Consider the following 72,089-nt stretch of genomic DNA (forward strand, 5'->3'; position numbering starts at 1 on the left):
AGAGCAAGAGAGAGAATGGCGAAACCCCGTCCCTTTTAAGGAGAATTATTCTCCGCCTAGGACGTATTACTCCCTGATTGGCTGCAGCCCATCGGCCGAGTTGTCATCACGGGGAAGGCAGAGCACATGGGGTGGAGAACTACCCTTGGCACATGCGCAGATTATTTGTTTACCACTTAGAACACAGGATGTCAGCGCCATCTTGTAACGGCGAATGTGAGGGCGGCTCCCCACAAGATTACTCACTCTAGGGGGGGCTAAAGTTCTTCATGGGAGGACGTTATCAAGTGCACTGAGAATATGAGAAGCAAAAACAACAGTCAGATATGTCCATTTGCATGGCCTGTGTTTATCTTTCAAGACTTCCTGAGTATTAATCAATCTATCATGTATGACATTATTCCTTGGAAGACATGAAAAACATCTTCTTATCACATCAATGAAATCAGTGAAATACAGAAAACAAAGAAGTCTAATGTGGTGAACTGATAAATTTTATTGAGGTTACTTACAGGAGTATGAGTGAAAGGTTGCTTATAGGAGGAAAAATTACTCAAGAACAACTCTGTCATCATAACCCACCCCAGCATGAATGAGAAATCCAACAGCTAGGAAACTAGAGTAACTGCCCAGACTGCAGGTAGCTCACCAGGTTGTAAGGTATTATCCCCTTGTGGCTCAATTGTTCTGAACCATTTCTAGGCACCTTGTTTTGTCTTTGCTTATGCTAAGCAGTTCAAATGGCCTGTGATTTTTTTCCAGCAGTTTGGTTCATGGGCTCACATCAGCCTCAGAACTCTCTAACTGCCTACTTTTTCCTAGTTGATGAGAAATGTCCCTGGCCACCAAGATAAGGGCTTTCATTTCCTCTAAACTTCTTAACACAAGCCTAGCCTCCCTCCACTTGAATTATCAGCATTAGGTCCTCTGCTTCTTCTCCACTGCTACCATATGCTTTCTTTTGTGATTGGGTTACCTCACTCGGGGTGATATTTTCTAGTTCTATCCATTTGCCTAAGAATTTCATGAATTCATCATTTTTAATAGCTGAGTAGTACTCAATTGTGTAAATGTACCACATTTTCTGTACCCATTCCTCTGTTAAGGGACATCTTGGTGCTTTACAGCTCCTGGCTATTATAAATAAGGTTGCTATGAACATAGTAGAGTATGTATCCTTATTACATGTTGGAGCATCTTCTGGATATATGCCCAGGAGTGATATATCTGGGTCCTCAGATATACTATGTCCAATTTGGGTACATTTAGATTTTATCTAAATAGTATTATACAAGTCTAATCCCTAACTATAATCCAAAAATTAGTCTAGTCCTTACCAGATGTCAAGGAAACTTCTCTTTGTAACAGATGGAGACTGACTAGAGAAAACCATAACCAATCAAAATTCAGAATTCTAGAGTCCTGTACAAATTGATAAATCTACAGAATATTTCAACACCTAAAGTTCAGCAGCATTGTGGAAGAGGAGGAGTCAAGTTTGTAAAATCCAGAGGAATTAAGAATTTGCTATGAGATTGTGTCTCCTTGTAATGTCAGAAGCTGTACCTATAAGGTTTCAACAAAATGATTGATCAAATGTGAGATGAAAAATTATGAACCATTGCAGAGCAGAGGGGTGTGGATGTAAAGAATATAAAAGCCAAGGGATCAGGGAGGAATGGGTGTACTTAAAAAAATAAAGGTTTTCAGTGTTTGGTATAGTAGTATGTATATTGGTACTATGGATGTGGAAACTCATGCCTTGGCTTTTTGAATTGGAATAGACTCTGTCATGAGATGTCAGGTATAGGAAATGATGTAGAAATACTATGTACAGAATCTCTTCTAATATCTGTTGCTGACAATCTACCCACCAGGACCACCACAATGCAGGCTCTGTGTTGAATGCCTTATGATATCTGCTTTAGTAGACATATTTACTGACTACATAGGGTTTATAAGAAAGTTGAGGATGACCTCTGTGGTGGATACCCAGTGAATCCTTGCCTTTAGGACTACTTCTAAAAATGGAAAGAACAGTGTTTAATGTGGTCAAAGATGTCCAATGGGCTACTTCAGGCCTAGCTTTACTGGCATATATGTTCATATAGTATTCTTTACTTATAAAGGTCTCAGCTTGAGTTTATATATCCTACCATTACTTTTGTAATATCCTAATGCACTTACACTTACCTTTGAACTTTTGTTGGGAAAAAATGTTCAGTGGTGCAGTGAACATGCACCATATCTTGGAACCTTGAGTCTTTTATGCTGAAAAAGGATTATCTGTTGCCCATCCGCCATCTTATAGTAACTCCATCCAAGCCTAACTTCCCTCCCTGCCTTATTCTCTTTGCAGTGGTCCAGTTAGTAGGAAGTCCAGGTACAATAGATGTTGGATGGATGTTACTTGTTGATGAAGAGGCCAGGGAAAGTCTGCATACCATCTTTGACTAATTTCCCATATTTTCACTTTGTACTGTATCCTGAACTGGCAATAAACTGTATTGCCACTGACAATGAAGTGCAGATTTCTAGGGTGGAAACTGTCACACTTATTAAAATGATAGCACACAAAATTCATCTTCCGAGTACCCCTCCTGCCACTATTGATGTAAATGTAATTCCCAACCTCTGATACCGTCAGAAATTCAAGAGAATAGGATCCTATGACATGGAATGGAAAGACATTAATGCACTGTAGGTATTGAATACTTAGATTCCAACAGACTCGGTCTAACTGGGGAAGTATTATACTCATCCTTATCAAAGTATACATCCTTACCTCCTACCACAATACCTACTATATTGACCTCTGCCCCTGACTGAGGGAATTAATTCTGTCTTATTCTCACCATAGGAAATTTGTCTTAATGAAGATGCCAGATAATACAATGCAGATGTATCTCAGAAACCCCTACCATATAGACCTACAACCAAACTCTAAGCAAGTTCCTAGGTATGAGATAAAAAGTGTGGTCTAACAGAAGGTACACTACAACACTAAGTATCTAGTTGTTTTGAAAAATAATTTCATTAAGTAGAAGTAGGGATTATGTTTGGGAATGGAACATTAAGGGTATGTCATAATAGTAGAAGGAACATAAGCAGGGACAACCCCGAGTTTATCTATGTGGACTACTACATAAATTCTACATGTAATATTTAAGCTTGCACCATTGAAAAAAAGTAGCAAGAGGTTTTTTGATTGTTTGGCTGAAGTTTTGTGACATGATTGCCTACTGAAAAAGTTTCAACAATGCCTGGTTATTCTAAGCATAGTGTTAATGAAGGGATTCGAAGGCTCAGACAAATTAAAGGGCTGGAGTGGACTCACTGTTTAAAACCTAATCTTTCTTAATTGAAGTGTCCAGAAAACATGCCCTTCCCTAATACTATAAGACACAAAATTATGGGAGCAGCACCAGAATATTTGAAGAGCTTTGTTTATGCCCTTTGCCTTCTACCAGACATTAATGTGGGAAACACAGCTGCACAATTTGAAGAATAAAATGTAATGTGCTTAATAGGTCCCAAAGTACCAAAGGCCAGTGGGAAGCATTGAATATACAAAGGCAAAGTGAGCACACTTATGGTAATACTCAGCAAAGGCTAAGCAATGTCTATAATACCATAATGCCTATGTGTTTGCAGGACTGGCTAATCAACCATGGTATGTCTGGAAACAAAATAGATAAGAAGAATGCTTGTATGTTTGTTTTTGATCTGTATTTGCTGAACAACATCACAACACACACATGAAAGACTTCATTGTAAGAGAGAGTCATAGCCATCAATCAATTTCCAGACATGAACAAATTTACAGTTTCATTACCCTTTAACTTAAAGGAAAGCTAGGTCCCCTTGAAGAAGAACCATATTAAAATATGAGAGAATTTTGCTGATAGCCTTTTCCCCATCCTTTTCCCCAAAAGACCTACCTGTATGTAGCCTTTAATTAAGATAATAGTCCTTTCAGAAAAAAGACACATTCAGATTTGGAATATTTTTTGGATACAGCTCTGAGGTGACACTGATTGTGGAAGATTCCCTAAAACATGGCCATTCAGGTTAACTAAGAGTTTGTAGAGTTCAATAATAGATGGAAAATTGACAAAATTTCAGAAAACAGTGTTATCATTTTTCTTCTCACTCCCATTATATATAATTGTGATGGATATTTATAGAGGTTGGCAGACCCCACTTGTGGTGGTTCAAATGAAAAATGCTCCTCATAGGCTCATATGGAATGGCACTATTAGAAGGTGTGGCCTTGTTGGAATCTGTATGGCTTGTTCGAGAAAGTGAATCATTGTGGACCGGCTTTGAGGTATCTCAAGATCAAGCTTGGTGTAATGACTCTCTCCTCTCTCTCTCTCTCTCTCTCTCTCTCTCTCTCTCTCTCTCTCTCTCCTGTGCCTGCTAGTCTGAGTGTAGAATTCTCAGCTATGTCTCCAGCACCATGTCTGTCTGTGTACCACAATGCTTTCTGCCATGACTAAATCTCTGAACTATAAGCCAGTCCCAAGTAATGCTTTTTTTTTTAAATAAGTGTTATCATGGTCATGGTGTGTCTCTTCACAGGAATAGAAACTACTAAGATACCCACATTGGTACCCAGACCTGTACAACAAATAGTACTACATGTGCGGAGGAATTAAATAATATATTTAGTAGATTAACCACATCTCTTGGCACATCATGGTATATAACTATTGTTCCTGAAAGTGCTAAATTTTAATGCCTATTTATTAGAACCACCAGAAGCAGTTCTATTTTAGCTGGGAAGGCCAGCTGCAGTACAGCTTTCTCTTCCATTTCTATTTTGGCCTCGGGTCTAATAATTCTCCAGAATTTTTCCATATTTTCTTTCAAAGGGATCTTCATTATGCTCCTTTTCCAGAAGCACCGCATCGTCTCACTCTATTGATTATATTAAGCTGCTGGCACAATGTGAGCAGATCATACAATCACTCTAGACTTGATAAAGCACAGGTTCATCAGAGGATTGGAAGTTCATGCAACCAAACTTCAATAGCTTTTTATTATAGTGGAATTTCAAAGAAGCAATGATGTCAGACATGAAGATATTCGTTTTAAGATAAATGGTAAACTATTACATTAGTTATTTTCCATCAACAGGAAACCAGAAAAGAGGCAAAATAAGTAGTAGGCCTACTTAGATTTAGGAACCCCCGCTCCCCCCCCACACACACACACACTTCTCACTTGGGTGTGTGTTACTCTGGACAGTGAATGGCAAAGCATCAGCTTTGACTGGAACCCAGAATGGGATGAGGCTCCTCAAAGGATCCAGGCTTCTTTCAACCTGGTCTACCACTTTGGTCATAGATTCAACCAAACTTGGAGTGTCAGTGACAGGTATGACTGTTCTTTGGACTATCTGCTAGGTCTTCGGCAGTGAATTACACTATTCTCCCTTTGTGGAACAGTGATTGGCCTGCTATTGAGCCTTAGAGGAAACTGAATATTTGAATCTGTGGCAATTGATTATTGTGTAATCTGATCTACTCCTTGGGAGGGATTATGTTAAACACAAAGACATAAAATTTCACAGCAGCAATCTATTGCCAAGTAGAAGTGTTATATACTTCATTGGGCCTAAGCAGTTTTGAGGGCGCTTAAGGATTACTACAGGATTGCTTTTGCCTACTTAAAATTTATTGCAATGTAGAAAATGCTTAAAATTCTAAAATTAAAAATTGGGTTCTTTGACCTTAGAGATAAGACAGGATTGTGGCTAATAAGATGGATTAATTCATGCACATATGTTCCCCCAGTTTATTACTGCCTAGAGATCAGAGCCTAGTTTGTGAGAAAATACCCATTATCTATCCCTCAATTAAATATTAATGCTCTAGTTTGCCAATAGGCTTTAAAGTGATCTTAAAATGTCCAGATATTATTTCTTATTTCATAGTCTTTTGCCCTGAGTATCTCATAAAACAAAATTCCAGAGATCTGTAGAATGTAGGTGAGAATATAGGCATTGTATCATGACAGCAGCAGTGTAAATTTCATGAGCTTTAAGAAATATTAGGAACATCGAGGACCATCAACATTCTTTTTTCTTTTTGAAGAAAATTTTATTGTTCTAATTAAAATTGCCTCCCATCCTGTTGCCATTAAAAAATATTAGTGCTAGATAATATTTCTGTATAATTTATCCTAGCATTTTTTAAATTTTAGGTTCAACTTTAATTTTCTTTATATATTTTCTTTATATACATTTCAAATTTCAAATGCTACCCCTAAATTTCGCTATACCCTCACCCTGCCCTGTTCCCCTACACACCCACTCCCACTTCTTGGCCCTGGAGTTCCCCTGTATTGAGGCATATAAAGTTTGCAATACTAAGGGGCCTCTCTTCCCAGTGATGGGCAACTAGGCCATCTTCTGCTACATATGCAGCTAGAGACATGAGCTCCGGGGTACTGGTTAGATTATATTGTTGTCCCACCTATAGGGTTGCAGACCCCTTCAGCTCCTTGGAAGGTTCCTCTAACTTCTCCATTGGGGGCCCTGTGCTCCATCCAATAGATGACTGTGAGCATCCACTTCTGTATTTTCCAGGCATTGGCATAGCCTCACAAGAGACAGCTATACCAGGGTTCCTTCATCAAAATCTTGCTGGCATATGCAATAGTGTCTGGGTTTGATGGTTAATTATGGGATAGGTCCCCGGGTGGGGTAGTCTCTGGATAGTCCCATCCTTTTGTCTTAGATCCAAACTTTGTCTCTGTAACTCCTTTCATGGGTATTTTGTTCCTTATGAAGTATCCACCTATTGGTTTTTCTTCTTGATTTTCTTGTGTTTTGCAAATTGTATCTTGGGTGTTATATGTTTCTGGGCTAATATCCACTTACCAGTGAGAGCATATCTAATGACTTCTTTTGTGATTGGCTTACCTCACTAAGGATGATATCCTACAGATACATCCATTTGTCCAAGAATTTCATAAATTCATTGTTTTTAACAGCTGAGTCATACTCAATTGTGTAAATGTACCACATTTTCTGATTCCATTTTTCTGTTGAGGGACATCTGGGTTCTTTCCAGCTTCTGGCTATTATAAATAAGGCTGCTATGAACATAGTGGAGCATGTGTTCTTATTACCAGTTGGAACTTCTTCTGGGTATATGCCCAGGAGAGGTATTGCTGGATCTTCCAGTAGTATTATGTCCAATTTTCTGAGGAACCTCCAGAGTGACTTCCAGAGTGGTTGTACAAGCTTGCAATCCCACCAGCAATAGAGGAGTGTTCCTCTTTCTCCACATCCTCACCAGCATCTGCTGTCACCTGAATTTTTGATCTTAGCCATTCTGACTGGTGTGAGGTGGAATCTCAAGGTTGTTTTGATTTGCATTTCCCTGATGATTAAGGATGTTGGACATTTTTTTCAGGTGCTTCTCAGGCGTTCAATATTCCTCAGTTGAGAATTCTTTGTTTAGCTCTGAGCCCCATTTTTTAATGGGGTTATTTGAAATTCTAGAGTCCAGCTCCTTGAGCTCTTTGTAAATATTGGATATTAGTCCCCAATCAGATTTAGGATTGGTAAAAATCCTTTCCCAATCTTTTTTTTCCCATTTTAATTAGGTATTTAGCTCATTTACATTTCCAATGCTATACCAAAAGTACCCCATACCCACCCACCCCCACTCCACTACCCACCCACTCCCCCTTTTAGGCCCTGGCGTTCCCCTGTACTGGGGCATATAAAGTTTACATGTCCGATGGGCCTCTCTTTCCAGTGATGGCTGACTAGGCCATCTTTTGATACATATGCAGCTAGAGTCAAGAGCTCCGGGGTACTGGTTAGTTCATAATGTTGTTCCACCTATAGGGTTGCAGATCCCTTTAGCTCCTTGGGTACTTTCTCTAGATCCTTCATTGGGAGCCCTGTGATCCATCCATTAGCTGACTGTGAGCATCCACTTCTGTGTTTGCTAGGCCCCGGCATAGTCTCACAAGAGACAGCTACATCTGGGTCCTTTCGATAAAATCTTGCTAGTGTATGCAATGGTGTCAGCGTTTGGATGCTGATTATGGGGTGGATCCCTGGATATGGCAGTCTCTACATGGTCCATCCTTTCATCTCAGCTCCAAACTTTGTCTCTGTAACTCCTTCCATGGGTGTTTTGTTCCCACTTCTAAGGAGGGGCATAGTGTCCACACTTCAGTCTTCATTTTTCTTGAGTTTCATGTGTTTAGGAAATTGTATCTTATATCTTGGGTATCCTAGGTTCTGGGATATCCACTTATCAGTGAGTACATATTGTGTGAGTTCCTTTATGAATGTGTTACCTCACTCAGGATGATGCCCTCCAGGTCCATCCATTTGGCTAGGAATTTCATAAATTCATTCTTTTGAAGAGCTGAGTAGTACTCCATTGTGTAGATGTACCACATTTTCTGTATCCATTCCTCTGTTGAGGAGCATCTGGGTTCTTTCCAGCTTCTGGCTATTATAATTAAGGCTGCTATGAACATAGTGGAGCATGTGTCCTTCTTACCAGTTGGGGCATCTTCTGGATATATGCCCAGGAGAGGTATTGCTGGATCCTCCGGTAGTACTATGTCCAATTTTCTGAGGAACCGCCAGACTGATTTCCAGAGTGGTTGTACAAGCCTGCAATCCCACCAACAATGGAGGAGTGTTCCTCTTTCTCCACATCCACGCCAGCATCTGCTGTCTCCTGCATTTTTTATCTTAGCCATTCTGACTGGTGTGAGGTCGAATCTCAGGGTTGTTTTGATTTGCATTTCCCTGATGATTAAGGATGCTGGACGTTTTTTTCAGGTGCTTCTCAGGCGTTCAATATTCCTCAGTTGAGAATTCTTTGTTTAGCTCTGAGCCCCATTTTTTAATGGGGTTATTTGAATTTCTAGAGTTCAGCTCCTTGAGCTCTTTGTAAATATTGGATATTAGTCCCCAATCAGATTTAGGATTGGTAAAAATCCTTTCCCAATCTTTTGGTGACCTTTTTGTCTTATTGACAGTGTCTTTTGCCTTACAGACACTTTGCAATTTTATGAGGTCCCATTTGTCAATTCTTGATCTTACAGCACAAGGCATTGCTGTTCTGTTTAGGAAATTTTCCCCTGTGCCCATATCTTTGAGGCTTTTCCCCAATTTCTCCTCTATTAATTTCAGTGTCTTTGGTTTTATGTGGAGGTTTTTGATCCACTTAGACTTGGTATTTGTACAAGGAGATAAGAAAGGATCAATTAACATTCTTCTACATGATAATCACCAGTTGTGTCAGCACCATTTGTTGAAAATGCTGTCTTTTTTCCACTGAATGGTTTTAGCTCCCTTGTCAAAGACCAAGTGACCATAGGTGAGTGGATTCATTTCTGGGTCTTCAATTCTACTCCATTGATCTACCTGTCTATCACTGTACCAGTATCATGCAGTTTTTAATCACAATTGCTCTGTAGTACAGCTTAATGTCAGGCATGGTGAGAAATATCAGGAACAGCAAGTATCATCAACATTCTTGATGGAACATTTATTTTTGTTACACAAGTTGCTAAGGCTTAGAGGCAAGGCCCCTGAACTTCTAGTACATATTGACATTCTGGAGGCCACAAGGCTTCTTTTATCTCTTTGGTCCTCCCAATCGTTTTGGAAGCTTACACTTCCTTGTACAAAATTCACTGCTGCTCTGAATACCTAAAATCCTTTCTCTGTCTCTGATAAACATTAACAGGGCAGCAAAGCATTGGATAATAAACAAAAGATACTGATTTGAGCCAAACTGTTCTTTTTCTTGAAACTTGCATATCATTGTAAATATATATTCTTCTTTTAATGATGTCGTTTGCCAGATATATTAAATCTTCTCGATTCAAGTATTTATCAGCTCAGCCCGTTTTTCTTCAGAACTGATGTCCTGAAAGTGGAGATAGAAAGGTTCAGACATGAATATGTGATTGTGGGGGAAAGGTGTGTCTTTCTTTTACAAAGATGGTATCCATTCATTTCTGTTTTTCCTGACATAGAATATAGAAGTTGGGTACAGCCTTTGGAGAAGTTTCTATAAATTCCATTTTCTTCAGTGAAAATTATGTATATTCTATAGGACAAAGGAGGGTAAGTGGCTTCCCTGAGCTTTCCATGTCAGTGTAACAGCTTTCAATTTCTCCATTGCTCATCAGTAAGGAGATGGCTGCAGGATTATGCCATTCTAAAAAGCCTTCTTGGCTCTTCAATTGACCAAGAAGGAACAATAGCATGGTCTTAAAAGTTATCTTTGTCATATATGTGAGCCATGAAGCTGACTCAATCCTCTATCCTTTGTGGCCGTATTCTGCCTTGGCTCTGTTTCACAGTGGCTCAGTACTGGCTACATCGTTAATGGAAGGAAAAAACAAAAGTTGGCTAGAATTTATATTAAGCAATCAGAAAATGCTTTAGACATACAGTTATTTTCCAAGTAGGATTTATCCTTTAGAACAAGACCTAATTATGTTCCCAATTCTTCACAGATTTTATAGAATTTTCAGTATTTTCTACTTGCATAATAGCTTTTGAAGGAGAAACCCTAGTATGGATACATAGTGACAGTAATATTAAATATCTTCATGGTACTCAATACCTACTCAATACAGTAATAGCTGTGATGATGTACAAAGGACTTCACCTCATTAGGCAATAAATGTAAGATATGTAGCTTGGTTTTTCCTCTGAATTTTCCTTCAGACAAAAAATGCAGAGAATTCAAGAGAACAGAGAGAAAGAGTAGCATGAAAATACTGAGCACCATTAAGTTTCATGATAGTTTTGTGTAGGATAGTGTTGGAAAGGCATTCTATTTTACTAACCAATTGATGTTTCTATAACATTTTGAATATGCTGTCTTATTTTCACCCATATAGTTGATTTTATTTTTGTTTTAGCAAGGTTAGTTAAACTTTCTATCATATATATTTATTTAATATTTATCAGGGCACTGTATATATAAATTTATAATTGATTTGGAAATTAAAAGCATTATAAGGTACATAGAAACACATTTAAGCTTATTGTTAAATGTATTTTAATTTTTAAACAATGATTTTGTGAGTTTCTATTCAGAGCAAGAGAGGGTGCTAAGAATTTGGGGAAGTGTTTTTCATACTTGTTAGATACATTATTTCAACTTGCTTTCAGTCCATAAGGTGGATCCATTCCAAATACTAATAATATCTCAGCAAGCTGCCTTATCTCTGGAATCAGTTCAGTTAGTGGGAGGAGACTGAGGAAGGCTGTCTGATTCACCTGCCTTCTAGCCTATTGCATCATCCTTGACAGAGAGATGTCTGTATAGCACAATCTTCTTTGGGGATCAGGTTCTCTCTTTGGAGTAAACCCAGCTTAAGAGCATTGGAAGTAGTGAATGCAGGCTGCCCTTACTCATTCAAGCCAAAACAGGGCAGAGCTATAGTTACTGATCTTTCATACTTCTTAGCAAAGACAACATCCTTTCTGCTCATGATTTTTCCAGTTATCTCCTTATAAAATTCAGCAAACACTGATCTTTTTAAAATGTACCATCACTTAACAGACTGGATATGAACTTATGCTAAAGTAAATCAGAAGGTCACTACCGGACAAGGAAAGGAAATGCTTTAAAATATATCAGAAGAAAGACTACTGTGAAGTGGAATAGTAAAGATGTATGTAGGTTCTATAGATGCTCAGCCCTGCTTTACTTCTAAATAACAGTGACTACTTAATCACTGGACATTACTTTGAATATCAGTATCTTTAAATGCAAAATAAAGAGGACAAAGTAGGTGTGGTTTTAGATGCTGCTCAATGATCAGGGTATGTGATCAAGTGGTCTCTATGAGGTTTGCAGAAAGTGGCTGATAAATTACCGAATAAAGTATCAGCTGAGATACCAATGGAACCTGAGAAAAAGAATGATTTACTTCCCAAAATATAAAGTGCAAAGCGGTTTCTGAGGGTAAAAAAAAATAGAATTGCTGTTATAGGAGAAAGCTTCATGTACTAAATGGAACACTTTATTCCACACATTGAATTAGAAAAATCATTGATTATGGTGATTAAAATGATCAATGTATGAATGTATGAATTAGCAAAAACTGTGCATTACTTTGTGCACAGGTGTATCCTGTGAACAATGCATCTTTGCATAGCCAAATCATAAAATGAAACAGAGGAGTATCTTGTTGAGAATTGATCGAGTCTTTACTAGAGCACCTAAAAAGACCATGTTTGCTCCAGAAGCATGATTTTTAAATGTTCTTTTATATATTTTTGGAATTAATGTAATACATTGTCTTCCCCAGTCCTTTCTTCCAGCCACCACTCCCTATGAATATATATGTATATATATATATATGAAAGTACATGTGTATATATTATTAATAATATATTTAGGAATATATTATATAATGAATATATTTAGAAATACATACAATAGATATGGGGAGAGTGGGCATTCTTGTTTTGCCCCTGATTTCAGTGGGATTGCTTCAAGTATTTCTCCATTAAATTTGATATGGGCTGTTGGTTTGCAGTAAATTGCTTTTATTATGTTTAGGTATGGGCCTTGAATTCTTGATCTCTCCAATACTTCTAACATGTAGGGGTGATGTATTTTGTCAAATGATTTTTCAGCACCTAAGGAGAAGATCCTGTGTTTTTTTTTCTTTTGAGTTTGTTTATACAGTGGATTTTGTTAATGGATTTTCATATATTGAATCAACCTTGCATCCCTGGGATGAAGCATACTTGATTGTGGTGTATGATGGTTTTGCTGTGTTCATGGATTAGGTTTGCAAGAAGTTTTGAGTATTTTTGCATCGATATTCATAAGTGAGATTGGTAATAAGTTCTCCTTTTTTGGTTGGGTCCTTATGTGGTTTAGGTGTCAGAGTAGTTGTGACTTCATAGAACAAGTTAGGTAGTGTTCCTTCTGTTTATATTTTACGAATAGTTTGAGGAATATTGGTATCAGGTCTTTGAAGGTTTGGTAGAATTCTGTACTAAATCCATCTGGTCCTAAGCTTTTTTTGGTTAGGTGGTTTTTAATGACTTCTATTTCCTCCTGTGATATGGGCCTGTTTAAATAGTTTACCTGCTCTTGATTTAACTTTGGTATGTGGCATCTGTCTAGAAAACCATCCATTTCATTTAGATTTTTCCAATTTTATTGAGTATAGGCTTTAATAGTAAGATATGATTAATTTTTTTTGAATTTCCTCTGTTTCTGTTGTTATGTCTTACTTTTCACTTCTGATTTTGTTAATTTGGATACTGCATCTAGGCCCTTTAGTTAGTTTGGGTAGAGGTTTATCTAGCTTATTGATTCTCTCAAAGAACCAGCTTTTGGTATTACTGATTCTTTGTATTCTCTTTGATTCTATTTGGTTGATTTTGGCCCAAAATTTGACTATTTCATGTCTTCTACTCCTCTTGGGTGAGTTTGCTTCTTTTTTTTCTTGATCTCTCAGGTGTGCTGTTAAGTTGCTAGTGTAAGATCTCTTCAGTTTCTTTACCAGGGCACTTAGTGCTATGAATTTTCCTTTTAGCACTGCTTTCACTGTATCCCATAAGTTTGGGTATGCTGTGTCAACATTTTCATTAAATTCCAGGAAGACTTTATTTTGTTCCTGACCATGATATCATTGAGTAAAGAGTTGTTCAGTTTCCACGTGTATATGGGCTTTCTGTTGTTTCTGCTGTTATTGAAGACCAGACTTAGGCCATGGTATGTCGACTCTCTGTCATCAGGTCCAGGCAAGAAGAGAGAACCTGGTCCAGCCGAGTGTCTCTGAAGCTGAGCGAATGGTGAGTGTCATGGCCCAAAACAAACACACCCAGGCCTGGAGTCTGTCAAAGCAGGAACTCCACTTTATGGCATCAGCTCCTCGTTTATGTAAGTTCAGAACACAGGGAGGGGAATTTTTGGTGCAGTAAGATGATTTAGGAGGCATGGGAGGGTGACAGATGGTATGGAGTGACTGACAGGGTCAATGGCAAAGCTCTAGATCAGCAGCAACATCAGAGGCAGGGTCAAACAGGTCTTGCTGAATCACCCAGATACGGACATGACTAAGACAAAACTGGAGCCAGGATCAGGTTTGTTCTCAAGGCCCAAACTAAGGCCAAAATAGGGCAAAATAATGGTGATCTGATAGGGTGCATGGTATTATTTCAATTTACTTGTATTACTTGAGGGTTGTTTTGTGACCAGTTATATGGTTGATTTTGGAGAAGGTACCATGAGGTGCTGAGGTGTATTATTTAGTTTTAGGGTAAAACGTTCTATAGATATCTGTTAAATCCATTTAGTTCATAACCTCTCTTAGTTTTGCTGTGTCTCTGTTTAGCTTCTGTTCCTATGACCATTCGATTGGTGAGAGTGGGGTGTTGAAATCTCCCACTATTACTCTGTGGGGTTCAATGTGTGTTTTGACCTTTAGTAAAATTTCTTTTATGAATATGGGTGCTCTTACCTTTCAGGCATAGATATTGAGAATTGTGACTTTCTCTTGATGGATTTTCCCCTTGATGTATATGAAGTATCCTTTCTCATCATGCTTGATCATTTTTAGTTGAAAATCTCCTTTATTGGGTATTAGAATGGCAACTCCAGCTTGTTTCCTTGGACCACTTGCTTGAAAGACATTTTTCTATCCTTTTATTCTGCATACTCTTGTATGGAGCAAAATGCTGGATCTTGTTTGCATATCCAGTCTTTTAGATTATTTTTATAGGTGAGTTGAGTCCATTAATATTGAGAGATACTAAAGATAGATAACTGTTTGTTCCTGATATGTTTTTATTTTTGTTTTTTTGGTTTTGTTTTATTTTGTTTTTTGTAGGTGGGTTTATATGGTCATGGTTCTCTCTTTTTGGCTTTGCTGTGAGATGATTAATATTTTGTTCTTTCTTTGATGCAGGTACCTTCCTTGTGTCTTCCATCTAGGATTTGCTGTAGGGAGTATTGGTAGATAGATACAGTTTGAATTTGGTTTTGTCCTGTAATATTTTGGTTTCTCCATCTATGTTGATTGAGAGTTTTGTTGGGTAGAAGACTGGTCTGGCATTTATGTAATCTTAGATTCTGCCAGGATTTTCTGGCTTTCAAAGTCTTTGTGGAGAAGTCTGATGTAATTCTGATAAGTTTACCTTTGTGTGTTTGTTGGCCCTTTTCTCTTGCAGTTTTTAAAATGCTTTCTTTGTTCTGTGCATTTATTGTTTTGATTATTATATGAAGAGAGGATTTTCTTTTCTGGTCTCATCTATTTGGTGTTCTATAGGCTTCTTGCACCTTTATGGCCATCTCTTTCTTTAGGTTGGGGATGTTTTCTTCTATGATTTTGTTAAAGACATTTCTGGTCCTTTGAGCTGGGAACTTTTGTTCTCTTCTATTCTGATTATTCTTAGATTTTGTCTTTTCATTGTGTCCTGAATTTCCTGGATGCTTTGTGTTAAGAGTTTTTTATGTCACGATTTTTCTTTGACAGTTGTGTCAATCTCTTCTATATTGTCTTCTACACCTGAGATTGTCTCTTCTATCTCGTATTCTGTTGGTGATACTTACATCTGTAATTCCTGACCTCTTTTCTAGGTTTTCCATTTCCAGGTTTGCCTCCATTTGTGTTTTCTTTATTGTTTCTACTTCCACTTCTAGATCCTAGTTCACTTTATTCAATTCCTTCACCTGTTTACCTGTAATTTCCTGTATTTTTTTAAAAAAATAGAGTCCTTAAAGGACTCTATTATCTTCATGAGATAGGATTTTAGGACAGATTCCTGATTTTCAGGTGTGTTGGTGTGTTACATTCACTCCAGTGGAGTTTGCGTAACAAGTCCAAAAGCTTGGCCACAGTCCTGAACCAAAAGTTTCATGGAAACTGGTCTCCTGGGGGTCCTTGGCATCCCATAACACGGATGTGGTCCAGATTTGTCCTTGTGATAGCTGGTGGAGGGTATTGCGTGCTTTCTTTCAGTATTGTTTTATTATAGGATCCCCCAAGGAATTATTTGACAGATAACCTAGTTAGATTGTACATTGTTTCCTAGCCTCCACTGGAGTCCCAACATCCTAGTCAATCTTTGAGCCAACCTTGGGCTTGGAATTTTGTAAGAATGTTGCTTATTCAGACAAAATGCCTCCAGTGTTGAAAGAGAAATAGTGGAAAAAAATCAGGCATTGCAGTTTACTGGATAAGTGTTAGAAATCTCAGGACAAGTTCAACAAAGTAAACTTAGAATTCTCATTACAGTCATGTATTGCAGAATACATTACATAATAGAAGAAAGTTGGCTGATTTTATCTCAGTTGTAACCACTGCCTGGTTTCTGTCAGTTTTTATGTATGCATTTCTCTGTTTTGTGTAAAGAGTCATTATGCATCAGATGACCTCAATGTATCTTGGCTGATGGATCACCTAACTTCCCTGTTTTCTTCTGTAATGACTATATGTCTGATGCTTGCTTTGAGAAATTGCACTCAGATTCAGCACTCTTTTGTTTGTGTTTGTCACTTTCTGACTCCTTGCCCACCTGAGTATCATAACCCTGATTCTCCCCAAGTTGAGGGACCCTGACTGGGTCTGCCCACAGCATTAGTGTATTCAGGGTTTACTATTGTGGAAGAACAGGGTTCTGATGATGCCAACATATATTGGCTTATGTCGCTTAAGGTCTTGTGCTTGCCTCTTGCCATCTAGATATTCCTGGTGGTTGTTGGTCTGGGTGACTCTGTCTTGAGTCTGCCTCTTTTGTCTCTGGGTTGCTTCAGATCTCCTGGTAGTCCTGAGGCTGCAGCTGTAGGGCTGAAGCAGACCACCTGTGGGACGTTCCAACTGGGGGCTTTTCTGAGTGGCAGAGAAGCTCCGGATCTGTTGCCATAGCTGCAGTAGATCTCCTGGGAGGCCTTCAGAATGTTGGGTCTTTTGATACATATGCAGTGGCCTAGTCAGCCATTACTGGAAAGAGAGGCCCATTGGACACACAAACTGTATATGCCCCAGTACAGGGGAATGCCAGGGCCAAAAAAAATGGGAATGAGTGGGTAGGAAAGTGAGGGGGAGGGTATGGGGGACTTTTGGGATAGCATTGGAAATGTAATTGAGGAAAATATGTAATAAAAATAAATAAATAAATAAATAAATAAATAAATAAATAAATAAATAGAATGTTGGGTCTTCAGAGGAGCAGTCAGGCTATTGTCCTGTGTGAAGATGTTTTTCAGGTGGGCTTACAGACTGTGGCTTCTGTTTCCCTGTGTGCAGCAGAACTCCAGGGAGGCTTTCAGTCTGTTGTGTCAGCTGCCCTGCATGCCTTTAATCTGTGGTGTCAATGAGTCTGGGGGTAGCAGATCCTCTAAGATGGCTCAGGATATGTTGTCTTCATGAGAGCAGACCAGCAAACAGTCAACTTCTCTGAGTGCAGAAGATCCTTAACTGCTCTGAGTCCAGTGAATCCTCTAGGATACATCAGGATATAGTATTTTCATGGGAATAGACCAGCTAGGAGTCTGCCCCAGCAAAAAGGACTGGGCAGAAGGGACCAAAGGGGAGTGGTAATCGAGAGGGGAGGGATTTTGGTGGGTGAGGGGTCCCAAGTCCATGGGGCTCCCAGCGGCAGCTCTGGGACTTAGGAGGGGGATCTTACCAACTGCTCTGAGTGTAGAGGTACTTCTAGGATGGATTAGGACATGGTGTCTTCTCGGGAGCAGACCAGCTAGGAGTCTGCCCCATGGCAGAAGGTGCTATAAAAACTATTGATTTGTGCAAGGTGATGGTTTTATATCTTACCAAATTGCTGAAATTGTTGATTAATTTAGTAAGTTTTCTGATAAATTTTCCAGTATCTCTTATGTATAATACTATATATTCTCCAAATACAAAAAGTTTCATTTCTTCTTTTTCTATTCGCATCTCTTAAATTTCCTTTTCTTAGTTCTACAAGTCTGATTTGAACACAATATTATACAAGAGAGTGGAGAGTGGACACTCCTGCCTTGTTCCTAATTTCAGTGGGATTGGTTTAAGTTTTTCTCAACTTAGGTTGATGTTTGCTGCAGGTTTCTCATTGGTATATTATTATGTTGAGGTATGTTGCATATACTACACACACACACACACACACACACACACACACACACACACACACATATATATATATTATGGAGCATTGCGTTTAAAAAAATTCCTGTACCTACTTACATGACTATGTGATATTTGTCTTTAAGTCCATTTATGTGGTTGTTTACATTTATTGACTTTATACTTTGAACCATCCTTGAATCACTAATACACAGTCAATGTGTTCATGATGGATAACATTTTCTAATAAACATCATTGTTCTGTTTGTAAGTATTTCATTGACCTATGTTGACTCTTTCTTCATTAGGGTTAATAGTCTGTAGGTTTTGTTTTAATTGGTTTGGATTTTTTGTTTTGTGAATGTGTGTGTGTGTGTGTGTGTGTGTGTGTGTGTGTGTGTGTGTGGTTTTGTCATTTGTGTATGAGTGACTACTAGTAGGGGTTTGCAAATGTTCCTTCTCTCTCTCTCTCTTTCTCTCTGTTTCTCCCTCCCTCTCTCTTTTCCTTCCTCCCTCTGTCCCTTTCTTTTTTTCTTTCTGTCCTTTTTCTCTTCTGTTGTTTTCTAAATAGTTTAAGGATTGGCTGTAGATCTTTGAAGTCTTGTAGGATTTTCACATCTGGGCCTGGATAATTGTGTGGGTTTCTAGTACTGTTTCAATTTCACAAATTATTCTTTGTCAGGGTTGTTGATTCTATTTTAGTTTAATTTTGTTGGTTTGGTTGAGTGTGGGATAGTTATTTCTTTTATGTTCTTCAATTTAGTGATGCGCAGATTTAAAATGTATGTATATATGTACACATAATATTCTGAATATTTGGTATCTGTTACGTTTCTCTGTTTATTTCTGTTTCTGTTTTACCCTGTCCTTCTTTCTTTTGATTAGTCAGAGTAAGGGTCTATTGATCTTATCTATATTCTAAAACAACCAGCTCTTATACTGATTGATTTTCCTCATTGTTTTATAGGCTTATGTTTCATAAATTCCTGCTGTAATGTTTATTATTTCTTGACATTTAGTGGTTTTGAGTTTGGTTTCGTCTTTTCATCTACATTTTTTGTTATATCATTAATAATTTATTTGTGTTTTTCATGGCTTTTTAATGCAGGAAATAAGAGCTATAAACTCCATTCGTAAGATTGCCTTTAATGTCTATTAGAGGTTTTGTTGTGTTTTCATTTTCATTTAATTCCAGGAATTTTAAAAATTTATATCTTAATTCTTCTTTGACCGATTTATCGTTCAGAAATGAGTGGTTTGTGTACTTGTTAAATTTTTTCTACTGTTAGTTTAAGTCTCATTGCAGCATGGCCAGATTAATTTGTTAAGATCTCTCTCTCTCTCTCTCTCTCTCTCTCTCTCTCCCATTCTGTTGAGAACTTATATTCAGATTTGAGAAAGAGAGAGAAAGACAGAGAGACAAACAGAGAGATACAGAGAGACAGAAAGAGTAAACAAGTCTTTCAATTACAATTTTTTTGTTTGTTTGTTTTTTAAATGTTTACTATCTTTGCTACTTTTCTATTGTTGAGGTAAAACACCATAATCTTTATTACAATTTTCTTGTATCTATTGAGACTTGTGCTACAATTGACTATAAGTTTAATTTTGGGGAAGGTTCCATGATGTCCTAAGAAGGTATATTATTTTGTGTTTGAGTGAAATGTTTTGTTAGATAATTGTTAAGTCCCTTAGATTCATAACTTCTGTTAGTTTCATTATTTCTCTGTTTAGCTTCTGTCTCAATGGTCTATCCATGGTGAGAGTGGGGTGTTGAAGTCTTCCATTATTAGTGTCTGTGGCTCAATATCCAATTTAAGCTTTAGTAATGTTTCTTTTATTAATGAGGATGTCCTTGCATTTGGGGTATAGATAGTCAGAACTGAGAAATTTATCTTGATTCTTTTCTTTAATGAGTATGAACTTATCCCATCTCTTTAAAAAATTATTAATTTATATATTCCCACTACATTCCAATATCAGCCTCCCTCTCCTTCCAGTACCCTGTTACAGAGATCTTCATCCCATTCCCTCTCTCCTTCTCCTTTGAGAAGGGGGTAGGGATGCTTATACTCATCTCTGGTTCATCAGGTCACTGTAGCACTAGGCACATTATTTTCTACTGAGGCCAGCCAAGGTGTCTTTGTTTGGAAAACTGAATCCACAGGTAGGCAACAAATTTAGGAACATCCCCTGTTCCAGTTGTTTAGGGACCCACATAAAGACCAAGTTACACTTCTGTTATATATATATTTCTGAGGGTAAGACTATGTCCAGCCCATACTTACTCTTTCTCTTTGCTTGATGGTTCAGTCTCTGCTCCCCATCTCTTTTGATTAAGTTTGGCAGAATATCTATTTTATTAGATATTAAAATGACTATCCCTGGCTTGCTTCTTGGATCTGTTTGCTTAGAGAATCTTCTTCCAGCCCTTTACTCTGACATAATGCCTATATTTGATACTGAGTTTAGTTTCTTGCATACAAAAAAAATGATGGATCCTGTTTCCCCATCAATTTTGTTAGTAGTCTTTTTACTCAGGAATAGAGCCCATTGGTGTTGAGACAGAAAATAATGACAAATGATCATTAATTCCTATTATTTTAATGTTGGTGGTGGTAGTGAGATTGTATATGGGGCATGAGGAGTATTTCTTCTCTTTTGATCCTGCTGGTAAGTTGCTACTCATTTCCTATGTTTTCTTGCATGAATTTCGCCTCCTTGGGTTAGAGTTTTCCTTATAGTTTCTGGCAGATCTGCCTTTCTATATAATACTTGGACTTTTCCCCTTGCAGCTTTTACTATTCTTTCTTCTGTATATTTTATGTCTTAATTATTATGTGGCTGGGGTATTTTCTTTCCTGGTCCAATCAATTTGGTGTTTTGCAAGCTTCCTTTATGTTTATAGACATTATTATATACATTATTTATTCTTTATATACATTATTTATATACATTATTTATTCTTCCTTTATGTTTATAGACATTATTTATATACATTAACTAAAGGAGATATGGAGGATGAATGAAAATCCCAAATAACAATGCAAACACAACAAAACATGGATAAGAAAATGTACTGCAAATGAACTTAATTAGCACAGGAAAGGCAATATAGAAGAGGGTTGTTGGAGAAAAAGTGTGAGAAGTAAGCACTTACCTTAGAAATCATATTTTTATCTTGGAAGTTTGGTCCAAAAACGTGATATTTTATTTTGCAATTATTGTTGTGTAGTATATTCATCCAAAAACTATTTAACATTCAGTCTTTTAAAACTATTATTTATAGCCCCTTACTCCTTTTTCACTATTGAAATATGTTTCAGTCTTCTTACAGCTGAAAGTTATAATCGATGTTGAGAGGGTGGAGAGTGGTGGATAGCACAGCTCTGAGAGGAAAGAGAAAGAAATAAGTGAGACCAGTGAATCTGTGAAAACCAAAATGTCTGAACTTCACCTCTACTGTGACTTCCTAATTTAGCAGGTTCATACAATCCAGGAATTTGTTCACCATGATAAGAATCATTCATCTCCCAGTGTAGCGAACATGAATGAAGCCTCTTCCTTGCTTAGTGCCACCTGTAATAAATACATTCATCACAAACCTCAAGGAATGTGTGAAGATAGTGAATGTCAAGTTTAAACCTGAAATGCTTCAACTGCCTCATCTGCATCCCCTAGTCTCTCCTGTGTCTCCTTCTCCTGTTCAGATGATGAGACGTTCATTCAGCCACCCTGGTCTCTGCAGTTCCAAGAGGACCAGATGCTCTATCAAAGAACCAGCGTCTGTCCTTCACCGACTTCCTAAGCGATGCCGCAGAACTTCCTCCTACACAGTCTCTTGTAATGATGTTCCCCCTGAGGACCCAGAGAGACTCCTTCACTGTTCAGGAAACACACTTAATGGAGATTTTGCATCAGCAGCCATTCCGGAAGAAAGCAGACTTATGGCCAAGACAAAATCTGAATCTGAAAAACCTCTTCCACCCTTCTCCCGAGGAAACAGACATGTCCAGCTTCCTCCTGAGGAAACAGACATGTCCAGCTTCCTCTTGAGGAAACAGACATGTCCAGCTTTCTCCTGAGGAAACAGACATGTCCAGCTTCCTCTGAGTGTCGCTATGCAAAAGCTGTGGTAATTAAACTCGTTCTGGGTTAGCTTTCCCAACTCCTTAGGATTTCTCTGCACTTAATTGAATATTGTAAACAAACAACTACCATAATTTTGAAGTATAATTTATTTTTCTAGCGTATACTTGCAAGAGTATTTTCCTAATAAATTCACAGTATGAATGTGCATCTTTTAAAAAACAAAACAGAACGAAACAAATGATGGTGTAACATTTTGACATACATAAGGACAAATGTAGATATTTTTCTAAAAAACTGTCAGGGACTGACAGCTTGATCATTGTGTATTGCAGTATATAAACATGAAATCTCGCCAGATTTATTTGACAGAATGTGAAGAGATGTAACTTGTGCCATGGACCAAAAGGTCACTTCACCCCAGCTTAAAATTAATTACCATAGCAACTTGATGGTGATTTTAACATATTCCTTTAAGCAAAAAGCAAACACTTAATATTCTAAAGGTCTTTAACCCAAATACCATGACATATTGAACTTTAAAAAAAAAAAATCAGACTCCACTGTCCTTTACATGTGAAGTTGACACCTACTGATTTGTCAATACCAAACATCAAATTACAGTATTTAACTTTTATTTATTTATTTATTTTCTTATTGCATCAAAAGATGGTTAATGTCCTAACTTTTATGGCCTCCCCAATTTAAGATGTATATGCATAGTTGTTATTTACGTTGTTCTAAAACACATGAAGCAAGTGTCCCAGTGATCTTGTTCACTTACACCAGAGAAATAAACAGCTTTCAATGGAAGAGGATTTCAGTACTTTTCAAAAAAATAGGCAGTAAGCTGCTGTTGTAAGGTATGATTTGCAGCTCTTTGGCATATCTAGAGACATTTTTAATTTATGAATATTTATACAAAAAAGCAATTCTGTCAAGATGACTGTTCTATATAGTAACATATAGAACTTAGAATATAGTTCTATATATGTTCTATATAGTAACATATTGAACTTAGAATATAGCCACGAGAGTGGCATTATTTAATTAAAGAACAATTTGCAGTTTTTGGTAGTGCCCGTTGTATCTATTGCTGGGTTATACCTCTACACTGTATTTCTTTTAAGTCACTTACGATGTTGATTTCATCCTGGAGTTAGAATAATCAGTACTTTAACAAAAATTGGCTTTGTGTTTTTAATTTAGTCATATTTTACTAATACATGTTTTTACATTCAAATTCATCATATAATACATTCTAACTTTTACATTCATTGATTGTCTAGTCTATTAAATGCCTTTTGTTTTCTTAAAAAAAATAAAAAAGAAAGAAGAGCAATGTTTAAGATAGTTTTGAAGGGCCCAGAGAAGAGGAAGAGGATCTCAGCTGGATGCTGGCAGTAAAGACAACTAAGAGGAGACATTTGTATGTGAACATTTAAATATAGGTTTATCAAGATCCTAAAAAGCACTAGCAGGTCAAAGGTTATGCAAATATAATTCCATGAAAACCCAGGTTCTAGAAAATAGCAGGTAGCAATATTGCACACTTGGGCATAAAACACGGAGGCAAAGATACTGAGACAATGACAGGGAGACATAATATTTAATTTTTTATTAGATATTTTCTTCATTTACATTTTAAATGCTATCCTGAAAGTCCCCTATACTCTCCCCACCCGCTTAATTTTTTAAAGTTTGAGTATGAAGTATTTGTAATTGTGTGGTTATAGTTATTAAGAAGTTAGTAGGAGTTTCTTCATCCTATTTTAAAACCACATAAAAATTTGTATAGTATTCTTCTTTCCATCAACAGTCCTTAACCTTGCCACTAACTATTGTACAAAGAAATTGGAATATTATCAGTCATCTCTCCCTAAATTCCTGCAGAAGATTGATTTTCTTTATTACAAATCTTCACTTTTTTGCAATACTGTGATATAACTTTATGCAACTCAATATAACTGTGACATAGAACAGATTTCCAGCAATGAGTTCATAATAATCTAATATATTCAAAATTAACTTGCTGAATTGTCAAGGGAGGCATTTCCCATTGTTTTAAGCTCACATGAAACCAATTCTTGGATATATATTCATGGCAAGTAACAATTTTTGTACACATATGCTCATTCTTCCACATCTCCCATAAGTAGATGCATGAACATATATTCAAGTTTACAGTATGATTGTGCATTATATACAGATATGTGTTGTTACTATTCTTTCAAACTATGTGTAGCAACTATGTGTACATATGCTGTCGTATATGGCAAAATGTCAGGTTCCATCTTCCATCCTTATTCTCAGAACCACTGAAGGACTGACTCCGAGGATAAGACCACTTGAAAATATGTCAACAATTTTTATAAAAAGTACTTTCCTAGTACAAATCACTTCACAATAAGAAAGCTAAAATTAGACAATAAACTTGCTAAATTAGCAGCAAACATATGCAACACTCCTGGATTTTAGCTTTTTTTTTTTTTTTTTTTTTTTTTTTTTTGTACATACCTATACTGTCATTGTTTTCTACAACCAAAGGACCAATCAATTTAAATATCCTATAAACGCAGAAAAGTAAACGTAGAAAGTCTCCAGAAATCTGTTTTTAGTAACTGTGATGATTCATTTTACTGCCAACTTAAAATGACTGACTTAGGATGACCTGAGTTGGGAGCCTCAGTTGAGGAATCATCTTCACTGAATGTGGAAAACTTACCCCCAAATTATCAGTATCTCTTGTCGTTTTCAAAAAGGACAAAGATGGACAAAGATTATTCCCTTAGGCTCACTTGGATTTACCTGTTGGCGCTCAGTTAGTTTACTATGCTGCGGTCTTTTGTTGATATTAAACCCAGCTTTTCTGGACTTCCAACATGAGTGGAAAAACAAGTTATTCTATACAATTTCCAGGTGTTTGTTGCAAGATTGGGACTGCTGAAGCATCAAAGCTCTTGAACTAAGCAACAAGCAGGTCCTTGATGTCTCTAGTGTGAGACAGTCATTATTGAACTACTCTAAATACTGTACCATCCAGCCTCAAGAACTGAACAACTCTTGGTTTACAGGCATTTCAATTATGAGAGAACTCATTATTTTAGTGTTTGGAAATATCTTTACAGACTGATATTTACATTTATGTTTATATGTATGGAGAATACTGAAAATTCAGGGAGTAAACTACTTACAAAACTATACAAAATAAATGCATTTGTTACTCGTTATTCAACTTTTGTGAGACATATGGAATTTAGTGACTATATAAAACTTTTAAAGATAATGTAGAAAAAGTAGGAAAATAAGCATTCTGGCTGGTTTCTTTTTGTATAACTAGATAAAAGGACAAGGAGGGGTGATGAGATCAGTAAAAATTGTATAGATCCAGATGCATATACGTAGTATAAAGTTCTTGGTGGGCTTGAGAGGAGAACCTTTATCTCCAGCAAATTTATAATCTAAGTTCCAAAACTTTAAACTCATGTCTTCAATGTATAATTGGCTGAATTACAGTTCAAAACTAATTTTCATTCTTGAGGTGTGTGAGCCTTTAACACCAGGGCATTGATTGGAGAAGAATTGGATATTACAACATGGTATGGATATATGAAGACCCTAAGGAGGTTGAGGGAACTGGCAATTCAGATTATGGTGAATCTATTCTCCCTACCCTTAACAGATGATGCATCTCCATCCCACCATCTACCCCTGCATTATTGTCCTCTCTATCCTTACCTCAGGGAATTAATCTTGCCTTGTCAGTAGAGGAGGGAATGTCTCAGGCTAAAGGATATGTCCTACATATAATCATCATATAATTATGATGTTCCTAAGGAACAAAGTCTCTTTACTTTTAGACCTATAAATAGACTCAAGGTTAAAGGAGGCTACTAGAAATGAGGTAGAAAATATTGTCTGTCAATGAGAAGACCACATCACTTAATGACAACAAACTTTTCAAAGCAAAAGTCTGAGAATATTAATGAAAATGAATTTTTAAGTATATATGACAATGGCTTCAGAGACATTGAAACTGGATTAACAGGATTTGTACACACATGTCTACTGAGCAGAATGTCTTAGTTTTATGTTAAACCTTGTATAGTTTGCAAAGTTATCAAGAGTTTATTTGATTGGTTGGTTGAATTATTTATGAAAAAACGACTTGCTGAGGAAGATACAGACTTGCATCATACTTCTTGATTTAATGCTGATGAAAGGATTTTAAGGATCAGGAAAATTACAAGGCTAGAGTGATTCACCTCTTAAAACCTAATTTTCCATAATGGAAGGACCAAGAAGACATGTCTTCCACTAACACTATTTAAAGAGAGAGAGAGAGAGAGAGAGAGAGAGAGAGAGAGAGAGAGAGAGAGAGAGAGAGAAGCAAAAAATTTGAAGAATTTTGCCAGTGCTCTTCTCCAAGTGCTAGACCTTAGTGTTGGAGATTCAGCTGCTCAATTACATAACTTCAATTTAATGTGATTAATTGTACTACTTGGAAGCACTGAATCACCAAAGCCAAGGTGAGTATAGTTACCATAATGATTCAGGAAACAACACTATTAATTAGCTAGTATACAGTGTCAATAGGGTGTCAGGCAATTATTGACAATTTTTCCTGTGCTGTGTTGCCTATTATGTATAATAAGTTCCAAGAGATGTGGTAATCTACTGGAGTAAGGAACACACAACTGGGTCATAAGTTACAACTGTAGTCACTACTAGATTAATTCTTGTTCTCCATAATCCATTTGGGTTCTATTCTTCTCCAGTTGGACATATTGTCTTTCACTATGGAAATTATACATTGGAAAAATGAAATAATTACACTTCTTTTTGGCCAGATGGATAATGCTTATGTTCTGATATTAATTTTCAGAGACACAAAAGAATTGTAGCCTTTAAAGAAAAGTAGAGTTGTTTGTGGAATATGGATAATCAATAAAATTCTACCTAAAATCTGACTCCCCTTTGGTCTAATGTGTTGCTGAATTCATTGTGTGGTTATTTTCCCAGTACCAGCGTCTATATTTGGAATATATATTTTGGCAGGTTCTTACACTGTCTTGCCAAGAAGTTGTCTGTCCACACTACCATGGAGGGAGGGTATCAAATCCTCATTGTGGATTATAGAAGTTAGTACTACAATCAAGAATTTAAAAGGTTCAGGGATAGTGGTTCCTACCACATTTTCCATTTATTCTTACTATTTGGTTAATGCAGAAGCCAAATGGATTATGGAGAACAAGGATTAATCTAGTAGTGACTACAGTTGTAACTTATGACCCAGTTGTGTGTTCCTTACTCCAGTAGATTACCACATCTCTTGGAACTTATTATACAGCTATTGACCAGGAAAATGCTATTTTTAAAGCACCTGTTTATAAGGACTTGCTTATAAGTAAGCAGTACCATTTTAGCTGGTAAGTCCAGTAATACAGCTTTACAGTTCTATCTTAGGGGTCTTTTAGTTCTTCAGCATTGCGCCATATTTCTATTTCATAAGAGTCTTGATTCCCTCCCTTTCCCACAGATATCAAACTATCTCACTATATTGATGATATTAAACTAATTGGACAAAGAGTAGGAAGTGGCATTCATTATGAACTTGTTGATACAGAACATTAGGGGATAAAATGTTAATCCAAACAAAATTCAGTAGCCTTCTATAGCAGTAAAATTTAAAATATCTGCACAGTTCTGTGGGACATGTGCAGATATTCATTTTAAGGTGAATGATGAGCTATTGCATCAGGTCCTTTCAAACACTAGAAAAGCAACAAAATGTTTAATGGACCTCTTTGGGTTTTGGCAGAAGCATATTCTTCACCTGGATTTGTTACTCTGGCCCACATATCCAGTGATTTACAAAGCTGAATAGTTTTTGTAACAAACCTATAACAGGATTCAGTTATTCAACGTGTTCTTTCTGCTTTGAAGTCTGCTCTGCCAGTAGAGCTAGTGTGTCAAATGAATTTGAGATACTGTGGCAGATTTGAATGCTGTGTAGAGTCTCTGGCAGATTTCATATGTGAATCACTATGGAAGCCCTTGGGATGTGAGAGAAAGGCCTTGCAGTTATCTGCAGAATTCTTCCTTCGAGAGACAGCTCTTAGCCTGCAATTTGGCCTTAGGAGAAATTAAACAATTCTTTTAGTTGACTTTGTGTCAACCAATTACCATGTGATCTGATTTTGGGATTATGTGACACATCAAACCAGAAATTTTGATATGCATAGTGGTAATTTGTCACCAAATAGAAATATAATGTATATATGTGTGTGTATAATATTATAAATATATCACATACTATTTACCACATGTAGTATCAATATGTGCTAATATATCAGCATATCTATATATCTATTTATATTATCTATATCATATATATCAATATAATCTATATAGATGTATATCTATCAAATCTATCTCTACATACATATCTACACACATATACATACATATATATGTATATATATATTGCAGGGTAGTTCTCTAGAACATCCTCTTTCTTTTATTGCAGGATTCATGGATTCAGGAAAATAAAGCTAGAAATGGCAATTTTTGCTTTTGCTGTTTCCATAATGACTAAGAAAACTTTCGTTTCCTTCTCCTTGTGTTCTTTTAGGCTAGGTATTTTGGTTTCAGGGAGGAATGTTTCTGCCACCACACAAAAATATTGCGTTAATAAAAGTATTAACATAACAGTTTGTATGTTAATACTAACTTGGACCCCATTGAGCTACTAATATACTATAGTAGCAACAAAGTGCAAAAGGAGTAACAGTGTTAGAAGTTGTGGTTTATTTAGCCTTCCAAGTGGAAATTGGACTGCCTTTACACAAGGGTCTAAAGAAAGATTATGTCAGGCATATACACAATCCTTTATGTATCTCTCTGTGTTACCAGAGTTTGTGATAATGATCTATGGGAAACTATAGTGAACCCTGGGAAAATGATAAATGATACATACCCTTAAGTAATAAACATACTAACAGGTACCAAGACACACGTATGCACTTGCTCAGGATGGCGGAAATACCTAATGAGTAGTAGAGGAAATTAGTTATAAATACCTGTTAAGGCCACATGGCCAGTTATAAGAGTGGGGATTATAGTTTACATGAAGGTTTCTGTGATTTGGTAAGAAAATGCTTATACACACATGAAGGGCTATCCTCATAGAGAAAACTGACTTTCTTTCTCTCAGCAGCTATCAATTGCCAAAAGCTCCTTGGCTAGTGGTAAGACTTCGTGTTCAACTCCCCTCTCCATGCTGGGATTTGGCCTGGCTTGGGATTGTACAGGTCTTTGTGCATGCTGTCATAACAGCTGTGAGTTCATATGTCAGTTTTATTTAAGAGTGTTGCTTCTGGTAAATTGACTATGTTCAATTGGAAGGATACACATCTGAGAATACTTGAGTTACACAAATTGATCTGGATGGGTTTAAAGCTTTGGAAATTTTAAGAATTTGGAGACCTTCTAAAGTTGGACTTTTTTTTTAAATAAGTACAAGACTTTGGAGAGTGGGTGGAAGGTAAAAATTTTGAAGTGTCCTGTTTGTATGAAAAGTTGACATAGTATAGCTCATTATAATTTGTTTTAAATTTCAACTTGCTGTGAGTAAAATAACTGGGTCAAGTGCCTCAGTTGAGAAATAAAATCAGTTGCTTTAATAGGTGGGAAGACCCATCCCAAATGTGGGCAGCACTTTCTTGTAGCAGACTAAATATTAAATGACTGGAAAGAATGAATATTGAGTTATTTTCACTTGGCTTTAGTTAAATTAACTACCCTATTGCTCTTGGTTCCTGTGCTGATATTAGAACCATGATTCTCCCAGAAACCTCCATGCTGGTACTGGTGAGGTGCTCAGCCATATGTATTGAACAACTGATAGATTTTTCCAACCTCTGCTATTAGATAGCTGTTATCAATCTATTCAAAGCATTCTATTACGTTAGAGAAGACTATTTGATGAAATTTTATAGAATATTTATATACTGTATATGTTCGTATTGCATATATACATATACCTACACATGCATATGCTCATTCTTTCACTTCTGTTCCACAAGAGAACACTGATTCAGTTGATCAAATAGATTGAAAAGACAGCATAATTTTCAACACAATGTATGCACGTGGATATCTCAATATCATCATAATAGTTTATGCTCCCTGAAGCTCAAATTGTTACACCTCAAACTGAGCATGCTCTCACAAGTTCAGCCTTTAAATTATTCATCAGGCATGACAACATTACTAATGTGTTCTAAGTCTTTTGTGCTATGCCATTTTACTTACTACTTTCTCACATAGCTCTAACCTTTCAATATTTTTCTGTAACTAAACTGAAGGTAGGGAGCATTGGTTGTTTTCCTAAGCATACATAGTAAGATAAATGAGCATACTTGGTTATAACCATTAATACATAAATTTATCAAATAATAAAATTACTTGAGAAAAGTTTCCATTTATCTGATTTTTGAAGTTAAAAATCAGTGACCTACAGTGTGCTAACTCTAAATTATCAACTTCCCTTTCATAAAATTAAAAGTAGGAACAATATAAGCAATATATGAACAAGAAATGTCTCATTCAGTGAAATTGATATTTTTGTCTTGATGTCCATGCTAGGCAATGAATTGTCACAATCAACTTAGTGACCATTACACATCTATAAATGTTAAATTCCCTGAGATATCCATTTCTTGTTCTTACATTAGGGATGCTAACTCCCTGCTCCTTAATATTTCTGAATATCAAATAAGATCACATATATTAAATGCTACTAAAATTCTAGATTCCTTTGCTCATATTAAAAGAAAGGTTATTCTCTTGAGGAAGGGATAATGATATATTTATCAAAAAAACAAGAGAAGAGAAACCAGGATATGTTTGACTCTAGAGAAAACATAACAGTATAGAACAACAATATTAATGATGGTGTTAGCTTAACTATAAACATGTCTGTAATAAAAGGAAGTTTTGAAGCTGTTCCTTGTGGAAGTAAGTTGAAGTCCTTATTTTTCATGATAAAAAATTGAAAGCAAATGTCTTTAATGGTAAAAAAAAGCAAAAATAATGATGGGGGATTAAGACATGGAAATAAATTTCAGAAACAAATACTGAAGATATTTGCATTTAGAAGACAAGGATTAGAAAATCAGGCATTGTAGCACCTGCTTGTAATCACAGAACTGTAGTGATGGAGGCAGGAATTCAAAGTCAACAGCTGCTCATAGAGTTTTAGACAAACCTGATTACATAAAATTCTCTGTTAAAAAGTCCCAAGTTAAGAAGGAGATTGATATACTTGAATAAACTGCAGCTAGAAAGTAGCTAGTAGTATTAATTATGTAAATTATGTGCACATGCAAATTTATGAAAAATAAAAATTTTACATGTGGCAAATGATCTAGGGAATCACTGAAATGCACTGAACCTCAGTGAATTGGTATGTAATTTGAACAAAACATGTGTATCTGAAATCTGTTTATATTAAACAAAAGCTTTGCTATGGACTTAAGGCAAGTAAGAAATGACATGCTTATACAGAAGAATCTCTACAGTGACAGCTTTTCTGTCATGTGTGCTAATGTATGGCAAATTTTCTGTCTCTTATTTTTTAATATTAGTTTTTATACTTGGAGTCCCCAAGGAGCCATTTTGTAAGTGGCCAATCAATTAAAATAGGTCAGGGAATTGGTGGGTAAAAGTCTATTTGTTTTTAACCATGGAAATACTATATGGTCCTATGCCTTGCAAACAGAATAAATAGAGTCCCTATATTATTTGGATATAATTATCTATAGAACCTGTCACCTTTTACAGATTGTGAATATTACATCTTAATTTTTCTGTCTTATTGTGTATTTGGTTTATAAAGTCAATATTCTTGATGAGAGAGTAGGATCACTCACTTTAATGTATTTGGTTTTAAATATTAAAACTGATTGCATTAAAGGTTAAATAAATTACTCACATCACAGATGAAAATTAGTCACTTTCTTCTGCCGTTTTTTTTTTGTTTGTTTGTTTGTTTGTTTTATTTTTTACAGTGAGCTAGGTCAAGGGGGGAGTCAAACATAAATAGCTAAGGAGATCTTTGTGTGATGAACTGCCCTTGAAATAACACACTAGAAAGACATATATAAAGGCAAGATATGAAAACATGGTACACATAAAATATACATACAGCTAAATACTGCATAAGTGTGAATTTTAAAAACTTTGTTTTGATTCTTTGTGAATTTCACATCATGTATCCCAATCACACTCATCTTCCCCTCAAATAGTGCCCACCTTCCATCCTTGCAACCTCCCAACCACAAACAGAGAAAAAAAAATCTTTTTGAAGCTGTAGTATGTCACAGTGTATCTCACAGGATCCAATTCCTTTTTCTTCACATTTCTATGATGACAAATATGCATCATAATGACTGATTAGTCTGGTACAGTCCGCTGGCTTCTACTACTCTATCAATACTGACACCTGATTGGGACTCCTGGTAGGTCTCCTGCTGTTGCACTGAATCATGGAGATTCTGTGGACTACTAGCCCCTTCAGGCATTGGAGCAGTTCATCGATGGGGTAGATGTTGGTGTGGGCCAACTCAAAGCCCTGGATCTGGGCCTGGGGTGTATCAAGATATGGTCAGCCGATAGCTTTTATATCTCAGGTTCTTGGAGATGGCTCTCCTGCAACCTCTACCACCAAGATTAGTTCCACTGCGCTGCCCAGGCAAAGTACAGGGCTTGCTCTCTGGGGTGCAGCAGCTGATAAAGCGAAGGAAGGAAGGACTTGCTCTCCTGCTCCCCGGGCCAGGACTTCTGTCTGCTGCAGGTCGTGAGGAAGGAGGAAGGAGGAAGGAGGTATATCTCCCCTATTCAAGCCAGCTCTCTCAAGTTCTTTTCCCAGGCTGGGGCTCCCTGCAGTTTCCATAAAGTGCAGGCCTGTTCTCCTGAATACTGCAGCTGGCTATTGGCAGGGTCTGCTCTCCTGATCTCTTGACTGTAGGGTCAGCTTTCAGGTGAGGTAGGGGTGGGGAGGGAGGGTAGTTATGCACAGCCCTCAGACATCAACTTGGCCCCAGGTGGCAGCTCAGACTAGTGATGTCCGCCTGTTATTTTTTACGATAACGCTCCCGCAATTGCAGAGCCATGGACCTAGACATGACTTCCAGTGGCAGCCTAGGCCAGGACCTCACCAGAGTCCCAGGTGGCTTCACCAGCTACTCACATAAGGCTGTTACTCACTGTCCGTAAGTCTCAAGTTCTGTCTCTTTTCGTTGTGCCCACACCAGTCTATTTCTCTTTCTCTTCCATTACTCCATCACTTACTTGGTCCTCTGAGTGGTGCCTAGGATCTTGGAGAGTCTGGTGTTGTCTCAGAAGTGGTCTCCAGAGTGCTATGCCCTGCTCGTGCACTCTGATACTCAGCAGGGGTCATCTGTAGCATGGTCTACACGCCTTTCCCCCAAGGCCTGCACAGTGATAGACTGGTGTTCATCTCAGCCTAATTTTCTGTCAGGGCCCTATGGCACCAGTCTGGTTGTTCTTTCAGGCTCGCTCCTCATCCAGCCTGCCTGACTGCCTGTCTTGGGCTCACTCGTGCGTCTTGTTTGCTTTCCATTCATTTTGACTTGCCTAGCATATGACTGGTGCCCATCTCAGGCTAGCTCCCTGTTCCAGTGCCCTTTTTTTTTTTTCTGGGAATATTAGGCTTTTAATCATTCAGATGTTTATAGGTCAAAAAAAAAAAATATTAGTGTAAACATAGCCTTTCTCTGTTCTGCCACCTACTGTTGCATATGTGACACAGCAGCACTTCTGCAGTGCATCCAGGGGCAGGAATATGAGTTTTTGGAACTAAACCACCAATTAAAGAAAACACATGGTGGGACAAGTGGCTCTAGCTGTATACGTAGATGAGGATGGCCTAGTTGGCCATCAATGGGAGGAGAAGCCCTAGAGCCTGTGAAGGTTCTATGCCCCAGTATAGGGGAATGCCAGGACTGGGAATGGGAGTGTGTGGTTTTGGAGCAGGGGGAGGGGGACGGGGATAGGGGATTTTCAGAGAGGAAACTAGGAAAGGGGATAACATTTGAAATGTAAATAAAGAAAATGTCTAATAAAAAATAAATACTGGTAAAATTTTAAGTATAAAAAGAGTTTTTGATTTTGAAGGAAAAATTAATAAATAACTGCCTTTTGGAGTTCTGTCTTTAATTCTGTAAAAGAAAAATTAATGTTTAACAAGTCAATGGACAGAAAAAATGATATATCACTTAGTATTTATTTTTTCAGTGCATATTCCTTGGGACTGGATAACCAATTAGAGGCCAAATCCTTGGAGGATACCAATTCTTCCTCTCTCAGAAGTTATTAATTGCCTGTGTGTATTCATCAAGGAATGGAGCCCTATGAGATTCACCCTCCATATTGGCTTATCAACTGATGTTGTGGTTTAGACTTTGTCAAGCAGCTATTCTGTTCAGATTTCATAGGTGTTGTTCTCTCATATCTAGAAGATATGCTCTCAAGAAGAAATTCAGGTCTTCTGTCTTCTATAAGATTTATGTTCCTTATTCTGTGATATTTCCTGAAGCCTAAATGTAAGCATTTTGTTATATATGTATCAACAGAGGTTGGACCCCACATGGTCTGTTGTTTTCTTTTTGTTTGTTTGTTTGTTTTTTGGTTCTTTTTTTGTATTTTTTGTTTTTTGTTTTTGGTTTTTCGAGGCAGAGTTTCTCTGTATATCCCAGGGTGTCCTGGGACTCACTTTGTAGACCAGGCTGGCCTCGAACTCAGAAATCCACCTGCCTCTGCCTCCTTAGTGCTGGGATTAAAGGTGTGCTCCACCACGCCCGGCTGCTCTGTTGTTTTCTATGTATTTACTGGTTGTGGCTTTCTGTAATGGTGTCTATCTATGGCATAAAGAAGCTTCTTTGAGGAGAGGTGAGAGATAAACTTATCTGTGAACATACAAATAAGTATTTGAAATGCACTTCCTAATTATATATGTTCATGAAAGTGGGAGTAGGTTCTCCTCTAAAATCCACCACAGGTTTAAATCAGACATAATTTATTTCCTGTTAAGCAGGCTTTAAGTCTAATAGAGAGAAATGTTGGCAAGTGCAATTACTTCAACTAGTATCTCTTACCATGCTAGTAATTGCTTTGGGTCATAGGCATCACAGTTGTTATGAATATTAATTGTTTTTCTCCCTTGGACATTTCCATGAGGCCTTCTGGTATTATTAAAGACAATCCTCGGGGAGGCTTCTCAGGTCACATTAAGCTATAGTCCTTCAAGTCCTGTGTCTGATGAGCATGATGTCTTGAGACAGAAGAACTTACTTTCAACTTCTTGGAAGCAACCAAGATTAGGGAAGCAAAAATCTATCATCTTTAAGAAGTCTCTTGAATTCCCCTGAACAACTTGAAAGAAGATTTTTCATGTCTGGTACTGGAAGCTTTGTTAGATATTCTCTTGAACAAATCATCATGATAAGTGGCTAGTTTTATATGTACAACTGTGAGATATATATATATATATATATATCATATTAATGTTAGATCAATATGAAATGATGTAATTCCCTTTCAAATAACTTTACTATTATTTACCCTTCTTCTGTTTTTCTCCTTTAATTGTCTTCCTTCCTCCCACTAGAGTTAAAGACACGTTCACCACCATTTCCCATTTCCCCTTGATATCCTCTGTATCTTGCTGTTTTCCACTTTAGAACTCTTCTTTATCCATGGCCCCATTTAACATTCCTGATTTTTGAGATTATTTCAGACAATATATTCATATCTGAGTATTTGGAGCTAGAAACATGAAATAGGGGAAACATATAGCTTATGTCTTTGTGTGTGGATTATCTTACTCAATGTAATATTTCCATGAGCTTATCTGCAAATTTCAGGATTTTGCTTTAAATCACTCTAGCTGAATATTAAAAACTGTATATACACTACATTTTCCTTGCCTCTTTATTGGTTGAAGAAAGTTTAGGTCATTACTATCACTCCTCGCAGCAGAGAGCATGCTGAACAAATACCTGTAGAGTAGCATGGTGAATCCTTTGGGCCATGGAATGTTCCAAAGATGGGTCATATGGTAGATATTTTTTAACTTGTTGAAAATTCTCTGCACTGATTTCCATCCTGGCTGTGCTAGGTCACAATAACATCAAGAGTGAGTGTGAGTTCTCCTTTCTCTACTTCTCAAAATTTAGGGTTTTGTTTGTTTGTTTGTTTATCTTGGTCAATCTGACTGGGGAAAGATGAAATCTCAAAGTTTCTTAATTTTTATTTACCTTTTTAATAGATATCTTGAACATTTTTTGTGATATGTCATAGATATTTTTTTCTTCTTCTAGGAACTCTGTATTCAGATCCACAGTTGGTTTTATAATTTGGATAGTTGTTTTCTTGATTGATTGTTCTTTTCTTTTATTTGTTTTATATTATAGATATTTATCCTCTACCATATCATAAATTCTCTTCACTCTTTAGGTTTCCTCTTAATTTAAATATTTCCCTAATTTTACAGAATTTGTCTTAGTTTCTGTTTTTCTGTGGTCTGCCTTATCAGTTGACAGCCTTTTAATGGAATCCTATTCAGAAAGACCTTTCCTATACCTGTATCATGTATAGTACATGTTCTATTCTAACAGTTTCAGCATTTATTGTTTCATGCTGAAGTTTGTGATCCATTCAGACTTAAATTTTATACAGGAGCACATCAATGACTAATTTAATTCTTATGCACATATAATTTCATGTTCTACATGTGACATGGGCATACAGATTTTTTCTGAACCATATGTTTCAGATGGTGCCTTTTCTTCAATATGTATTTTTGTCATCTTTGTTTCTATTAAATGCATATAATTACATGAGATCATGTCTGGGTTTTCTATTTTGTTCCATTAGTTTAAATATCTCTTTTCTGTGAATACCATGATTTGGTTGTTGTTATCATAGCTTTGTAATATATATTGCAGTCTGGAACAGTAGTCCCAGAATTTTCCCTTCTGCTTTTGTTGTTGGTGGTCGTGTTTCTTTTTACCTATTCATTTGAATGTGTGTATGCCTGCAAGTGTGTGTGTGCGTTTGTATGATTTCATATGTACTCCAGAACTTTATTTTTGTAAAGGATATTGGGAAGATTCTGATTGGGATTCACTTAAATGTGCAAATTGGGTTTTTTTTGTAGAATCTTCATTTCATAATATTAATTCTAACAATTTAAGAGCACTGAACATATTTTCATTATCTATTCCTTTCCATTGGGGTACAAAGTTTTCTTTATAGAAGTCTTCCATCTCCTTGGTTAGGATCATTTCCTAGATATTTTTTGAGGGTATTGTGAATGGGAGTGTGTTCATGATCCCTTCCTTTTTCTTTTCTTTTCTTTTCTTTTCTTTTCTTTTCTTTTCTTTTCTTTTCTTTTCTTTTCTTTCCTTTCCTTTCCTTTCCTTTCCTTTCCTTTCCTTTCCTTTCCTTTCCTTTCCTTTCCTTTCCCTTCCCTTCCCTTCCCTTCCCTTCCCTTCCCTTCCCTTCCCTTCCCTTCCCTTCCCTTCCCTTCCCTTCCTTTCCTTTCCTTTCCTTTCCTTTCCTTTTCTTTTTTACACTTTTTAAAAATAAGGAATTTTCTTCATTTACATTTCAAATGCTATCCCAAAAGTCCCCCAGACCCTCCTCTCCACTCCCCTACCCACCCACTCCCACTTCTTGGCCCTGGCGTTCCCCCATATTGAGGCATATAAAGTTTGCAAGACCAAGGGGCCTCTCTTCCGAATGATGGCCGACTAGGCCATCTTCTGATACATACGCAGCTAGAGACATGAGCTCCAGGGGTACTGGTTAGTTCATATTGTTGTTCCACCTATAGGGTTGCAGACCACTTTAGCTCCTTGGGTACTTTCTCTAGCTCCTCCATTGGGGGCCCTGTGTTCCATCCAATAGCTGACTGTGAGCATCCACTTCTGTGTTTGACAGGCCCCGGCATAGCCTCACAAGAGACAGCTATATCAGGTCCTTTGAGCAAAATCTTGCTGGTGTATGCAATAGTGTCAGCATTTAGAGGTGGATTATGGGATGGATCCCCTGGTATGGCAGTCTCTAGATGGTCCATCCTTTTGTCTCAGCTCCACACTTTGTCTTTGTAACTCCTTTGATGGGTGTTTTGTTCCCAATTCTAAGAAGGGGCAAAGTGTCCACACTTTGGTCATCGTTCTTCTTGAGTGTCATATGTTTTGAAAATTGTATCTTGTATTTTGGATATTCTAAGTTTCTGGGCTAATGTGCACTTATCAGTGAGTACATATCATGTGAGTTCTTTTGTGGTTGGGTTACCTCACTCAGGATGATGCCCTCCAGGTCCATCCATTTGGCTAGGAATTTCATAAATTCATTTCTTTTAATAGCTGAGTATTCCTGACCTTTGCAAGACTTTTATCATGAATGGGTGTTGGATTTTGTCAAATGCTTTCTCTGCATCTAAGGAGATGATCATGTGGTTTTTGTCTTTCAGTTTTTTATATAGTGGATTACGTTGATGGATTTCCGTATATTAAACCATCCCTGCACCCCTTGAATGAAACCTACTTGGTCAGGTTGGATGATTGTTTTGATGTGTTCTTGGATTCGGTTAGCGAGAACTTTATTGAGTATTTTTACATCGATATTCATAAGGGAAATTGGTCTGAAGTTCTCTATCATTGATGGATCTTTCTGTGGTTTAGGTATCATAGTAATTGTGGCTTCATAGAATGAATTGGGTAGAGTACCTTCTCTTCTATTTTGTGGAATAGTTTGTGAAGAACTGGAATTAGATCTTCTTTGAAGTTCTGATAGAACTCTGCACTAAACCCATCTGGTCCTAGGCATGTTTTGGTTGGGAGACTATTAATGACTGCTTCTATTTCTTTAGGGGATATAGAACTGTTTATATCATTTATCTGACCCTGATTTAACTTTGGTACCTGGTATCTGTCTAGAAATTTGTCCATTTCATCCAGGTTTCCAGTTTTGTTGAGTATAGCCTTTTGTAGAAGGATCTGATGGTATTTTGGATTTCTTCAGGATCTGTTGTTATGTCTCCCTTTTCATTTCTGATTTTGTTAATAAGGATGCTATCCCTGTGTCCTCTAGTGAGTGTGGCTCAGGGTTTATCTATCTTGCTGATTTTCTCAAAGAACCAGCTCCTCATTTGGTTGACTCTTTGAATACTTCTTCTTGTTTCCACTTGGTTGATTTCTCCGATGAGATTGATTATTTCCTGCAGTCTACTCCTCTTTGGTGAATTTGTTGTTCTAGAGTTTTTAGGTGTGTTATCAAGCAGCTAGTATGTGCTCCCTCTAGCTCCTTTTTGGAGGCACTCATAGTTCACTATGAGTTTTCTTCTTAGAAATGCTTTCATTGTGTCCCATAAGTTTGGATATGTTGTGACTTCATTTTCATTAAATTCTAAAAAGTCTTTAATTTCTTTCTTTATTCCTTCCTTGACCAAGGTATCATTGATTAGAGTGTTGTTCAGTTTCCATGTGAATGTTTTCTTTCTATTATTTATGTTGTTATTGAAGATCAGCCTTAGTCCATGGTGATCTGATACAATGCGTAGGATAATTTCAATATTTTTGTATCTGTTGAGGCCTGTTTTGTGACCAATCATATGGTCAATTTTAGAGAAGGTACCATGAAGTGCTGAGATGAAGGTATATCCTTTCATTTTAGGATAAAATGTTCTGTAAATATCTGTTAAATCCATTTGTTTCATAACTTCTGTTAGTTTCACTGTGTCCCTGTTTAGTTTCTGTTTCCATGATCTGTCCACTGATGAAAGTGGTGTGTTGAAGTCTCCCATTATTATTGTGTGAGGTGCAATGTGTGCTTTGAGCTTTACTAAAGTTTCTTTAATGAATGTGGCTACCCTTGCATATGGAGCATAGATATTCAGAATTGAATTCCTCTTGGAAGATTTTACCTTTGATGAATGTTGGATTTTGGTGGGACCTACTAAGTTGATTTTTTATATTGTAATTTTACATTAAGATCTGGGCAAATGAACTTCTTTCACTAGATTGCTTGATATAGACAGAGCAGGTTAAGGTAGTACTCAGGGTGTGCCACCTGACCCAAAGTAGTTTGGAAAGGTGCAGGTGGGTTCACTAGTCTGTTTAAGGAACTTGGTTGTGGAACACAGTGTATGTCTAGGTATTAGGGAGCATGCTGGTTTAGTAGGTTGAACAGGCAAACCTAGCAGTCTGTGTCAGAACAGAGGATATGCAGATTGGGGTATGCTTGAAAGTTGGATATAGATTGATCATGATAAAGTCAGGAATACATAGAGCATTGGACTGGTGTAGAAGATTTATATATTGGACTGAAGACATAACATTGGTATTGGTGCCAGCTCAGAAAAGGTTCCCAGATGTGAGAACCAGGTAAGGTCTCAGGATTGAGCATGGTACAGGCATGGTGAAGTCAAGTGGAAGGACTCAACAGGCTGTGCCATAGCACAGAATGTGTTGGATGGGGTAGGACTGGATGCTGGTTATCATATGATGGAATAAGAACAGGTAGACATGGCCTAGAGGTGGAGAACATGGGAAGCTGGCTGCTACTTTTTGCTGTATCTAGTACTCCTACATTTAAAACAAATCAAAGCATTGAATTTCAGCCAGGATTTGAAATATATTCCACATTATCAACATCCCCGTTCCTTGTCCCATTGCTTTTTTCTTCTCTTTCCTCTCCTTTTCTTTATCCTTCTTCTTGTCTTTTTCCTTTTGGTTTTCAAGTCCCTTCTTTATTTAAATGTGATTGAAAAGATAAAGCTACCTCGTTTTGTACTCAATAATATATATATATACATATATATATATATATATGCATGTATTATATGCATGTATTATATATACATATATATGTAGATATGTGACATATGATATGTAGTACATAATAATATATGATACATGATGTATGATAGAAGGAAACTGACATCTCAAATGTTTTCATCTATCACAGAACTAAAGAAATGCCTCCTGTAATCATAAAATTTGCATGAAAAAACATTTTCCTTATCTGGAAGTAACTTTAATAGCTAGAGTAAGTATTTAGCAGGTTAGTAAATTGTAAGTTTAAAGAATTATGTTCTATTGCAGTAGACAAATTTGGGAAAAATAATTTGAATGTGTATTATCAAATTAAAATATATTTGCTTTAAGCCTTGTGTCTACATAACACCTCAGATATGAGGTTTCATGGATAGTAATGAATAAAGCAACTGACAAGCAATGCCATGGTTGCTTAAGTGATATCTCTTTTAGACCTTTCCTGTACCTGGAGCTAGCTCAATATGAAGCTGGCCCTCCTGGAATCTTCCTTCTGAGCTTGAACACTGAGGTTTAACAGAGACTGCTTTACTATAATTCCAGTTTTCTCTGTTTCCAGCCTGCTTGAAATCAGGGCTCTTCAAGAGAATTATTCACTTGCTAGCTATGCCTTTTGGAATAGAGTCCTGATTTAGAATTTAAATAGATAAATACAGATACACACACACACACACACACACACACACACATACATACATACATACATACATACATACATACATACATAGGCATATGCAAAGAGATGTTATTAACTGATGATGTGAAAAGTCCTTCAAGTGGATACTGTAGACAAATTAGAAGGACAGGTCAAGAGAGTGTCTTACAGTCATCCCAGGTAATTCACTCTCCTTTCTGTGTTAACCTTTGAGTGTGTGCCCTGCTGACAGTGGCTGTGTTTAGTGATAGATAGGACAAGGACAGTATGTTTGAAACACCTCTGTAGATAGTGGGGATACTGGGTGTCCTTATAAGCTGCTTGAATGAGAGACTGAAATGGGAAAAACCTCTCAGTAAGCAGCTTCTCACCTAGTTTTGAAAACTTTTGAAACTTTTTCCTGACAATAGTGTTTCTGTCATGAGTGAAGTTATTGTTTCACATGCCTCATAGTAGGCTTAGTTTTAGTGAAGAATTAGCATTATGTGGGATATGGATTTGGGGGATCTAACAGAGAAATAGTTAAAATTCACTCATTTAGATGTTTGGCAGTTAGTTATTTACCACCAAGAAAAACAAAATATATCATTTAATTATGCATTTGAAAGAATGAAGATAAGAATTTTCCCCAACAACTTGTGAAAAATCATGGCTTACATCAAGAGAGGACTGAATAGAAATTCTAGACCATGTACTTATACATGGTCTGCCTATCTCAGCCACAAAAGGTCTCAAAGGACAACTACATACCTGGGTGACAATGGAATAATATGGCTGTATCTAATTTGTATTTAGTATCTCCTCAAGGGCAAACCACAAATAAAGACAAATAACATTGGTCTCATAGTTGTCTCGGGTCAAGTCTTAGAGGTAGAACTCTCCTTATATTTATTTTTTTGTACATATAAAAAGCATTATTTCTCCAAACTCAAGTTGACATTGATACCTTGAATGAATTTATTTCCCCAGGGTGCAACGTTTATTCTTAGAAGATAGTGCTCTTCAGCTATGCCACTATATCTATTAGCTAGCTAACTGTTTTACAGGATATATCTGTTTTACCCGGTAGCTTTTCTTCAGTTGGGAATCAGTGAACTAGATAATATATTTAAGTGAACAGCCAGCAGATGGTCAGGCTGAGATGAGACCATATGGCTGAATATATCATTTGGTTCAATCTTCCATTGGCACGGAAGGCATATTCATCTTAATATTCCCCTTTAGCACCTGGTTTAAGAGGGTAAAAGATTTCTATCAATCCTAAGGAAGAACTAAGTCCATTATTAAAACAATTTCATGCTCACATTTAAATAAACTTTGAGTTTATTTTTTTAAAAAAAGGCAGACCACAAAGAAAATCTATCACAGAAACTTTTCTTCCATTTGTTTTCCAAAATGCAAACAACTGGGAGATCTTTAGCCAGAATAAATTCATTAAGGTTAGGTATTTTCATTTCTGTTATTTCTTTTTCTCACATTAGAATTTCACCTTTACAGAGTGGTATTTAGGAATATATATATATATATATATATATATATATATATATATATATATATATATATCCTCATCTGGCAGGGGAAAATAAATGTGAATGATTATATATAAAACAAATAGAGAACACTAGATTTTTCTGGTAGTGCAGGCATTGTTAAAGAGGAAAAAGAGCTCTAGATGCTTATATTTTAAGGGAGCAATTATATATATATATATATATATATATATATATATATATATATATATACATATATATATATATATATATATATAGTTAGATAGATAGATAGATAGATAGATAGATAGATAGAGATAGATAGATAGATATAGATAGATATATTTAACGAAGTAGGTAAAAAGTCAATCAAATCTGAATAAGTGATGACAGTTGTAGTGTATAGAGGATGCAATCTGGGTATCTACATTATTAGAGCTTACCCTCAGCACTGAGGATCTAAGGGGGTGCTGTATGGATCAGTTATGTGAAACTGCTTTTGCAGTCACATAGACTTAAAACAAACAAACAAACAAAACAAACAAACAAACCAAACCAAACCAAACCAAACCAAACCAAACCAAACCAAACCAAACCAAAACAAAACAAAACAAAACAAAAAACACACACAAATTCCTGCGCTAGGTTCTTGCTGTCTGAGTAGTAAAGAAATATTTTTAATTATCAGCTAAGAAACTTATTCCACATGTTCTACAAACCTTAATGATGGAAAACAAAGAAAGTGTCTTTAGTGTGGAGGATCATACACTTCTCTAAAAACAAACACAAGAGGCTTCACTAGAACTTCAAGTCTCTGATGTCTCCCTTTTGCATTTCAAAACTCAACTTGGATGAAAGACTTTCTTCACTGTAGCAGCTTCATTGCAGGAAATTTTAATAAAAGTAGCAGAGTGCATTCTATCAGGAAAGTCAAAATGTGAGAAAGTTGTTTTACTGCCAAGGTAAATTTTCTTGCCCTCCTCAGGCATCAACTTACACTTGAATAACAGACCTTTCTGTTACTACATTTTGTGATTTCTAAAACTTTACATATATGGAATTTTATTAGATTTCCTCTTTTTTTCAAAGAAAATCAATATCTCTTTATTGCACTAAGCTCACAAATAAAAACATCACAGTGTTAAATTAAAGTAGCCACTCAAATATTTTTGCCTGGTCTGAAACTTTGCTTAGGGCTTTCCACTTCCACTGCCAATTATACCTTTTATATATTTATATACCATAAATAGAAAACAAACTATGATAAAGTTTTGCCTAGAAAAATAATTTTATATTTTTCTTATAACCTATGAGTCCTTTTGCTGTTGTTCCCAATGTCCTTCCTCACTACCTAATATTGTCCTTTCTTGATCACTTTATATTTGGAAATAAATTATTTTCTAGTGTATCTTGCAGTCAGTCTATTCTTAAAGGATATCGCAGCAGGAATTTGTTAATTTTTTAAAAAAGGTTTGCTTTTAATTTTAATCATGTGACTGTGAGTATAAGGGTCATTGCAGACCACAAGTGTGGATCATAGGTTTTATTGTCATAAAGAGTGCCCACATGAACAAACGTGTATATGCATTTGTGATTATATGATGGTTTTTTGCAGTTATTTTAAATAAATAACTATGAATGAGTACACATGCAAGATTACATCAAATGACTTATTTTCTTATTGGTTTTGAATTTCCTTTTAAGTGACCCAAAACTTATAAAACACTAACTTATTCAGTTAACTTATAGCATTTAACACATTAATAACAGATGCAGTCACAATCTACTTCTAGTTCTCAAATATCTGCCTTACCTGAAGAAGAAATTCTACATGATCGTTAGTAACTTCTAGACCTGCTCACATCTTCTAGATACACCTAGCCTACATTATCTCTTACCTTGCTTGGCTTGTTCATACTAACAGAATCACTATTCATATTCTGCCTGGCTTCTTTCTCTTAGCAAAATGTTTTTGAAGTCCATGTGTACCACGGATGCTATCACCATCACAAGCTGCATCTATATAGATAAGCACACATTCCAATATTTGTTGGCCTCTAGGAATCACTGAACAAGCCACCCAGACATTTATTTCAGTTAAATTGAGATGCTTTCTTGACTGCCACACTCCAAGACATGTCATCACATGTCAGACCAGGAAGCTGACTGTGACGGAGAGTAAAGCTCCTATAGTGCTTTTTATGCCTGGGATCTACAATCATCCGTGCCAACTTGCGCCAACTTATTCACCTAATCAGGATTTAGGGATTGGAGACTTCCTTAGGAACATATCTTTGTTATACACTTATCCTGCTCTGATTGGTTGGGGTTTCAACTGTGGCAGGGGACTTAGCTTGTATAATATTCATGTCTTAACTTGTTAGCCAAGATGTGGCTTGTCTAATATTCATGTCTTAACTTGCCAACTTGGATGTCATTGATGCATGTACAAGATTTTTCTGCTAAGTAGGATGTCAGTTCCCAGGGAGGTCTTGAGAACTTAAACTTTTCACAACCCCTACTCAAAAGGGAACTCTTATATCAAATACCTTCTTATACTGGTGCAGGTGTCTCTCTTATGTTGGCATCTGTCCCGGGGGCATCTTATAAAAGCAAATACCATAAAAGCTTATACACATATACAGGAAGTTGTGCTGGTTGGTTGTTTAGGGTCCAAATTATTGGGGGTAACTATAGAAAGCAGTTCTATTTACCTCTTTTATGATTGGTGTCCAAGGACACAGAACATAACAGAATCTGAAAGTTGGGCATAAAAAAGTTTCCTAGTAACAGCAGAAACAACATATGAAAAAGTTTCCTTATGTCATTAGTATCAGCACAAAATGGCAGGCTAGCCAGGTAATAGTTACCTAGGCCTTAACATTCCATTTAGGTTTAATATTTTTCTTAGGCCGTAACAGTATATCTTATAATTATTATAGCATACAATTTTCACTACCATATAAGAAATGAAAATAAAAGTTTCTGGCTTTTATGTTTACTTCTTTCATTTCTTTTCCTGGAGATTTTACTTCATATATCTTGAAGTTACTATGCAGTTTCCTTCCATTCCAATCTAAAGAATCCCTTTATTTGTAAAGAAAATCCAGTAATAATCAACTTAGTTATCTCCGTACTTTCAACAACAAATATTTGTGTTTTAAACCACAAAGTTCTACAACTGTTTGTAAATGGTCTTATTACAGCAACAATTTACATAAAAATACTGATCACAAGAGTAAGAAGCAGCTACATAAACACCCCATTCATGATATTGGTTTGGGATGAGATAGTGGGTAGTGAAGAAAGGAGTAGGTTGTCAAAGGTAAAATGTTACTGTTACTTGAAAGTGAAAATAAATAAACAAACAAACAAAACAAAATAAAAACTTGTGCCCTTGGTTCATTAGGTACAGAAACTTTTCAGAAAACGATTGATAGAATTAGATGGTTTACCACTAGTTTAGTTTGATGGTTTAAGGCAGTAGCTTACAAAAAAGTAGTTGGAATAAAACACGAAAACAGATGCCCAGAAATTTTAGGATTTTAAAAGACAAAATAAAAAAATTTTGTGTCTACGTTTATAAGATAAACTTAAGAACTATTTAGATTAATGTGGAAGGATAGTAGAACACAGGTGATATGAAAGGGAAAGGGTAATAATGGGTGGGGTGAAGTTTAAATAAGGAGGTGAATAGGAGGTCCAGAAGACGGGTCTGGGAAAGTTTAACTAATAATAAAGATGCTTGAAATGGCCATATGGAAACTTACTATTTTATAAATGTCATAATAACACTCACCACCCACACATACACACAATTGAAATAGACTTAATCTACATGGGGAACAATGCTTTTCACAGAGCCAAAAGTTGCTAAATAAAAAGCTCTATCCCAGGTTTAGGATACTTCACCTCAAATAACTGCTTATGGGAGGTCCTATGGATCCTCAAAATTATATAGGCTATTCCCAATGCTCCTGGCTGACCACCAAAACTTGATGGGAAGACACTATTTTTGAAGAAAGCAAACAATTTTTTCACTGAACCAAATAAACAGGAACAGAAAAAATCAAACAAGTACTAAGCTTCTAGCTTCTTCCCCCTGGCAAGATTTTATTAGACCAAAAAGTGCCATGCAGAACACTGGGGGGTGTGGTGGGGGAGGCATTACCAATTTTTCCTAGCTGTGAACACTATAAGGTACAAAAAACCTAGCAAGATATTCTCATCGGCACAATACTGCTATGAAGTTATATTAGTCAGGATACATACAAAGTGTATTACAGTGACCTACGAGATGTAGTCCACCAGTGGCAGTATCCCAATCAAAAGGCTAAAGTCTATTAGTTGTTTACTCTAAGACTGTCCCAGAAGTCCCACTCTGAAGTCTTGGAGAATTCCTACCTAGATGCTGGTCTCAGTTTACCCTATAATTCTGAAGAGTAGCTTCTAGTTCTAGCATAAGTATGCCTAAATAACCAGGATAGATGAACTTGCCAGTGAAAGTGAGAACAAGAAGGCAAAAAGGGAAAGCTACCTTCTTCCACATCTTTTTATGTAGGTTGCCACTACAGGGTGTGACTCAGAATTAGGGTTGGCCTTCCTATCTAAAATAATCCATTAAGAAAATTCCTCACAGGTGTGCTAAGTTGATTCCCAGATGACAGGAACCCCTTTCACATGTCCCAGCGAGTGGTGATGATGGTGGTGGTGGTGCTGGCTTTTATCTAACCCTAAAAATCTGTAGTTCAGCTTCGGTTCATTTGCAGATATAAGGACTGTATGGATTTATGAATGTCCACACAAAAAATTTGTCTTTTGAGTATCAAAGTTCATTTCACCTGAGGACTTTAACAGAGGACTCCTCCCCACTCCCACTGTTGCAGGGCTGCCCTCTCTTTTCGTTTGCCTGAGGGAATTAACCCCTCATTGTCCGCTGAGTAGGCCATAACTTCCCCTGAAGGAGATGCCAAACAAAGCAATACTGACATCACTCAGTACTAAGTACTTGCCTTTAGGCTTATAACCAGACTTAAGGCTAAGCAGATTCCTAGAAGTGTGCCCTAGGAAAAGTGTTACCATAAGGATATATGCTATACCACCAAAGAACTAAATGAGTTTACTAATTCATTTATATTAACATCTGTGGAATATAGGTGGGACTGGATTTTAAGGGTAATAGTGGTAGTGGCCTTCAACTACACCAGGCTGAATTTATTTACATGTGTTCACTGACTTGAAATTCTAGGTTTAATATGGAAGACTAAACTACTTTCCTCCCATCCTCTCATTTTTGTCCTATATACCCTTGGTTCTGTCCAGTCTGCTTCTTTTTCTTTGTGCTCTAGACTTCTCTAGATGCCTATGAATATATATTTTAAAATTTTTATTCACAATAAAAACCTTCTTGTAGAGGAAAATGTTCAGTGATTTTTTTTTTGTTATTGCACTCCATCAAATACAAGTGTAATTGTTGAGTGCCTTACAGTCCATAGTCAAAAATTTGTGAGTACTTATCTGTACGTGCAGTTTTTTGAAAGACGCAACTACTGTAAGAAGGTCTCAATGTTTTTGTTTGCTTTTGGATTTTCAGTTACTTATTCTGCTCTTTAAAAATGGTTCTCTTAATATTATTCATATTTTCTCAGGCCGGAGACCATTCCATTTCACTTCCTCTGGGGATCCAAGCAGAGCAGAGTCCCTAGGGCATTGCTTGCTTTGTCAACTTCAGCCCCTCTGGCAAAAATGCAGAATCCTTTCAATTATTGCTTAGTAGCTTCTGTTGGAAGCAGTTCTGAAATGACTTTTCTTTTGAGATCCAGGAATTCATCCAAAAGGAGAGAGAGACACACACACACAGACACACGCACGCACACACACACACACACACACACACACACAGAGAGAGAGAGAGAGAGAGAGAGAGAGAGAGGGAGAGAGAGAGAGAGAGAGAGAGAGAGAGAGAGAGAGAGAGAGAGAGAGAAAATGGTGCATGAGAGCAAAAACTTTAACTGAAATCTGGAAAACTGATTTCTTCTTCAGAAAACAAGGCACTTTCACATACCTAACAGCTCTTCTCTCCACAGGATTCCTTTTCTCCACAATTGAAGGGACTCTGGCTAGCTTGAGTGCCCTGGACATGGCTCTGGCAGTCCCTATTGCCTCTACTTTGGTAAAAACTGTGACTATATATATATATATATATATATATATATATATGTGTGTGTGTGTGTGTGTGTGTGTGTGTGTGTGTGTAGGAAAACAATTATATATATATATATGTGTGTGTGTGTGTGTGTAGGAAAACAATTATATATATATATATATATATATATATATATATATGTGTGTGTGTGTGTGTGTGTGTGTGTAGGAAAACAATTTTAATGACTAAACAAAGCAACATGAGGCAAAAAAATCTATAAAACATTACAGAGTTCATTTTGTGTTGATCATCTTCTGCTGAACATGAGGCATAACCTTATGTATGATATAATGCCCAGTAAGTCCCCACTGGAAAAAAACTAACTTATTGGTTAGGAATGGGAAATCCCTTTCATTTCTCCCTTTCAGTATCATGACCCCATCTGATACTTGAACCTATGAAGCCAATGTGAATACTGCACAGTCTCTGTGAGTACATATACGCATCAGTACTGTTGTCTTTCAAAAATAATGTTTCAATTTTGTCATCTATACCCTTTGGTTCTTATAATATATCTATCTCTTCTGTACAGCTCCCTGACTCCTTAAATAATAATTTATGCTGTCACAGAAGCCAGAGACCTTGAACATGTCACAATGAACACTTGCAAATGAAGAGGGGTACACGGTGGGACACACTGTGACATGCTACAGCTTCCATGATCACATGTTTGCCAGGCTTTGCTTTGTTCGTTTTTGTTTACGAATGCTCTTTTATTTAGGAGGAGGAGGGAGGTGTAAGGGAGGGGCTTAGAAATGAGGCGATGGGATGTTTTGAAGGACTGAGGTATATGATGTAAAACTCACAAAAAATCAATAAAAGTTAAATAAAAATAAAATAATGCAAAATTTTAGTTGAAAAATACAGACATTACATTCTTAAAGCTAGCTAGAAAGGTCCATTTTCTGATTTCGCCACTTCTTCCCCTTGAGACTGATTACCAAGGTCTGGCTATGAAAGTACTGAAGTGCAGCAATCAGAAGCCTCATTTAGTTCACCTAATTAACATGCCAAATATAATTAAATACCTCATTCTAATACAGGGGATTCTTCCTTTACATTTATAAACCACCATTTTCCTCTGTGCCATTCTAACTCTTCTCTAACCAGAGGCAATCCTCTGTTCCTCTCTGGGACAAGTATCCATACTACTTTTCCCTTTTACCCCTCTTCTTCTCCCTTGTCTTCTTATCTCTTGTCCTTTTCTCTTATTCCTTGCCCTTTGTCCCTTTTTAACATGTAAGTGTCCATGGTGCTAAGAACTTTGCCTTGGGGGTTCTGACCTGATACCTTTCGCTTACAACAATAGATCCACCCACATCCTTCTCTTCCCACAACCACTCCTTTATACTTCCAGAGTAGAAGATTCTTACATATTACCAGAGTCATCCTGTTTATCTTGGAGTCTAAGAATAAAGAGCAGAGGATCTCTTGTTCCTATTAAATCCCAAGTGCTCTGTTCTCTTGTCGCTAACAGATCCTCAGATTTCTCTTGTTTGTGTCTCCCAGTAATTTCCTATGTCAGTTTTGAGATGTGTCTGGCCCATTGGGAGTAAGACAAAACCTACTTAATTTAAACAATTTTTAAGTACATAGAAATTGACATTTTAACCTTACCGTTTGTTTTTGCTGTTTGTTAAGTTTTATAGCTGGAAGCCACTTTATTCCTGTGACACAGATGACTGAGAGACAACTGGGTCATAAATATACACAATAAGCCAATAATTCCACCTGCCTTGCTGCTGCTCCTGTGGGGTACCTCCGAGCTGGCAAAGAGAGGGGTAATGGGAATTAGAGGGAAGAGAAAAACAGCATTACAATATAAATCAAAGAAAGAAGTAATGCCTTCACTTCTTGGGACCAGAGCCAGTGCTTAGCTGCTTCACGCTGAGTGCAGTCTCTATATAATCCTGTGCTGCTGAGAATTCAACATTAATGCATTAACGGCTGACAAATCACTTTAGTTGTCCAGAAGCAGATTAAAAAGTAGTTAAGATCATACAAATTTAATTTCTTTTTTGTTTTCTGTTGTTGCTTTGTTCTCTAACACAGTGATGCTTTAGGCTCCAACATGCGTTTTTTTTTTCATTATTAAACATATATTATCTGCATAGCAGAGACTGTGGAAAAAATAACAGTAAGAGCAGAAAAATGATTTGTGCTTAAATGGTAGACAGTAAAGCACTTTCAGAACCCATAAATTTCTCAGAGGTTCACAGCAACCCATGCCTTTAATCAATCTGTGTCGGGGAATTTTAAAATAAGCAGAAAGGTAATAGAATGCTATCAATCACAATTGAGACTATGAGGAACCATCGGCCCATCAGTGTGTGTGTGTGTGTGTGTGTGTGTGTGCATGCATTCCTGCCTTTTCAGATGTATGATATCTATGGAGGCAGTCTCACTGGACGATTGATTTTACCATAACATAAAGTGTTTTCTAGTAGAAAGCTTCTCTGATTTTTAATTTATGTGACCTCTACAAAGACTTCAATGGGCTACCATTTTTCTACACTTTCTGGATACCAACATGGCGTAAAAATTGTGCACGTTTCTTTCTAACAAAATTTTTATACTTGCTCTTCTGGTGTCCTCCATCTTCTCTGACTCTTATAATCTTGTTACCTCTTCTTTCTGAGGATTTGTTGAGCTCTGAGTGGAAGGGTGTTATGGAGACCTTCAATTCAGACTGTCTCTCTGCATAATGTCTGGCTGTGGATGGTCAACATCCTCTCCTATGTGCTCCCAGAAGCCTCTCTATTGACAAGTGGACAAGTCACCAATCTGTGTGTATAGCAGAATATCATTAGGCATCATTTCATTGATTTATTTTTCTGCTTCCTTCCTTTCTTTCTTTCTTTCTTTCTTTCTTTCTTTCTTCTTTCTTTCCTTCCTTTCTTTATTCTTTCTTTTTCTTTTCTTTCTTTCTTTCTTTCTTTTTTTCTTTCTTTCTTTCTTTCTTTTCTTCTTCTTCTTCTTCTTCTTCTTCTTCTTCTTCTTCTTCTTCTTCTTCTTCTTCTTCTTCTTCTTCTTTCTTTCTCTCTCTCTCTCTCTCTCTCTCTCTCTCTCTCTCTCTCTCTCTCTCTCTCTCTCTCTTCCCTTTCTTGTTTATTCTTGTTTGGTTCTACCCAAAGTTTCTGGCATTCCAGTCTCTGGTGCCTAGCCATCTATTGATTGATTAGTTCTGGGTACTCTCTTATTTTATGGGCCTCAACTTAAAGCAGATAATGGTTTGCCACTCACACAATTTCTGTGCCACTATTGCCCCAGAATATCTTGCAGGCAGAACAAATTGCCGGTTGAAAATTTTATTGCTAGATTGATATCCAGGTTTCCATTTCAGTAGCCTTCATAATACGTTTTGATACAGGATACTAGAATAAAGAGTAAATGTCTCCAAACCCACACTAGCTCAACTTTCTCCATGTTCAATGAAGTATGTGGAAGTTGTTCTCAACAATGGGTCACTAGTGACTGCTGTGAAGAGATACCATGACTAGGGCAACTGTAAGCCAACCACGATTAAATGGTTTATTATAGTAAAGAAACCATTTATCTGTTATTGACTTACAATTTCAGAGGTCCAGTCCATTATCATCATAGTGGGAAGCATGGCAGTGTGGAGACAGACATGGTGCTGGAGAAGAAGCTGAGAGTTCTACATCTTGGTCAGAAGGCAGGTAGGAAGAAACTCTGTTCTTCAGGCATCCAGGAGATTATCTTCCACATTGCGTGTAGTTTGTGCTTATATATGAGAACACAAAGCCCACTTCCACGGAGACAAACTTCCTTCAACAAGGTCACACTTCCTAATAATGCCACTCTCAAAGGGCCAAGCACTCACACACATGGATATATATGGGCCATACCTTAAGGTACATCAATTCCCACTTTCCTGGGTAACTGCTATGTTGATTTCCTGAATGGCTTCATAAGTTTGCACTCCAGTCAGCAATAGTTCCTCTTGTCCCACCCATATCCTTGAAAGTAAAGAGTGTCTCTTTAGTTACTGATCTTAACTATTCTAACAGGTGTAGGATAGAATCTCAAAGTAGTTTTGATTTTCATTTCCCTGGGGCTAAGGATATCAAACACTTAATTGTTTCTCAGATATTTGAAATGTCTTTATTGAGAATTCTTAGTTTAGAACTGTAACCCATTTTTAATTGGAATATTTGGGTTTTGATTTCTAGTTTCTTGAAATTTTTTTTATATATTTTGGATATGAGTCCAAATAGTTATATATTTGGATATTGGATGTGGAGTTGGTAATGTCTTTTTTTTTTCCTTTCCATTCTGTACACTTCTGCTTTCTCCAGTTGCCAGTGTTCTTGTCTTTCTGAAACTTTTCAGTTTTATGTGGTCTTATTTATATATTGTTAATCTTAGTGCCTGTTCTTCTCTTCAGAAAACTGATTTTTGTGTCATTGTATTCAAGGTTAATCCCAACTTTATCCTATACATGAAGTGTTTCCAGTTTTATGTTGAATTTTATTTATTTATTTATTTATTTATTTATTTATTTCATTTTAAATGTTATCCCCCTTCTATGTTTCCCTCCAAAACCCCCCTATCACACCTCCTCAGCCCCCTGCTTCTATGAGGGAGCTACTCCACCCAACCACCCACTCCTGCCTGACCTATTTTGGGGTATCCAGTCTCCACAGGGCCAAGGGCCCCCATTGATGCCAGATAAAGCAATCCTCTGCTACATTAGCAGCTGGAGCCATGAGTCCTCCCATGTGTACACTTTGGTTGGTGGTTTAGTCCCTGGAACCTCTGGGGCACATGGTTGATTGATATTTTTTTCTTTCTATGGGGTTGCAAACGCCTTGAGCTCCTTTATTCCTTCTTTAACTCCTCCATTGTAGTCCCCTTGCTTAGTCTGATGGTTGGCTCTAAGCATCCAAATTTGTATTGGTCAAGTTTTGGCAGAGCCTCTCAGGAAACCTCTATATCAGGCTCCTGTCAGCAAGCACTTCTTTGTATCAGTCATAGTGTCTGGGTTTGGTGTCTGCAGATGGGATGGATCCCCAGGGAAGGCAGTCTCTGAATTGCTTCTACTTCAGTATCTGCTCCGCTATTTGTACATGCCTTTCCTTTACATAGGAACAATTCTGTATTAATCTTTTTAGGATGGATAGGTGGCCCCATCCCTCAAACAGAGATTGGGGACTTTCTAGTGGCTACTCCCAGTTGCCCAACCCCCACTGCTACATAATTCTTTTCACTTCCTAAGCCTCTAAACTTCTGAAAAGACATTTGACAAAATATAATACCCCTTCATGTTTAAGTTTTGGGACAATCAGGAATTCAAGTCCCATACCTAAACATGATAAAATCAATATACAAAAAATCAATAGTCATCATTAAACTAAATGGAGAGAAACTTGAAGCAATGTTACTGAAATCAGGGACCAGACACAGCTGCCCACTCTGTCCCTATCTATGCAATATAGTACTCGAATTTCTAGTCAGAACAATTAGACAACAAAAGGAGTGAACAGGGATACAAATAGGAAAGGAAGAAGACAAGATATCATTATTTACAGATTATATGAGAATATACCTAAGGGAACCCACAATTTCCACCATTAAATTGCTAGAGCTGATAAACAACTTCAGCAAAGTGGCTGGATATAATGCCAAATCAAACAAATCTTTAGCCTTCCTATACTCAAAGAATAAATGAGCTGGAAAAAGAAATTAGGAAAATGACACCCTTCACAATAGTCAGAAATAATATAAAGTATTGTGGTGTGACTCTAACCAAGCAAGTGAAAGATATGTATCTCTGAAGAAAGAAATTTAAAAAGACCTCAGAAGATAGAAAGTGCTCCCATGCTCATGGATCGGCAATATTAGCATAGTAAAAAATGGCCATTTTACCAAAGCAATCTACAGATTAAATGCAATCCCTAACAAAATTCCATCTCAATTCTTCATACAGATAAAAGGAGCAATTCTTAAATTAATTTGGAACAACAACAACCCCAGATAGCGAAAACTACTCTCAACAATAAAAGAACTTCTCAGGGAAATCACTATCCCTGATCTCAAGCTGTACAACAGAGCAATAGTGGTAAAAACTGCATGGTATTGGTATAGTGACAGGCAGGTAGATCAAGGGAATAGATTTGAAGACCCAGAAATGACCCGAGACACCTATGATCACTTGATCTTTGACAAAGGAGCTAAAACCATCCAGAGGAAAATTGACAGCATTTTCTTTTTTCTTCTTCTTCTTTTCATTCTGGGGGGGGGGGTTTATTAGATATTTTCTTTATTTACATTTCAAATGCTATCCCAAAAGTCCCCTATACACTCCCCCTGCCCTTCTCCCCTACCCACCCACTCCCACTTCTTGGCCCTGGTATTCTGCTGTACTGGGACTTATAAAGTTTGAAAGATCATGGGGCCTCTCTTCCCAATGATGGCCGACTAGGATATCTTCTGCTACATATGCAGTTAGTGACACAAACTCTGGGGATATTGGTTACCTCATATTGTTGTTCCACCTATAGGGTTGCAGACCCCTTCAGCTTCTTGGGTGCTTTCTTTAGCTTCTCCAGCATGGACCCTGTGTTCCAACCTATAGATGACTGTAAGCATGTACTTCTGTATTTGCCAGGCACTAGCATAGCCTCACACGATACAGCTATATCAGGGTTCCTTCAGCAAAATCTTGCTGGCATATGCAATAGTGTCTGGGGTTGGTGGCTGATTGTGGGATGGATTCCCGGGTGGGGCAGTCTCTGGATAGTCCATCCTTACGTCTTAGCTCCAAACTTTGTCTCTGTAACTCCTTTTATGGGTATTTTGTTCCCTACTCTAAGAAGGAATGAAGTATCCACATGTTGGCCTTCCTTCTTCTTGATTTTCTTGTCTTTTGCAAATTGTATATTGGGTATTCTAAGTTTCTGGGCTAATATTCACTTATCAGTGAGTGCATATCTAATGACTTCTTTTGTGATTGGGTTACTTCACTAAGGATGATAGCCTCCAGATACATCCATTTGCCCAAGAATTTCATAAATTCACTGTTTTTAATAGCTGAGTCGTACTCCATTGTGTAAATGTACCACATTTTCTATATCCATTCCTCTGTTGAGGGACAGCATTCTCAACAAATGGTACTGGTTCAACTGGCAGTCAACATGTAGATGAACCCAAATTGACGCATTCTTATCTCCCTGTAAAAACCTCAAGTCCAAGTGGATCAAGGACATCCACATAAAAACAGATATACTGAATCCAAAAGAAGAGAAAGTGGGGAAAAGCCTCGAACACATGGGCACAGGGGAAATATGTAGAAGAATGCAAATTGATACATTCTTATATCCCTGCACAAAGCTCAAGTCCAAGTGGATCAAGCACCTCCACATAAACCCAGATCCACTCAATCTAACAGAATAGAAATTGGGAAAAAGCCTGAAACATATTGCCACAGGGGAAATTTTCCTGAAGAGAACACCAATGGTCCAGGTTCTAAGATCAACTATAGATAAATGGGATCTCATAACATTGAAAAGCATCTGTAAGTTAAAGGATACTGTCATCAGGACAAAATGGCAACCTACAGATTGGGGAAAGGTCTTTACCAATCCTACATCCATTAAATAGCTAATTTCCTATATGTACAAAGAATCCAAGAAGTTAGACTCCAGAGAATCAAATAACCCCATTTAAAAATGGGATAAAATGCTAAACAAAGAATTCTCAACTGAGGGATCTCCAATGGCCAAGAAGCACCTAAATAAATGCTCAACATCCTTAGTCATCAGGGAAATGCAAGCCAAAATGACCCTAAGATTCCACCTCACACCTGTCAGAATGGCTAAGATCATAAAACCAGGTGACAGCAGATGCTGGTGAGGATGTGGAGATAGAGAAACACTCCTCCATTGCTGTAGGGTTTGCAAGCTGGTAAAACCACTCTGGAAATTAGTCTGGCAGTTTCTCAGACAATTGGATTGAATACTACCTGAGGAATGTAGTACATGGTATGTATTCACTGATAAGTGGATATTAGGGAAAAAGCTCAGACTATGCATGATACAACTTACAGACCATATGAAGTTCAAGAAGAAGGAAGACCCAAGTGTGCTTGCTTGGGAGGAGAGGCCCTTGGTCTTGCAAAGATCATATGCCCTAGTACAGAGGAATGCCAGGGCCAGGAAGTGGGAGTGGGTGGGTTGGGGAGCATGGGGGGGGCATAAGGAGCTTATGGGGCTTTGGGGATAGCATTTGAAATGTAAACAAAGAAAATATCTAATAAAATATATATAAAAGAAAGGGAACAAAATGATCAAGAGAGGTAAAGGTTGGGAGGCCTTGGAATGAAGAGAGGAGGGGGAGAGAAAAAACGGAGCAAGGATCAAGTGTGAAATGGCACAGGGGAGATGTACAGGTGGGGCAGGAAATTGAGCAGAGGTGTAACAAAGGTGGATGGGGAAGAAATGTAGCCAACAGAAAGTCCCAGAGGCCAGGAAAGCAAGAGGCTTTCAGGACTCAACAGGGATGATATTAGCTGAAATACCCTTCAAAGGGGAGAGCGAATCTGTGGAGACCATATTCAGCGATTAGGCATGGCCCTTGGTTGAGGCTTAGGACCACCCACTCATCTCAAAAATTTAAACCCAGAAATGTTCCTGCTCCTGGGAAACACAGGGACAAAAAATGGATCAAATACTGAAGGAAAGTATATCCATAGATTGCCCCGCCTAGGAATCCATCCCATATGCAGTTATTAAACCCAGATACTATTGCTGATGCCAAGAAGCACTTGCTGACAGGTCCCTGATATGGCTGTTCCCTGAGTAGTTCTACCAGTGTCTGACCAATACAAATGCAAATACTCAATATCCAACCATTGGACTGAGCCCATGGAAGAGCTAGGGAAAGGTTTGAATTGAACGTGATTACAATCTCATAGGAAGAACAATCAACTAACTGGACCACCCAGAGCTCCCAGAGACTGAACAACTAACCAATAAGTATACGTGGACAAAGCCAAGACTCCAGGTACATATGTACTAGAGGATGTCCTTATCTGACATCAATGAAAGGGAGGGAGTCTTGGTATCCCAGCAGGGAATGCTAGAGGAAAGACAAGGTTGTGGGTATGTGGGAGGAGGAGCACATTCAAAGAAGCAAAGAGGAGGGGGTAGAGAAGTGATGGGATGGGGTGTTGTGGAGGGGTAACTGGAAAGGGGGGTATCTTTTGAAATGTAAACAAATAAAATTGTTAATAAAAAAATCAAAATCCCTATTCCAAAAATATCAGTCTATTGTTTTGAAATGTTGCCTCTAGCAAGTTCTTAGCATATCTGCAGAGGGCAGTTGGATTTAAAAAAAAAAAACCAAAAACAAAATATTGCATGTTTAGCCTCTTACCCATATTGTCACAAAATCATTACTCCCCTGTAAAATATCATAAGCCAGGAATGTTCTGCATACATTATTTACTGTCTTTGAGGACACTACTCAAATCGTCCACTAAGCTCTCCTTACATGATTTAACAGTTACTCTATACAAAAACAACAGTCTTCCAAATTCCTCTTCTAAACAACATGGTTATGTTCTTCATAGTAATAATGTGTGTGTGTGTTACCAATGTATGTAGTAGTTACCATTTATTGATGTGACAAATTACCATAACCAAAAACAACTTGAGAGGGAGGCCATAACTGTGAAAATTTTATAGTAGGAGGTAGACAGAGCAGGGTGCTAAATAATGGCATCTTTATCCATACAGGATAAGCATAGAAAATAACTTGCAACCTGGCAATATTATAAACTATCAAAGTCCATCACACAGTGACAGATATTATCCAGCAAGGCTCATTTTCCTAAAATCTCCATAACCTTCCAAACATTGCCACAAATCAAGAACTTCTTCTTCAAATATATGGGCCCACAGGACACCACTTTCTTTTCCAATCCACCATAGTATATAGTAGTACTTGCTGCCATAGCTGACAACCTGAGTTCTGGGACTCACCCTGAAAGATAATTGACTTGCCTAAGTTGTCCTTTGACATGCACAGACTTATGTGCATGCACACACACACACACACACACACACACACACACACACACACACACACATAAATTTTAAATTACATGTATTGTGTGTATGTGTGTATATTAGTGTGTGTGTGTGTGTGTGTGTGTGTGCTAAAAAGACATTGAGACTAAGAGAATATTCATGACTCATTCAAAGTTGCCAGACTTGGTAGTAACTGAATTGATGTGGCTATTTTCTAAATTAAGAAATTGAATTTGATTCTATAAAATCATCTTCTTTTCTAAATTGTGTGTACTTCCATAAGGCAAAACTATCATTCCTCATTTAGTTTACTTTTGTAGTCATTCTGCTTCTGGCAATTTTTGTTCAATGCCACACACTATTATCTTCTGATAGGTTACTATATTATACATACAAAAAAGCAAAACCATGTATTTAAAAATAAAGGGTCAAAAGATTCAGTGTTTCAAAATTCCTCAAGTAGGGATTCAGGTGGTAATGTGCTTGTCACTAACATAGCCTAAAGGTCATTTCTTTGTCTCAGTGAGAGACCCTGTTTCAGAAAACAAGGCTTATTATCAATGACACCCAAGTTTGGCTGCTAGCCTTCAAGGATACATGCACACACATGCACATACTTCCATGGTTAATGCACACACCCAAACATCCCCACACATGTGTGATATAATTTTCATCATACATATTTAGATATTCCTCTATAGTTATGAGTGTTTTAAAAGTTAATAGTGTTGTTGTATAAAATAGGCATTAATTTAGCATTTTAATACAAAAAATCATTTCTAATTTAATCTTGTAAGCAAGACATTTTGAATGTCATGTAAGTAGCTAATGCTATAACAGTTTATAAGCATGAATGCAATGTGACTTCAACAGTGATTAAAAATTAGTGATTGGGAGCAGGATGGAGGGAGGGTTTAGGAGACTTTCAGGATAGCATTTGAAATGTAAATGAAGAAAATATCTAATAAAAAAGTGATGATTGACTAAATACTATTTTTATACCCATAGACCTTAATAGACATAATAACTCTAAGAAAGAGTTCCTTATTATCATTCCTTCTATGTAAGAAATTTTGCCTAATGGAATTTACACAGTCTACATACCTAAGTAGGTCAAGATGCCATGAAACAGAAGTTTGATTCAGAGTCTAGATGACTTTCAGGGTCTGTACCTGCCAATAGTGTTATACGTCTTGCGCAGCTTGTCAATACAAACTATAGTTTCTCATAGTATGTAACAGAGGATATTGCAAAACTGTGCTTAGATTCATTTAAAGGAAATATGTATTGCCTAACATTTGGGGTCACTCTTGTCTGTCATAATCCAGTACCTTCTGAATTCTCTCCACTTCAAAAGATCCGTTTCTTTTTTGTGGATTGAATCAGAATGGGTCCAGAGACTTAGTAGTCATTTGGTGAACTGATTAGAAAAATTTAGGAGTTGTGGCTTTGTTAGAGAAGACATGTCAATGAGCTTGGGCTTTGAGCCTATGCCAGGCCCTGAAATATTCTCTCTCACCTTCTCCCTTCTCTCTCTCTCTCTCTCTCTCTCTCTCTGTCTCTCTCCCTGCTGCCTAAAGAACTATGTTTAGCTCTCAGTTACTATTCTAGAATGATGTGTGTTACCATGCTTCTGTCACACTGCACCATGACAAAATGGACTAATTTCTGAAACTGTAAATGAGACTACAATTAAACGTTTTGTTTTTATAAAAATTGTCATGGTCATTGTATCTCTTCAAATCAATACAACAGTGACTAAGACAATCCTCCAAGAATGACTCCTCTCTGGGAAAGCATATAGTTATTACATGATTGCAACTGGGCTATAACAATTCAAGCATCCATGCCTTTGAGAATGTATGTGTAATGTACATTTCTAAACACCCAGAAGACTGGTAATGATATATGTGTGGACATAAGCAAAGTTTTAGCTTTATTAGCTTTTTTATTTTAAAAAAATTCCATTATTTTTAAAATATACAATTTCCTGTTAATCTAAAAGAATTACTTTGAAGCTGAATATGAGCTTATTTTAGCTATATGGATTATAATTTATTTCACTATAATGAATCTTGATAAGTATGTATCTGTGAAAATGTTTTTGCCATAGAGTATATTTTGTGGGAACACATTATGGCATAAAGCCTTCTGATTAGGAATCTATGTACATAGAAGAGAAAGTACTACTACATACTATGGTGGATTGGAAAAGAAAGTGGTGTCCCATGGACCCATATATTTGAAGAAGTTCTTGATTTGTGGCAATGTTTGGAAGGTTATGGAGATTTTAGGAAAATGAGCCTTGCTGGATAATATCTGTCACTGTGTGATGGACTTTGATAGTTTATAATATTGCCAGGTTGCAAGTTATTTTCTATGCTTATTCTGTATGGATAAAGATGCCATTATTTAGCACCCTGCTCTGTCAACCTCCTACTATGAATTTTTCACAATTATGGCCTCCCTCTCAAGTTGTTTTTGGATTTGGTAATGTGTCACATCTACAAATGGTAACTACTACACACATTGGTAACACACACACACACACACACACACACACACACACACACACACACACACACACAATTACTATGAAGAACATAACCATGTTGTTTAGAAGAGGAATTTGGAAGACTGTTGTTTTTGTATAGCGAAAGGGTTAAACCATGTAAGGAGAGCTTAGTGGACGATTTGAGTAGTGTCCTCAAAGACAGTAAATAATGTATGCAGAACATTCTTGGCTTATGATATTTTACAGGGGAGTAAAGACTTTGTGACAATATGGGTAAGAAGCTAAACATGCAATATTTTGTTTAATATATATATATATATATATATATATATATATATATGCAAAACTAAAATGACAACTAATTTGGCAAAATTAAATAATATTATGTCAAGAAAGCACGATTTAAAAGTACAAATTATTTTTTATATTATTGCAGGATAGATTGAATTTTCAAAAACAGATTTATTGTCAAAAATAGATACAGAAAAGAACATAAAGAAAAGTAGTATCCTAATGTGCTTTTGTCAACATTGAAAGAAGCTAGAGTTTTCTGGAAAAAGGAATCTCAAATGAAAAATTACCTCCATGCAGACCACCTGTAGGCAAGTTGAGAATATTTTCTTGATTAATATTAATACAACAGGTCCAAGGTGACTGGGGGTGGTGCCATGTCTAGGAAGGACACTGCACAAGCCAGGATAAGCAAGGGAGTAAACAGACTTTCTTCATAGTGTCTGCTTTAATTCTTGTCTCTGGTTTCCTGCCTTGAGTATTTTTTTTTACTTCCCTCAGTAAGGGCTTATAAAATATAAACTGAGATAAACTCTTTCTTCTCCCCACTTGCTTTTTGATAATGGTGTTTTATAGCAGGAATATGAAACTACACAATACTGTGGCCTATAATATCTTCTTAAAGGTACACCCTCTAGTAGGAAATGTATGGATAAAAAACATGTATTGGACAAGGACATTAAATGAAAAATAACAATAGAATTTTATAAGAACACAATAAATAACATTTAACACCTTATAAATGATTAATAAAGTACAGAAAGAAAATACTGTTAGAAGTGAAAGTGAATCCATATAACTGCACAATAATTTCTCACCCCTAATATTTGATAGAAGATATTAGGAAGAAATTTAAACCACACTAAACCAAATAAATAAAACCCTTATAGAGCAATATACTCAAGTACAGCAGACATATTCATTTTTTATGTTTTCTGCAAATACAGGATTTTGAGGATAGACAATATTTTAGGCCAGATTTTATGTTACAATTCATCTAAAAAGATAAGTGTATAAATCAGTAGCAAAAGAGAGCGAGAAGAGTGTGAAGGAGAATGGTAGAATACAATTGCTTTGATAAAGGAGATGGGCAAACACAGGGCTCATTATACAAGCGAGAGGAAGAGAAATACAGGAGAAGAATGGAAATAGGTAAAATAACAACACATATGACTGAACAAGACACAAACATACTATTATTAACTATTTACCTAAAAAAATAAACCTTGTGTCAATTTTTTTCTATGTCATGATGACATATACAGAAGCTTGAGACACAGATGTGTGACTAAATTCTGTTCTTAAATTTCACCCATATGTTCTTATGACTACTGAAGTGAATATATACATTTAAAAAGATTCTTAAATAGTCTTTAGTTTTGGTAAGGATCTGTTCAATAGAAAGCTATTAACTTAAAATTGTCCAAAGGTAGGGAATTCCAGTCCATATGCCTCAGGAAATGGTTTAGCTGACAAACTTTAAGATAACAGCTCCAAAAAAAAGCATCAGATATAATAGACTAAGTTATGGACTCACCAAGAATCTACACAGTAGGACTAAAAACTAAACGCCTAAAGGCAATATACTTCTACATTATGAAAAACTAAAAGTCACATATACTGATGAGCACCACTATCTTCTTTATGTATATTGTGTCACTTTGCTGCTAATTAGCCATGTAAAATAATGTATAGTATACCACAGTAATAGTATTCAAAGAAAGCAATGAAAATTAGAAGAAAAGTAACTTATGTAAAAAAATAATCTGAACACTATAAGCAGTATCTCTCTCTTTCTTCTATACTGTTTAAACATCTATTCCTATAAATTAAGACACTTAAGGTTGGTTATTAAGCTTATATAGTATGAAAGATCCAAAAATCAACCACAGTACACCCAACTCCTCCTCACGGTTTCATGGTATCTAAGTTGTTGTACATTCTGAACTAATTTAAAGCTGCGTTACTAATGCTTCCTGATAATAGAGTTTGCCTACACCACAGGTCAGCTAAAACAGAAATTCCAACATATTAATTCACAGATTTGTGTTTTAACAAAGATCCTATTCTAATAGGATCTTTGTCAAATTCTGATGCTACTTTAATATGGGACTTTTGATACTGTATTAGCCTGAAAACACTTCTGCCATTAGGTAATAACTCAGGTCCATATGGTAGGAACACTTCATAATTTTTTGCAGTTTTACTACATCTTTTACTTTGTGCTTCACACTTTTATATATTGATTGATTGATTGATTGATTGATTCTTTAATCTATTTTACATTCCAAACTTTATCCCCCACCTGGTCCTCCCTCTGACTGTTCCATATCCCATACCTCCTCCCCCAATTCTCCTTTATCCAAGATGATGTCCCTACCCCCTGCCCCCACATCACCAGAACTCCCCACTCTCTTGGGCCTCAAATCTCTGGAGGGTTGGGTGCATTTTCTCTGACTGAGTCCATACCCAGCAGTCCTCTGCTATACACGTGTTGGGGGCCTCATAGCAGCTGATGTATGCTGCCTGGTTGGTGGCTTAGTGTCTGAGAGATCTCAGTTGTAAAGGTTAATTGAGACTGCTGATCTTCCTATAGAGTTTCCCTCCTCCTAAGCTTCTTTCAGCTTTTTCCTAATTCAACCATCGGGGTCACCATTGGTTCGTGTACATATCTGCATCTGACTCAGCTGCTTGTTGGGTCCTTCAGGGGGGAATCATGATAGGCCCCTTTTTGTGAGCACACTATGGCATCAGTAATAGTTTCAGGCCTTGGGGTCTCTTGAGATGGAACCCAAATTGAGCGTGTCACTGGACCTTCTTTTTTTTTCAGGTTCATCTCCATTTTTGTTCCTGCAGTTCTTTCAGACCATAACAATTCTGGGTCAGAGTTTTTTACTGTGGGACGGCAACCCCATCCCTCCACTTGATGCTCTACCTTTCTACTGGAAGTGGTTTCTACAAGTTCCCTCTCCATACTGTAGGACATTTCATCTAAGGTCCTTCCCTTTGAGTCCTGAGAATCTCTCACCTCCCAAGTCTCTGGTACATTCTGGAGAACCCCCCCCCCAACACACACACAACCCTCCCAAGGTTGTCTGTTGTGGGGAATTTCAGGTTGGTTTCCAGTCCAGCTGGGGTCTGAACCCCAATGGTCATAATTCACCTACATGACACGGTAGGCATTCCCTCATGGTTCTGGAACTCCAGCCCCTGCCTAAGGTACCACCTCCCACAGCCCCCACAAGAGAAACATGGTCAGTAGTCACATAAGCAATGGCCCACGCTTCTGACCTTCAGGCTAAACTCCTCCGCAATTACCTAGCAACAGTGAAGACCATAAAAAGGGGTGCTCAGTCCGCACCTCGCTCTCTTATTCCTTTCTCCTCTTGCCTCTCTCTTCTCTCACTTCTCTCTCCTCTTCCCTTTCTCTTTGTCTTCTCTCTCTCTCTCTCTCTCTCTCTCTCTCTCTCTCTCTCTCTCTCTCTCTCTCTCTCTCTCTCTCTTCCTCCTTTCTACTTTCTCTATTTCCCCTGCATTTCTATAATAAAGCTCTAAAACCATAGAGTCTACTCTGCTCTTTCAAGTTCAGCTGTGCACTCTGGTCAGTGTTGGGAACTTCTTCCCTCTTCCCTCTCTCCCACAACCCTGGTGGCTTTAGCAAAGTAGCTCTGGGGGGGGGGTGTCCTCTGGCAGGCCTGTCCCTTGGCCACCCCCTGAAGAGTGGGATAGAGGAATGCTCACCCAGGGATGAGTGGATAGGGTAGGTAGCAGCCCTCCCATGACTGACTGACCAGAGAATAGGGAAACTGTTGGGGTGTGGGCATCTTTTTCCTTCCGTTCTTCCCCAGGGCCCCAGCCCCATCCCTTTTTAAATTTTGTTCCCAACAGTCTGTTTCCATTCTTTCTGCATGCCCTCAGGGATACATTCCTGTTTCATCTACACAATACCTGATTATGTTCCCCTCTTCCCCTCCTTGTCCCCTTTCCCGCCCAGGTCCCTTCCTCACTCCCTCCCCCCTTCTATGATTGTTTTCTTCTCCCTACCAAATAGAATTGAGATGTCCTCATTTGGGACCTTTGGCTTGTTAACCTTGAGTTCTGTGGATTGAATCCTGGGTAGTTTGTACTTTTTTTTTTTGGGCTAATATCCACTTATTAGTGATTACATAATGTGCATGTCCTTTGGGGTCTGAGTTACCTCACTCAGGATGATATTTTCTAATTCTATTCATTTGCCTGCAAAACTAATGATGTCTTTGTTCTTGATAGCTGAGTAGTATTTCATTGTTTAAATGAACCATATTTCTTGTACCCATTCTTCTGTTGTTGTACATCTGGATTGTTTCCAGCTTCTGTCTTTCACAAATAATGCCAATATGAACATAGTGGAATACTCTTATTTTGATAAAACTCTTGAGAATGGTTATGAATTTTGTTCAACTGGTTTATTTTAATTTGGATCTACTGGGAAGGGGGCATATTTCACTGATTAATACACAATATTTTGGATGACAGACTTCATCCACACAACTGATTGGAGCTAGAAATTTTCATGTTACACCATTTTTCACAATATGTGTTCTATAATATACTACCTTCAACCAGATTATGAGTTTGTTTAGAAAGCAATGAGCAAGCGATTTTCTGAGATGCAATTTTACAGCAAAGACAATTGTCATTGAATAAATGTAAGCATTCATGAATTAATGTCTAGATGTAAAGATGTGATAATTAAATTAACTAAAAGAGCCTGAAATAATTATGAAGCAGATGTTTTCAAAAAGGATTTATATGATCAATGTCCTCAAAGACTTATTCAACACAATAAGGGAAAAATTATCTGAGCTCTAAAGCTTATAGACATTGAAAGTTCAATAAAAATTTTCAAGATCTTTAGTAAAAACAATGGCTAAATGTAGTTTACAGAGAGCATGATCTTAAAACATTGCTATGCCAAGTTTTGGGATGTGAGGAAAAAATTATTTTTTTTCCTTTCCAGATCCTATTTGTCACTGATTAGTCAAGTTTCTTGCCTGACACTTCTATGTTTCTCTTCATTGAAAACTTTTATTATGCCAACTTGCCTCTGTATTTGGCACATGTATCGGTTACTGCCTAGTAATATTTTATATGGAGTCTTGTTATAACATCCATACAATATAATTAGTGAAAATTATTTGAGCATGAGGATTTAAATAGTTGAAAATTTAGGGTAAATAATTGATGGAAGAAAACCGTTTATGAATTTAAGTCTGTACTAACTTTAAAATAGTCGCCATAAATAGTGAGGGTGGAGAAAAGAATGAACTGTCATATTTCTGAGTTCTGTTGGCACTAATTCTCTACTTGTTTAGTTCCTAAAACTGTGAATGTCTTTGACTATGAATAGTCCTTATTTGCCATTAGAGTCCAATCAGTATGAGAAGCGTAAATGTAGGACTTTCAGCTTCATAAATTCTCGAATTTATGAACTTCTACTGACTTTATAAGGGTCTCAATAAGTGTAATAACCCTCTGCCAATTAGTTAATGTGATAATTTATCCACAAGCTTTGCAAATTATTATAAGTAATTATGATAATTGCTTTTAAAAAGGCAGTCTCTACCTTTCTTAAATAAGACTCCTATGACAATTAGGGACATTTGGGATTATTAAAGGGACCCCTTTAAAGCTATATCTGTATACCTTTCAATACTATTGTCTATGATTTTGTTTCTTGGTACCCAATCTGTCCATGAGCTGAAATACCTAAGTACCATTTTGGCCTCAGTTATGTACAATGTTGAGTTGGGATAATCCAAATTTCCTTTCAACATTCCCATAAACTGAGGGTAGAGGTGTTTTATAAATAGAGAAATTAACTATAGTCAGGAAGCCAGGGCTTCCGATTTTTATGAAATAATATCTTTGTAATTATGCTGACATCTGACTCAACATGGTTAGATAATTTACAAGAATTTGCTTCTGTGGACAACATCTGCTGTTGTTGTATATAATTTGCTGAGTGTTGTATTCCTAGTAGAATATATATTTTGATTATTGGATAGTCAGCATCTTTTAAACTTCAACTTACTTTTCAACTTGTCCTTATTAATGACCAGAAGTTCTATATTAATCGTGAATGTATGGCTTCTCATATGATGGGCATTTCTTGTGATGATCCTAAACTTTCTACTATTGAGAAAATTACCTCTTCTACTGCCCCTTTTCATGGGGAGTGCACTACAAAGAAATAGGATGAAAGAAACTGGGCAGAGTCTAGACTGAAGTATATTTTGTTTAAACTAGCTTCAAGATTACTCTGAAGTTCTGCCCTAAAAAGAGTTAAATATGAAAAGAATTACAGACCTAAACTTTTCAGGAAATAAAATGTTGATCATCACTCCTTGTGTCCATGAATTCCTCTTCTACACTTCTCCCACTGCCAAAATTTTTAGTATATATCACCTCTTACAATTCCCAAAGTCAGTCCCTGTTTGATGATGTTTATACTGCTTAGCTTCTATAGACTCAATCAGTTTCTATTACAATAACAAAATATCACATTCCTGATAATTTAAGGAAACAGAGACCTATCCCCTAATATCCTCCCCCCTCACAGTTTAGGAGGCTCAGACCTCTAAGATCAAGGTGTCAGTGTCTTCTTGCTGTCGTCTCATGAAACAAAATAACAAGAGAACAAATTAACAGCAAACTTTGTAACTGTCTTTTATAAGGTTTTAATCCTACTCCAAAAGGCAAAGCTTTCATGGCTATTCACCTCTAAAACACATCGTAAATACGATCATACTATCTGTTTTAACACTTGAATCTTGCAAGAAGCACATAAAAATTACAACCTCAGTTGAGCTGAAAATATTAGTTACCCTCATATGGCAACTGGGTAATACATACATTTCCAAATAGAACTACCCAGAAGAATAGTTCGTAGGTCCAACCATGAATGGAATTACTTTTCAGGATTTAAAGAAAGTCATTCATGATCATCAAGTATCTGGGCCACTGGATCAAAATTCTGAATGTCGATGGTTATTATTATTATTATTAGTATTAGTATTTTGACTGGGAACCACTCTTTTAGATGAAAATGTCAAAGAAGAACTTGAGAAACTGGGTTAAGAATATATGTAGGCTTTAAGATTCTTGCCTGTTTCTTATAGGTAGCTGACATAGTTTGTATCTTGCAATGCACTAAAGCACTTATGTGCCACAGGTTTGTTTGCTTGCCTGTCAGAAAACAGTTTGAAAGAAAGGCCTAAGAAAAAATTTGGCTGTTGAGCATTCCCTCAATAAAATTATTGGGATCTTAGTTATTTTCTTTCTATTCCATCTGCATTCTGGATGAGTTAGTTGAGCAGTATTCTACTAAATGTTCCCTACAATGTTGTTCTGTGAAACTAGAGGACTGAAATAATAAGTCCAAGATATCATACACTAAAATTCTAAAAAGAGAAACAAAAGTAATTATCCTTGTTATAAGATAGCTTTTCAATCAGAAGCTCGCTAGCACAGTAACTTAATAATTTCTTGCTGCCAAACTGATCAAGAATTTGGATTTTATCAATAAATAATGCAAAAAAAGCATAAAAGAAAATCACCCAGGTGTCTATCAACTTCTACTGTAATGATTACAAAGAAATCTATCATACTTGAAAAAATAGTTCACAGAATTTTAACTAATTTCTCTTGCTGCAGCTGCTAGGAAGCATGGACCACCTGGAAGCTCCCAGTGGCCTGGGAAACTCACTTGCTTTGCAGCACTAAATTTTCTTTTCAATAATTTCCACTTTTAAGAAGTGAACCTCCTAGGGAACACACTTTTTCCTTAAGGAAAACATTCATGAGTCAGAAAACATTTACACAACAAAGAGAATCTGGTCTGTTTCATGGAGAAGGAAATTGACCAGGTTATATCACTCAGGAATTCCTTTTCTGTTTCTAGCTTCCTAAAGCTTTGGACTACAAATTCTGTATTGGCTGGTGCTGGTCAGTACCATGATACCTAACTATGGACAGACTGTGTTGTGAATAGAATGATGAGTATCAATAATGAAAATAGAGAAAGCATTATTCTTAAAAAAAAATAAAACAAACCAGAAAGGACATTTATATAATGTTCATTCACTGGAATGCCTGGGCAGTTGATAATAATTTTTCAGTTGAAAATAGAGCATAAATCAAGATGGCAGAAGACATGATTTTGTTCTCAAGAATCAGAATCATTGCTCATAATCCAAAACAATAAAGAAACAAAGAAAAACAAGGAAGTGATTTGTAGGTTTTGAACTATCAATAATCTCATATTTTGAATATCTATGTTCATTGTGAATGTGACTCTCAGATACAAACTCAGCTTTTTCTTGCTACCACAGAGTAAGGGGAATGTCACCCCAGTATAGCCAAATTCCTTCTTGTGTGAGCTGGAGTGTCATTCTATGTTATGGCCTCAATAGGCTATAAGAAGTTTTAACATTATCATGTTCCAAATTGATTTTAAAGATCATGTAATATCAGAAACCCAGTTCAGTTCAATCTGGAAAAAGCCAAAATCATTAAGAATCTGCCCCCCACCAAATATAAAACTAACACTGAGAGCAACTTCTTTCTACTTTTAACTATGTCTTACTTCCATAGCTAAAACCGTTAAGAATCTGCCCCTCAAATATAGGACTGACACTGGCATCACCTTTCTACCTCAGCATATGTCATATCTCCCATAGTTATTCATTCAACCAAGACCTACCCCAACCTAGTGAAAATTATTACTACAAATTAATAAGACACAAAAGGTATTGTTGCTCACTAGTCGACATTTGTTGTATCACTATATCTCCAGTCTACTTCCATATTTTATCCATACCTGAGAACATGTATTATAATTTGGAGCCTTGATTCTAGCTCAGCTATTATTAATGAGTTCTATCATTATTTCATGATACATAGAAAAAAGTTAAAGCTTAGAAGGATGATGACTTTGCACATTCCAGAATAGTTATCTTCTATTATCCTTACTCTACAAATAAATCCCTTAAGAATTTAAAAAAAAAAATCTAGGCACAGGCATAACTCAGTGGTTAGGAGTGTTATTTATTTATTTATTTATTTATTTATCTTATTTACTTTTTATCCTGTTCACTGCCTCCTTCACAGTCATTCTCTCCCACAATCCTCCCCTTCCCTCCCATCCCCATTCTTCTTCTTTGAGTGTATGTGGTTCCCTTGGATATCCACCACCCTGGCATATCAAGACTGTGAGGAATGTGATATTTTGTTATTGTAATAGAAACTGATTGAGTCTATAGAAGCTAAGCAGTATAAACATCATCAAACAGGGACTGTTTGAAGGCTCACCAGTGATCCTAATCTGAAGGCTGGGAGATAGAAGTTACTGACCTGGAACTTCCTATGGAGATCTTGAGGCATAGTGGCTATGGAGTCCAGAAGATTACGACAGGGAGATCTCCAAGTTCAAGGTCATCTTTGATTAAAGTTATGGTGGCATACACCTTTAATCTGGGCTACACCTTCTGCTGGAGACCATATAAGGACATTGGAAGAAGGACGGCTCCCTCTCTCTCTCTCCTTTGCCTGCTTGCTGTGTGGGACTAAGCAACTGCTAGATCCTTGGACTTCCATTCACAGATGCTACTGACCATTGTTGGGAGTTGGACTGCAGACTGTAAGTAATCAATAAATTCCTTTACTATATAGAGACAACCCATATGTTCTGTGACTCTAGAGAACCCTGACTAATACAGAGGGGCAAG

At 36.9% G+C, this 72,089-nt stretch overlaps 1 non-coding gene and 1 pseudogene across 1 annotated transcript; one reads left to right on the top strand and one right to left on the bottom strand.

Annotated features, from left to right (window-relative positions):
* On the top strand, nt 21,497-22,094 carry Gm5287 (predicted gene 5287; annotated as a pseudogene).
* On the bottom strand, nt 33,917-34,054 carry Gm25653. Its single transcript, XR_003955532.1, has one exon. It is a non-coding gene; the product is annotated as a small nucleolar RNA SNORA17 (small nucleolar RNA).
* Between the last annotated feature and the right edge of the window lie 38,035 nt (nt 34,055-72,089).

The sequence above is a fragment of the Mus musculus genome, chromosome 4 (assembly GCF_000001635.26).
Source record: "Mus musculus strain C57BL/6J chromosome 4, GRCm38.p6 C57BL/6J".
Classification (NCBI taxonomy): domain Eukaryota; kingdom Metazoa; phylum Chordata; class Mammalia; order Rodentia; family Muridae; genus Mus; species Mus musculus.